The sequence below is a fragment of the Diadema antillarum genome, unplaced genomic scaffold (genome assembly GCF_040938485.1).
Source record: "Diadema antillarum isolate AM-2024a unplaced genomic scaffold, OU_Dant_1.0 scf00000063, whole genome shotgun sequence".
Lineage (NCBI taxonomy): Eukaryota > Metazoa > Echinodermata > Echinoidea > Diadematoida > Diadematidae > Diadema > Diadema antillarum.
Genome location: NW_027270952.1, coordinates 5498283 through 5570371, shown reverse-complemented (window position 1 = coordinate 5570371; position 72089 = coordinate 5498283). Strand labels below are relative to the sequence as shown.

Sequence of the window (72089 nt, the reverse complement as noted above, 5' to 3'; positions counted from 1 at the left end):
GACAAGAGATAGTACGGGACTAATTGGCGAGTGTAAAAAGCTGAAAAAATTGGTACGGGACTAACGATAGTCCTGGGTCAGAGAAAGTCCGGGGTTAAGAAACACAAGTGTAAAAAGCCCTGAAGAGTCGGGGATGGAGGGTTTTTGGCGGTAGTCTCCATAATACACAATCACGATTACAAGCCCATGACCGGACCGGCTTAACCGTGGGGGTTAGGAGAGGAGCTTGGTGGAAGGCTGGAAGGTTTAGGGCAGCAATTATTCCCCTTGCTTTCTGAAAGCGATTAGTCTAGCAATCTTCCATTATGCTAGAAAATTGATTTTTTTGTGGAATTCTCTTTATATTTCTTTATAATCTGTTGTTGTTGACATATGACGTCATAACATCTAGTAGTCTCCTCATCCTGCGGTTTCAACATCAAAAATTTAAAAAGTCATAACTTTTGCATCAATTGTTCGGTTCTCCTGAAACTTTCACAGATGTGTCCTACTAATTTTGCTGCTTTCCTTCAATCTACATTCTCTTTGGGTTTTGGTTTCCTTTAAACCGATTGTGACCGTGCATCACAAAACGAACAAAAAATCGGAGCCCTTGATTTTGCGTGAGGACTCAAAAAAGAGTGAAACGGGTCAACAAAGTCAATATATTAAGTTTTCATATCTTCTGAAAGCGTTACCCTTCTACACATTTTCCTTAAGTTTGGGATCACAAAATTATTAGGAAAGTGCATTTTCAGTAGTTTTTCTACAACACTTGTTTTGGTAGAGTAGTAAGATTAAGTGTCTTCAGAGACCCCTTTTCATTTCTTGATAAACCTTTGCATACTCTTCAATTTCAAGTCTGATCACTTTTGAAGGGATAATGCTACTGCTTTGAACGTTGGCGTCAATCTTGGACCGAATGTGTTAAAAGAGCATGCTCAATTTCAATTTAATCTGATAATCCCTTCATTGTTGTTGCTCCAGTCATTTTTATCCGTTTGTTTGTTTTTTGTCCCATTCATTGCTCAGCTAGCACGGTTTGGTATAAAAGATTAACCACTTGAATAGATGGACTTAAGAGCCCCTTTTCTCGCTTCACACTTTTCCATTTTGTGTGCTTTCTTTCCAGTATTTAGATATTTAGTCCATTTCAGTTGAGCTACACATCATTTTAAAGCTAAGAGTCTGCTCTTCAAAATCTGCCCTGAAATTAAAATCTATGTATGGTTTTGTGATGCAGAGTGACTATCATATTATACTATGAGAGAGGGTCAGGTAGAAGAGAAAGGACGGTATTTATTCTGCAATAGACCTGACTAGACTGACCTGACACAGAAAGAGTTTGTTTTCATGCTCGTAACATTTTACCATCTAAGTGGTACTCGGATACTGTACGAAAATTCACATGGTGGTTTCTGTTTTGATTTTGCTGTCATGGGAAACAATTGCCAATTCATCTTATTCAGTTTATCCACTTCTTTATTTTTTCACATGTTGCAAAAGCCATGTGAGTTTTTTTTATTAATTTATTAAGTCTTCTTTAAAAGTAGGGTAGTAACATTCAGTTCCACAAAGGCCTGATTTACAAGGGAGCCCTGCGTTGATATACATTACATTACATATGCACACATTAAAAAAAAAGAACAAAACGAACATAGATATGATACAGCTAAAGAACAGAGTTGAACCACATCGGCTGATAAAATGGTTTGAATCATCAATTTCCTCGCGATGTGCAAGTCATATCCCTGAAAGAGAAAATTGATAATGTATCATTGTCATTTAGAATTCTCTTTATTATCATCATTGCTGTTGTTATTCGCTTGGTATCAGTCACGCGCTACCGATCACCTCTCGTTTTACGGACCACACCATGAGCGCAGTGAATCAGTGTAGCAGCTGAAAACTCATGAAATTCATGGACGTCATCATCAATACTGCAATAGTTTTAAGCCCCTATGAAAAAAAAAAGAAAATACAAAATTAGAAGCACACTCGCGGCTCCTACGTAAAGTCATCATAACAAATACATGCTCATTCCGACAAGTATACTTTCGATGTACGTAAACATGCACCCCCCCCCCCCCCCCGCAGGCTTACAAAGTAAATATTTAATTCCTCTGGGATGGACGTTGCAGTCATTTCCTGTAGTAGTAAGCCCCGTCAAATATGGGTTGCAAGCATTATCAATATTGAAGACTGCACCTTGCACTTGTTGCCGGAGCGATGTTTGAAAACCAATTTGTAAATGAATTGTGCGCACGAAGATGGGGTGCCAAAACCCTGAATAGTCTTTCCACGACAGTCTGTAGTAGCTGGTGGTATACACATGCTTTCAGGAATCGGTAACATGGCACCAACCCGCGCGACCAGTTTTAATAAGATACCTTCAGAGACAACAAACACTTCAGCAGACCCTTCGATCCGTGTCTGTTTTTTTTTTCTCTCTCTCTCTCTCACACACACACACACACACACACTCTCTCTCTCTCTCTCTCTCTCTCTTTCTCTCTAAGAAAATCATTAAAAAGGGTTAGATGAGGAGCTTGGTGGAGGGCTTTCTCTTCCCACCCCCACCCATCCACTTTACAGGAATCTAATGTTTGCATCCCCCCCCCCTTTTTTTTTGCATGAAATACATTAGGTGGGATGGATGTAGCAGCAAAGATATGAGGACTTTGTTCTTGTTTTTGTTTGGATTTTGCTTCTTAGCCCACTTTCGGCGGAAAATCACACTTCAAAAATATGAAGACTTTTTAAAATGATATTTCTCTTGTCTTTCGTTTTCTTCTATATTGAAAAGCGATTCTGACACCCCTCCCCTTTCAAAAAACGTAAATGAAATCAATAAAATGGTAATATGGATAACCGTTTCTTTGTATGCAATGATGTAGCAAAAATTGTCTTTCTCAATTTTCTTGATTTAAGTAAAAATGCAGCCCTGATCAGATTCGCTGTCACGGGGCGATGAAGCACATGAATGTGACTGGGCATCGGCTGAGATAAATTGTTGGATATTCATTGGCTAAAAGTTATGACTTCCATTGCTCTGATGCTAGAAGTGGTGAACTTTGAGTTGAAAATGAGACAATGAGAGGAAGATTTATGTCATCAAAATTAAAACCCATGGTGACAAGGTTCGCATAGCATTAGGAAATCTCCAGAGGGACCTACATTCTACAAGCTCTGTCTTTTTCAGTCCAAGCAAGTACCTGTGAGGGATAAACCTGAAATACCCTCTCAGGGCTATTCAGCGGCTCAACGAAGCGTTGCGATCGTTATCTCTATTCTCATTGCCGGTCGTTCCGATTTATGACTGGAAATTCTGCGGATTTTGCTGGCTCGTGCGAGCGCTGCACGCTTGCAGCAGGGAGGTGGGTGGCCTTGTACACCCACATGCAGGCCGGACAAGTCGCAGCGTCACATACCAGCCGGGGAGATACCACACACAGTCTTCACATCCACCAAGTATTGTAATAACCCGCGCTAAGATGGTTTCAACAATTTGCACAAATCGAAAACCACACTAAGTGCTTGCATGATGATACCACGAAAAATTAGCAAAATACACAGCCCCCCCCCCCCACACTCACGTACGCATACAAGCACAAGCACCCACGGCAAAAACAAGGGTGTCAACAACATCAAAAGCAAAAACAAAACGAAAACTGGCATCATTTAGAACGTGTTGATTTCGAGTTTCAAGATACAGTTGTGACTTGTATCTTGAGAATAACGTATAACCATTTTTTTTTTCTTTTCAAATCATGTTCATGATGTATCAATTATTAAATTTGTATTTAATAGTCACATCCAGTATCAAAACGTACCGCTCTGTGACTGAGAAAACAGCCATCTGCAGTGTGGACATATTAATATATACGCATCTATAATATAAGAGTAAGAACATCTTCTATAGACGATCAAACGCAATTTCAAAACCCAGTTTTGGCAACTGAATGGATTTCGTTCTCCTACCTGCCCGTGGCCGGTACACTCGCCGAACTGTAAAGACGCGATGGTATCACACATCTCCTCAACTGGAACTACAGCTGTATTTTCAGTTATGCCACTGGCCGCGTTCATGCGAATTTCGTAGCCAGAATCACAAACATGAATCACGATTCAAAATGGCGTTTCAAATCACTGTCTCAGCGGAAGAGCGTTCATGCGGGCTTTCGCAATGCTGATTCTGGCTCAGCTCATCATTTGCCATTGCGCAGCGCACTGCGCAGTTTGACCCTGTCTCTGCAACTCGAGCCAGACCTCCTTATTCCAGCTGTACAGGCCTTTACGTTTTTATTTCGGTGAATACTTTCCGATTAGCTGTGGCATTCAGGCTCTGCCCACAGATCGAGGAACAGATCGAGGAATAATCCTAATTCTTCGTCTCTCAATTGTTTCCCTTGGTAGACACAGCGCTGCAGCTATTACTTTTATCAACTCAATCGGAGAGTAATTACATGTATTATCATGTTAAACAGCTAACGTTAGATACTAGCATAGAATCGGTGTATGGCGTTGATGTAAACAAACAAGTGCAAGTATGGTACCAAAACACATGATTCATGAGACGTACACAAGCGCGCGAACAGAACTAGAAGCTGTACATGGGATACCCCATGAGACACGCATGCGCATAGCGCACAACGACGTCATAGAATCATGATTGAAATCACGGTTGCGTTCATGCGGTTTCTGCGATCGTGATTCTGGCAGAATCATGATTCAAAACGCCCTTTTTTCCGCGTTTCAGATCGGCGTTTTGAAACGCGTTTAAATGGAAAAATCGCATGAACGCAACGCAACTAAACACGTTTAGCGACTAAACGTGTTTAGAAACGCAATTCTAGTTTCGCATGAACGCACACTGCAAAAACAATGGTGTTAAATCCAACACCATGGGTGTTGATTTTAACACTTTCCCGGTATCTATATCGGAAAACACCGGTTGGTGTTATTTAACACCAAGTTCTGGAATTAAACAATTCAATCCTACTCTTGGTGTTGCAATTCAATTCTGTTTTTGGTGTTAAAGAAGAGTCCAACACCAATCTTTGGTGTTGCAATTTAATTCTGTTTTTGGTGTTAAAAAAAAATCCAACACCAATGTTTGGTGTTGCAATTTAATTCTGTTTTTGGTGTAAAAAACAAGATTCCAACACCAATTTTTGGTGTTGCAATTCAATTCTATTTGTGGTATTAAAAAGAAAAAGATTCCAACACCAATCTTTGGTGTTGCAATTCAATTCTATTTTTGGTGTTAAAAAGAAAAAAAAAAAGAAAGATTCCAACACCAATCTTTGGTGTTGCAATTCAATTCTATTTTCGGTGATAAAATTTAACACCATTATTTTAACAACAGTGATATGCAGAATTCAACCCTAAATTGTTGTTAAAACAAAAACCAACGATTCAGCACCAACAATTCAATCCAACTCACTCTATAAATGCATTACAATCAAACACAGAAATTCATTACACATTACACATAGAGAAGGGAAAAGGAACAAACCAAATTATCTTGACAAACAAAACTTGGTTCTTGTTTATTCAAGAAACTGGAAAAAGGAATTTTCATGATGAACAATACACAACTTACACCTAAAGAATACAACTTGTATTCTACATCTGGATCAAGAGAAGAAAATGTTAAAATGTACAAAGTTTTGCCCAATTTGGGAGCCACCCTGTATACTAAAGTAGTTAAAGGCAAAAAATATGCATGTGGGTATTTCTATTTATATGGGTACCAAAGTATGACCTCAAATTGGTTAATACGTAATGAAACTAAGCTGTTTTGTACTGTGTTATACCTAAGATAAAAGCCAATAATCATTACACTCACAAACACTCGCATATTTCTTTGGTAACATGTTCATTCACAATTAGCCCCTAAATGTTTCATGTGTAACATGAACATGACATCACATGATATCACACAATTACCAGGGGCGTCACCAGCTTTTTTTCAAGGGGGGTGCGTTTTGACACTAAATGTTTACGTGATTTTTTGGACAGACATTATTTTTGAATATAGGAAGCTCTCAATCCTTAGACTTTTACTGTTTTTTTGAGGGAAACCAAGCGGGGAAAGGGCACCGGCGTAGCTAGGATTTCATCTTGGGGGGGGGGGGGTAGTATGCGAGGGAGCGAGCAAGGGTGGGGGAGGGTGTGGAAGTGCCGGAGGGGGTTGCACCCCCTATAAATGGACTATGGAATGACGGTGTGAAACGACAAATTACTGGCAGCGGTATCAGGAGAATGGCATAACGACTACATGCGAGCGAGGGGAGCGAGCGAGCTTGAAAATTTTGACATTTTACAGTCCAAAAACTGCCGTTTGTAGCCATATTTTTTGCTTTGTAAACTAAGGGAGGGGGCGCACCGGGCGCAACTGCTGGCAGTTACTGACAGCAACATCAGGTGAATGGCATAATAATTAAATGCGAGCGAGCAAAGAGAGCGAGCTTGGAAATTTTGACATTTTACAGTCCAAAAACTGCCGTTTGTAGCCATATTTATTTGCTTTGGAAATTGAGGGGGGGGGGTGCACCGGGCGGAACTGCTGGCAAGTACTGGCAGCAACATCAGGTGAATGGCATAGCAATTAAATGCGAGCGAGCTTGAAAATTTTGACATTTTACAGTCCCAAAAGTGCCATTTGGAGACATATTTTTTCGCTTTGGAAATAAAGGAGGGGTGGGGGGGGGGGGCGCAACGGGCGCAACTATGGCAACTGCCGGTAATTACTGGCAGCAACGTCAGGAGAATTGCATAACAATTAAATGCGAGCGAGCGAGCTTGAAAATTTTGACATTTTACAGTCCCAAAACTGCCATTTGTAGCCATTTTTTTTTTTTTTTTTTTTTTGCTTTGGAAATTAAGGGGGGGGGGGCGCACCGGGCGCAACTGCCGGCAATTACTGGCAGCAACATCAGGTGAATGGCATAGCAATTAAATGCGAGCGAGCGAAGAGAGCGAGCTTGAAAATTTTGACATTTTACAGTCCCAAAACTGCCATTTGGAGCCATATTTTTTCGCTTTGGAAATAAAGGAGGGAAGGGGGCGCAACGGGCGCAACTGCCGGTAATTACTGGCAGCAACATCAGGAGAATTGCATAACAATTAAATACGAGCGAGCGAGCGAGCTTGAAAAGTTTTCTTTTTACAGTCCCAAAACTGCCGTTCTTAGCCATATTTTTTCGCTTTGGAAATTAAAGGGAGAGGGGCACCGGGCGGAACTGCTGGCAATTACTGGCAGCAACATCAGGTGAATTGCATAACAATTAATGCGAGCGAGCGAAGAGAGCGAGCTTGAAAATTTTACATTTTACAGTCCAAAAACTGCCGTTCTTAGCCATATTTTTTCGCTTTGGAAATTAAGGAGGGCGCACCGGGCGCAACTGCAGGCAATTAGTGGCAGCAACATCAGAAGAATGGCATAAAGATTAAATGCGAGCCAACGCAGCGAGCGAGCTTGAAAATTTTGACATTTTACAGTCCCCAAAGTGCCGTTTGTAGCTATATTTTTTCACTTTGGAAATTAAGGGGGGCGCACCAGGCGCAACTGCCGGCAATTGCTGGCAGCAACTTCAGGAGAATGGCATTACGACTAAATGCGAGGGAGAGGAGCGAGCGAGCTTGAAAATTTTGACATTTTACTGTCCAAAAACTGCCGTTTGCAGCTATTTTCCTTTTTTTTTTTTTTGCTTTGGAAATTAAGGGGGGGGGGGGACGCCCGGTGCACCCCTCCCCTGGATCCGCCACTGGTAGTCAAGGGTGTGGGTTTATGTTCATGACTGGGGGAGGTATGACCAGCGAGGTGACGTCGAAGTGACCAAGCGGGGAAAGGATGTCCAAAATCTGCACTTTAGAGTATCCCTAAACTAATTGTGCGTGTTTGTTTGTGTGTATGTATTATATACATGGAAAAGTTAGGAATTAGCCCAGGTCAAGTCTTTTTATTGGCAATGCAAGACATTTTTATATAGACTAGTATGTAAAGCAACACTGCAAAATCAACGATCTAGCTTTGATATAACGAAGTTTAAGGTACAAAGGTGTACATTCTACATCACATTGCGCAACATTGTAGCGACTCTTCGTTCGGATGTACTGAGTACACTGCGCACATCCTGCTTATATGCAGAATGCCAACCAGGAATCACAATCTTTTGTCGGGGCCAGGCTTTTTGAACAATGTTTCACACTATATACCTATTTAGTTATGGTTAAAAGAAATCATAGAAAAATATCTTATTTCTGGATCACCCTTTCATTCAAAAGCAGTTTACTAACACTTGAACTACTATTTCGGTAATTTTTTTTTTTTTTTTTTTAACCAGCGGATTGGGAGGGGGCGCACCCCCCCCCCCCTCCGTAGTTACGCCACTGCTTTTGGGTGAAATAATTGGACAGATTTCTTGAATTCTAACAAAAAAGCAAGAAAATCTTTTCATCGCGGGAAATTATGATTATGTGGGGTGGGGCAAATGGTGCGCTTGCCTTCCAATGTTTTTATGGGGGCAACATTTTTGTTTTCTTTCAAAAGCAAGAAAATCTTCTAATTTCGGGAATTATCAATATGGGGGGGGGGGACAAAACTAAAATATGCTTGCCCCTTCATTTTTTTTTTTATGAGGCTAAGGCTCGCTCTTGGGCTGGCAATATGGATTGGTCAGAAGTAACGTACATAGACCCTACATTCACGTACTTGTAAGTAGCACACGTATACATGCAAACGTGTATAAGTGCTCCGTATGGTACGGATGTATAATACGGTCGATAAATAGTAAACACTGTAGAATACTAATAGATATGTATAAAATCAGTGCTGCCAGAACCAGGGGTGCGATTTGTGTGTGTGTGTGTGTGTGTGTGTGTGTGTGTGTGTGTGTCCCTGGTGCAAAAAAAAACAATAGAAAAGAATAATTATTTAGCGTCCGGCGTTGAGGTCGCTCGCAGACTGATTTTTTTTTTTTTTTTTTTTTTTTTAAGGTTCTGGAGCGGGGTGCGTTCGCACCCAACGCACCCCCCCTGGTGACGCCCATGATTACTCCTGGTACCCATATGAAAAGAAATACCCATGTAGGTACTTGGTTGTCTTGAGTCTCTTTCTCATTTTTTTTTTCCCTCAACCAAGTTAACAAAAAGCTATTTGTACATCAAAACATGCATTTTCCTTTCTCTTTTTCCTCCAGGAAATAAGTAACAACAAATCAATCTGTGCATTTCCAAATCCTTGGCTTTCATGCACATGCATCATAAATTTGCTTTTCCCGAAAGAAAAAAAGATGGAAAATATTACATATATTACATTACAAAAATATTATAAAATTTTTCAGTGCACACTTGGTCAGGATGTTCAAAAGGAAAAATGTACCAAAAATTAGTACTCTTTAAGATTAAATTAGTGATCGGCGGCCAAGATCTGGAGGGGGGGGGGGGGGGGGGCTACAGATAAATATAGCCCGGGCTACATAGGGTTAACAAGAGTCCACAATATCTTATTGATTGAAGTTATTTTTGCACATTTTGTTACCATTTACCAAAACCATACATAACATCGGCTCTACAGGTCTAAATTACTTGAAAAGAACATGCCTTGGTGCCACGTGATTCCTCGAGTCTGTGTTTGACAAATTTGTCATTCAAGTTAACAAAAAGCTATTTGTACATCAAAACATGCATTTTCCTTTCTCTTTTTCCTCCAGGAAATAAGCAACAACAAATCAATCTGTGCATTTCCAAATCCTTGGCTTTCATGCACATGCATCATAAATTTGCTTTTCCTGAAAGAAAAAAAGATGGAAAATATTACATATATTACATTACAAAAATATTATAAAATTTTTCAGTGCACACTTGGTCAGGATGTTCAAAAGGAAAAATGTACCAAAAATTAGTACTCTTTAAGATTAAATTAATGATCGGCGGCCAAGATCTGGGGGGGGGGGGGCTACAGATAAATATAGCCCGGGCTACATAGGGTTAACAAGAGTCCACAATATCTTATTGATTGAAGTTATTTTTGAACATTTTGTTACCATTTACAAAAACCATACATAACATCGGCTCTACAGGTCTAAATTACTTGAAAAGAACATGCCTTGGTGCCACGTACTTCCTCGAGTCTGTGTTTGACATATTTGTCATTCAAGTTAACAAAAAGCTATTTGTACATCAAAACATGCATTTTCCTTTCTCTTTTTCCTCCAGGAAATAAGCAACAACAAATCAATCTGTGCATTTCCAAATCCTTGGCTTTCATGCACATGCATCATAAATTTGCTTTTCCTGAAAGAAAAAAAGATGGAAAATATTACATATATTACATTACAAAAATATTATAAAATTTTTCAGTGCACACTTGGTCAGATGTTCAAAAGGAAAAATGTACCAAAAATTAGCATTCTTTAAGATTAAATTAATGATCGGCGGCCAAGATCTGGGGGGGGGGGGGGGCTACAGATAAATATAGCCCGGGCTACATAGGGTTAACAAGAGTCCACAATATCTTATTGATTGAAGTTATTTTTGCACATTTTGTTACCATTTACCAAAACCATACATAACATCGGCTCTACAGGTCTAAATTACTTGAAAAGAACATGCCTTGGTGCCACGTACTTCCTCGAGTCTGTGTTTGACAAATTTGTCATTAAATCTAGTGGTTTGTAGTCAACAAGTTCCTTTTGATTCTTGACAACATGACCACGTGGAAAACTTATTTCTACTGTAAAGGCATGATAGTGTGAATTATAATGCAATGTATCTAGCAAGAGAAGTACAAAAAAAATGTCATTGTTGTGTACAATGATATGCTCTATTTGACCAAACAGTGGAAGCTCATCGACATCATGGCAGACCAAAAGAGACAACTGATAATGTGTACCATACACTTTAACCCAATTGGCATCAAAGACTTCAGAAGAGAGTTCCTCTACTTGGAGTTTCTCTTGCACAGTCTGTCTAATATTTTCATCTAAATCTGACAATAAAAGTGAAGTACCTGGCCCAACCTCGAGACACTCCAAAGGATGGTTTGACTGAAGATGGAACGTTAGTGCTGTCTGATGTTTCTTTGCAAGTGATTTACATATGTTTTTGTAATTACGTACAGATTCTGCAACACGGCCAAAATAGTGATGTTTCGCTTCGTACCGCATACACCATACATGTACGAGTGGCCCAACTTCTCTCAAACATGTAGCATAATGCACCATGAAATGATGCTTTGGCAACAACCTATTGGCAGGAAATGTTTTTTGAAAGTGTGTGTGATGTTCTTCAGTGAGAACAGACAACTGGGCTATCAAGCCTGCTGTTAATTGGGGAGCAAAAATAATATCCATACAATCTAGTAATCTTAGCAGCAGTTCCCAGTAGACGTTTCCTTCTTCAATGTCATGAGCTATGATGAATGGAAGATTTCTTATCAAGCACCAAGCCTGCATTGCCTTTTGACCCACATCATTGCCAGCTGTTCTCAGTTTAATGTAGGATGGTTTGTTCTTGTTATCTGTACGGTTTAAGCAATGGCTGGCAACTCTCTGATTCAGTTCATCATGGGTCAAGAGTGGTGGTTGCCTTTCATAGATGAAATATTCTAGTACAAGTTTCAGCTCATACTGAACTATGCCTTCCAACAGATCATGCATTACTGTATATCAAGTGAAAAATTTGTCAAGATATGAAAGTAAATACAATCATTCAATACAGTTTTTTGTTTAACTCCAAACACATGTGACAGTGTAGTTTGAGCGTCAGCTTCTTGTAAATGTTGCTCATAAGTCTGCCTGGTGCGCATTTCCATTAACACCTCTTTTAATGTGTTCTGCGCCTCTTCCTTGCTTGTCACACACAATCGACAGTAATAATTAGCAGAAAAGCTCTGTACAAAACCAAACAGGGCATTTGCACCTAGATTATCAGCACTAATTTGAGTAATGGTTCCCCTCTTCACAATGCCATTAGGAAGAGTAATGCCAACTGTTGACAGAATGTTAATGTCTTTCACAATATGCTTGAGAATAGCATTAAATCCATATTTTTTGGCATCTTCAGCATACCACAGAGCTACAAGATTGATATTGGAAAGAATAGAATTATACTTTGGTGGCAGATTTTTCAAAATGAAATAAAAGGCACCTAACTTGTGAATTTTTGTTTTTGAACCGATGGGGTTTACAGTTTCAAAGTCATCATAAAAACAGTGAATTTGTAGGGCATTTTCATCTTCATGGAAAAGAGGGATTTTCTCAAATTCAAAACAAACAAAAAGTCGCCAGACATGAATCTTTAGTTAAGACCATATTCTAAAAGAGCAGACTTTAAGCTTTAAAATGATGTATAACTCAAATCAAATGGACTCTCCTAGCCTATCTAAATATTGGAAAGAAAGCACAAACTCAGGAAAAGTGTGAACTGAGAAAAGAGGCTCTGAAGTACAGTGTCTATTCAAGCGCTTAATCTTTACCAAACCGTGCTGGCTGTGCGATGAATGGGACAAAAAACAGGAAGTAAACCACCAGAGTAACAACAATGAAGGAATTACCAGATTAAACTGAAATTGAGCATGCCTCATTAACACATTCTGTTCATAATCAACGCTAACTTTCAAAGCAGTAGCACTATCCTGTAAAAAGTTATTAGAGTTGAAAGTGAAGAGTGTGGACAAGGTTTTTCAGAAATGAAAAAGGGATTCTAAAGACACACCTAATCACACTATTCTACCAAAAATGTTCAAGATAAAATGCTAAAAAACTGTGCACCATCACAGTAATCTCTCATTACACCATCAGTGCTCCTATGGTCATGAGTAGCAAAATGCAATATATCTTCATTGCTCAAAAGTTGCTTTAAAGATTCTAAAATGGGTATATAAACAAAGGTATCTTCAATAGCAATCTGTTCATACTGCTTACTTCTTTTATTTAGACGACTTTCATACCGGATGCCTAACTTTATTTCTTGTGGTTCAACAAGTCCAAGTGTTGCACAATATTTCATCCGCTTATATTCTGAGTTCAAATTTTCAAATGGCTTTTCAAGCATAGCAAAATGCGTCTGTATTTCTCTATAAGCTTCGGACTCAATGGGCAGTTTATGTTTCAAGAAAGTAGCCTTAACTGCCGCTGATGCACTTTTTACTACATCACCTACAATCAAACTGGTTGATTCCACAATGTCATTTACAACTTTTCCAGAGTTTGCACTGTTTGCTGAAAATTTTAAAATTACTTTTGCACACTGCCTATTCAAATCTTCAGCGGATAAAATGTCATCTTCTGCATTCATATCCTGATCTTGATCACTGTCGTCATTATCATTACTGTTTCCTGCAAAGCTCTCTTCGAATGATTCACCAGCTTTCTCATTTTCAGTAAACTGTTCTTGATTATCTGGCAAACCAGATTTAAGGTGAGTCTGCAAATGCCCTCGAAATCCACGAAAAGAATAAAATGTTCTTGCACAAGCTCCCTGTCCACAGATTAACACCTCTTTTCCTCCTTCACTTAGTCCATGACTTAATCTTAAATGTTGCACCAACTTTGGTATTGCAAAATTTCTCTTGCATTTGAAGCAAATCATGGTGTGAATAATTTGGATCTTAGTTCACGCACTCTCGGTGATTCGCGGGAAACTCCAACATCAATCTCGAAAACAGCTGTCTGGATGAAGGTCCAGAACTGATGAAGAGACTGGCAGTAATGCAAGCCAAAGACAAAGTGCGTCTTGAAGAGTTCATCTACTGCTCCTTCCACCGTACGGGCACCACATGGAATGGCCTTGTGATCGACAATGAGCAAGTAACTGCTGATACAGGCCTTAGAATTTCCAATTCCAAGAAGGAACGGTTGGCTCTGGGTCTGTTTGGTGCCATCCAGAAAATCTTGAATGCTCCCTCCACTCTGTGTTTGAAACAAATTACATGTACTAGTAAACGATGAAACTAGCAGTTACCCTTTTCCCACTTGTTAATTCTATCAAAACTCTATCTTTATCATCACTGTTACCATCATCATACATACATACATATATAGTGGGGGGATCTGGATGTTTTGTGGAAAATGTCTGCAATGTGCAAAGCAGCACAACGTTTTCTGACTTTTTTTCTCAATTTAAGAGGCCTGATTAGACTAAAGGCCACCGCATTCGATATGACTTTCTGTCACACAACTCAGCGACTTAAGATCTGAAATAAAACAGAATATACGCACTGTTTATTTAATATGTGACCCTGCACCTCAAAACAAACAAAAAGTCGCCAGACATGAATTTTTGGTTAAGACCATATTCTGAAAGAGCAGAATTTAAGCTTTAAAATGATGTATGATTCAAATCAAATGGACTCTCCTAACATATCTAAATATTGGAAAGAAAGCACAAACTCAGGAGAAGTGTGAACTGAGAAAAGAGGCTCTGAAGTACAGTGTCTATTCAAGTGCTTAATCTTTACCAAACCGTGCTGGCTGTGCGATGAATGGGACAAAAAACAGGAAGTAAACCGCCAGAGTAACAACAATGAAGGGATTATCAGATTAAACTGAAATTAAGCATGCCTCATTAACACATTCTGTCCACAATTAACGCCAACTTTAAAAGCAGTAGCACTATCCTTTTAAAAGTTATTAGAGTTGAAAGTGAAGAGTGTGGACAAGGTTTCTCAGAAATGAAAAAGGGATTCTAAAGACACACCTAATCACACTACTCTACCAAAAATGTTGGAGATAAACTGCTAAAAAAAAAACACACACTTTCCTGCCCGTTTTATGATACCAAATTTTAGCATAATGTAAAAGAAGACCCGCTCTTTCAGAAAATATGAAAAAGTCAAGTTCGGCTAGGTTGACCCATTTCACTTATTTTCAGTCCTCACGAAAAATCAGGGTGTGCGACTTTATGTTCGTTTTGAGGTGCACGGTCACATATGATAGTCGGCAAGTTGTGCGACCAAAGATTTGTATGATATGCAGTGGCCTTCAGGCTGCATGTTGCAGACTATCAAGGCTTGGCTGCAAGTGATGCTCCATCATAACTCTTGAGCAAATAGGAAAAGTGCATAAATCACAGGGCTTGTGCATGATGGTGACATCCATGTGCAGCGTAGTCTCCCCTATAACTTGTATCTCGCTCAATTCACTTTATGGTTAATGAACTGAACAGAGATATACACTGTAGCTACATTCTTCAACCAGGACTTTGCACAGAAAATTTTATAAACGTATAGAGGTAGGCTGTAGAGGCCTGGTAAAAAATGCAAGTATTTTCAAAGCAGGTTTTAAGTATCTGATTGAGAAGAGTCTTTCTAATATGGTTGAGTCATTTCAACTCACACAAAAGGAGACACTGTGAAAATAAGGATTTTAAAATTTCCTTCACAATTATTTTCTTGCTGCAAATTTGTAATCAATTTCCAATATCGAGGCAAAAAGTACTGACCTTTTGTTTATTGATATAACTCTACATTTAGGGCTGTGAAAATGTCACGCTGAAACATATTCCTAGTAGGATTGAAGGATGGCAACCCTGTTTGCAGTAGGTCCATCTCGTTCTAGCGCATTGTCACTCCTAATAATCTTAGGATAGGTTCAGTTTTTGAACAGGCCCAAAGTTCTTGAGCACCCTCTTAGTCCAAGCCAGTCTAAGCACATTCAGGAAATTCTTAGATAGACCATTGCTACATCTACTCCCTGTGTACACACATTTAGTCAGTTTTGGCAACATTTTCTAGAATGCAGTGAGAACATGCAAGGTGTGACGAGGGTACTAATAACATTATTTATTTATAGTCCACTTTTATACTGAAAAGCTACATACCTTCTGAAACTGAATAATCCTTGAGATTGCTGAGGAAATGGATACTTTTGCTGAGGCAGCTTTAGACCTCCCTTGGCTTGCAGGAGGCAACAGGCACAAGAGGAGGAGGATGGCAGATGTACCAGAATTCCATCCTGTATTTCAAAATGCAAAATAATAAAATCAAGCAGGCTTTCTCGTAGATCATGGTGAAAAAGTAGGAGAAAAAAAATAGGAGCTAAATTTCAGTAAAAGTAGGAGAAAAGTAGGACATGCACTTTTTTGTGAGTTTTCGATCAATACTCACCTTGTAATGAAGAGTCAAACTCACTGTGAACACCTGAAATGATTACTCACTGAGTTACTACAGTTGCATGTAAAATCATTTACCCCCCCCCCCCCCCCCCCCCCCCCCCCCATTTGGACACTCTGGCAAAACAATTAGTAACAATACACATGCAGATTATTCCTAAATCTTACAAGTGCATGGTGAGCAGATACTTTATTACAATCACATGTATCAGATTAGTAGTCATTGATTGTCTATAATTAAAAACCTTGATCATTCATACATGAAGAGATGGTCCAGTGAGTAATTTGTGGTCATTTTCGGAACTTGCTGTGATCACTGAAATGTAACTTGTAATGCTCTGAATGATCACAGCTTAATTGTTCCCTTTTTGTAAAAGATTAAAATATTTTTTTTTCCTTTAATAAATATACAATTCTTGTACTTCCATGGGCTCTGTTCATTTTGACATGAATTAAACTTTGACTTATCAATCTCATTGGTAATTTCTGTACAAACTCATTGAAGGCAACTTTTACTCAACATTCATTTAAAGGGGAGTTTCAGTAGTTGTCTAGAGGGCGCTATAGCAATATAATTATTTTGAGATTTGAATGGGAAAACTCTTAGGAAAACTGACACAGAATAATCCAAGGAGGGGGCACAACAGGAGTTGTCATAAACAACTTTCATTCTTTACTTATAAAGGTATCTACACACAAAACAACTTGACTGATCTTCTTTTGGATCTGGAGAAGATGTTTGAAATTTTGAGAATTTTGCACCCTGGGGGCCCTCCCCCTGGGCCCCCATGGGGCTACAGTTATCATTTGAACAACTCTACCCAACAGAATGATTCTCTGCAAGTTTGACTAAAAGCCGACCATTCGTTCTGCAGAAGAAGATGAAAATATAAAAGTTTACAGATGACGCACACCGCACAACGGACAAGGGACGGCAGACAAAAACGGATGGCAACAGCTCACTTGAACCTTCGGCTAAGGTGAGCTAAAAATGATGCACATGGCCTCGCATCATTTGATCTTTTGACCCCTAGATGACCTTTCACCTCATCATCCTCATCAACTCACATCTGGTAATACCCAAGGATTATTTGTTCCAAGTTTGAACAAAATTGATGCAGAAATAGAGAAATGAGAGCAAGTTCAACAAAAGCCTTTAACATTTTTCTAACACAGCAACAGGAAAAGTGATTACTATGTCAATCTCTGCCAGAACTTTGTTCAGGTGAGACAAAAAGGAGGGGGGGGGGGGGGCACTGAGTGAGGGAGTGAAGGGACAAAGTAGGGGGAGTGTGTGGGAAGGGGTTCTGCCATCAGAATAGCAGAAATCAAGCCAAGTGTATAATAATATGGACGACGTCCAAAGTAGTCGTCCAGTGTCGAGTAATTGAAAACCGTGCCAATATGGACAGTATTCAAAATGTTGTCTACAAATAAACAAGGGCAACGGTCAAAGGTCAAGGTCAAAGCTTGAGGTCACAGATCATTGCCACGTCCATAGGTATACATATACCAAGTTTGAAGTTGTTTCTCCAAACCTTTCTTGAGATATTACGAGAAAGAGCTATTTTCATGTTTAATCAAGGTCAAAGGTCAAGGTCAAAGGTTGAGGTCAAAGATCATTGTCACCTCCATAGGTATACATATACCAAGTTTGAAGTTGTTTGCCCAAACCGTTCTTGAGATATTGCGAGAAAGATCTATTTTCATTTGTTTTATATAACCCATGTGACATTGAATTACCTTTGATCTTTGCCTTTAAGCTCAACCTCAACACAAAAATGAGCTTAATATCAGGAAAGTCCTAAAGGATACCGATACCAAATATAAACTTGTTTGGTTAACTCGGAGCCAAGATATAGATCGATGAAAAAGTGGATACCAAATTGTTGACAGACAGACGGAGAGACAGACGGACAAATATGACGGCATAAGGTCTTTCCTTTGGACGACTTAAAAATGTTAAAAGTTAAAGTTAGATGGGTAAAATGCAGGGGAAGGTTTGGAAGGGACTGCCCCATCTAAGGGTAGGGAAAATTTAGCAATTGGCATCTTAGAAATAAACTTTTTCTGATGCACATTTAAGTGAGTACAATATACTTTCAGAGTATTGGAAATTGTTTTTTGTAAAAAAAATCCTATGGAGTGAAATAACTAGATGAGGGGATGATCCGGGAGGGAGTCCCCTCTCAGGGTGGGGAAAATTGTGTATGGCTACTCGAAAATAAGCTTCCTGGCCCACATTTGTGTTGTGTTTATGTGGGAGTGTGATTATGCTCCATGAAAAATTGACCATCACTAGAATGTTTAATGATAAGGTTGGTTTAATTTTAACTTCTGATGACACTTCAGACTCTTTATGAAATTAGAGGGTGCATTCCAGGGAATGTGCAAAAATACCTTCTTTGTTCTGGTCAGAGCTGTCAAAAGATGACAGGGGCTCCATGACTGTCAAGTTTCCATTCAGCTTCAGAAGTTGTCGAGCAAGTGCCACTGAATGATTGGAGTAAACATTTACAATAGAAGCAATTCCTTCCCAAGTGACTGCTACAATTTTCGAATTCTTGTACACAGCAAAAATGGTATCAGATACATAGATCAGAAAACGTTGCGCAAAAATTTGTCCCAGCAATAAGAATGAATTCCTGCCATAAATTATTATTATTATTATTATTATTATTATTATTCTTATTTTGGTTAATCATACTTCATGTACAATGATTTGTGTATTCCTTTATTAACAAAATTCATGAAATGACTTATTGATTATTCCCCTGTGTTTCCCATTCTCATCATAAATAGCGAGACGGTAATATCCGGCAAAGACCAGTATTTACCCCACAGTATTTATCAGCTGGGGCCAACCATGGGAAAAACAGCACTCGTGTCATATGCTACTGTTGTAAACTTTGACAGAGTTGTCCGCCCAGATTTGAAATACGTAATCATACATTTATAGCATAAGAATGCTAGGCACAACAAATAATTAAAAAGGCGTACTATACTAGAAACACTGCAATTACTAGATCTTCTTGAATTAGGAGTAAATTTACACCAGCCAGGGACTTGGTGATACCAGGGAGATGGCCACCTCCCTGGTAATACCCATACAGATGAACAATGATAAGTTTCCAGACTTTTGTAGATTCTTGTTTATGTAATCCTTTGGACAGTATCATTCAACTCAAACATCACACCAAAATGTTTTTTAAATCAAACATTCACAATATTGAGGTGTCTTCAAGACACATGTAGGTCCAGGAAACTGTGAGCCGTACATTCATGAATAAATACCATCCTTGAATGGGTAGGACATAATTATAGATAGGAATTTCCAACAAATTTCAAGATGATCGCATAGAAAACATTTCTGCAAAAATGCAAGTTTGCAATGCTGAAGACTAGCTTCCTTTGTCTTTAATTTGCAATGAATTGTTCATTTTAATACAGTGGCTGTATCCAGTAGCACCTTTTGCAAATACAGAGAATGTTCAATGGAACATTCCTATAATTGTTCGCATACTGCTTACTTCTCCAGAAATGTAATGCTCTTATTAAAAACTTACTGGACCATTCTTCATCTTCTTTCAGGACCATGAGGCTAACATCAGGCTGGCTGGTCACAATATCTCCCAATACATCATCGTCGATACTAAAGCCTTCATGTTCATCCACTAAAACAAGATCTTCGCCATCTCTGAAGCTGAATTTTCTTCTGACTGTAAGGGGGGGGGGCGTGGGGAGAGAAAAACTATTACAATTTACAAATGTAATAAAAAAATGACTTAAGTATACTTTGCAGTTTGTATGGTTTCATGACAGGATAATAGCTACAGTTGTAGTAGCATTATAACTTTTATACCGCTAGTGTGTTTGAACATTCTGGCAATTTTCAGTGTTTTTGGGAAAGACATTGACAATTTTTTAAGTATATGATGTTAATACAATGACACATATCTCATTTATCACATACTTTATCCCCCCCCCCCCCCCCCGATTAATGCCAGTGGAATGACTGGTTTTGATAAATTTTTTTGACATCTTCTTCAGTAAAAATGTAGAAAAGCTTAGGCCTAAAGGAGTCGTTCGCTGGTGCTCTAACCCTATTGACCTAGAGACTAGCTCTTGGACTAGCCTATTCTGGTCTAGAGGTAGGCCTTACTGCCACCCCAGGTGAAAGAATTACATAGCCATGCAATTTTTTGAACCCGGCTGTGACAGTATTAAGGCCTACCTCGATAGACCAGGATAGGCTAGACCAAGTGAGCGGCCCCCTTAGGGCTTAAGCTGTCCCTACATTTTTACTGAAGATGTCCATAAAATTTATCAAATCCTATCATTCCAAACATTCAAACCAAGAACTTTTTTTGTAATAACAAGGTGGTTCTCGAACCATGGCCGGCACAAGTCTCGCCTGATTTTGCAATCAATACAACAAGTAACCTTTTGACCCCAAGATGACCATTGACAATATCCTTATCAACTCAAATCTGATATTAACCCAACTAGGATCAATCGTTCCAAGTTAGAACAAAATTGATGCAGAAATAAAAAAAATGAGAGCAAGTTCAACAAAAACTTTAACATTTTTGTAACAGACTAACAGACCTATCATTTGACCTTTGACCACCTAGATGACATTTGACCTCATTAACTCACACCTGGTATTACCAAGGCCGGCCTAGCCCAAGGATCACTTGTTCCAAGATAGAACAAAATTGATGTAGAAAGAAAGAATTAAATGAGAGCAAGTTCAACAAAAACTTTCACATTTTTGTAACAGACCAACACTACAGACTAATATTAAAGTAACAAACAGACCAACAGACTAACACTAGTAACAGACTAGCTGCACAGACTAGCTACAGACTACACTATACAGTAGCTACACACATACTATTGCAAAAGCGACAGCGTTGCACCCACTACAAGCGGAGCACATCGGGAGAGCACACCGATTATCCAAGAAGATAATGTAATTTCTGTAGACCCGGACTAGACTACAGAGTCTAGATCTAACGTAAAGTATAGACACCTACCACAAATAGAGAAATAGTTATCATCTAAAAACTACAGTAACACTAGACTCTATGGCTATAGATCTATATGCATTGTATCACATAACATACCAGTAGATAAGGTTTCAATTGTAGTTTTGTACATTTGCACATGATATGAACTCCTCTTGCCAAACAAAATTCGCTTATAAAGAAGTATTTTGCGTGGTCCCCAGGCTCAAGGCTTCAAGTTCAAGAAGGCTTGGTCCAAGCCCAAGGCTCGTTGTAGCAGTTAGACTCTAAATTTAATGGGATGATTTAGTTTCTAACGTTAGGACCTACTAGATTCTAAGTCTAGAAAACTACCTGTAGTCTGTAGACTAGGATAGTAGGAGAAGTACTTTTGGGTGCAACGCTGTCGCACGCACTCTAGCTGCAGCTCCACATGCTCCACATGCATTAGCAGTATTGTACAGTCGACTCATGACAAACACCTGAAAAACAGGTACCGTACACTTACTCAGTTCAAAGAATCCTACGATGTCTTCTGGATTTAGTGGCAGCAACTTTCTGATTCGGCGATCTCCAGAACAAATCTTTACACTTATCGGCATGATTGTGCTGTTTAACTGCTGGTTAATGAGGATATTATTGAGTCGAATTTTCATTACCCGCGGCCCGAAGGCGAAGAAAACCTCATCGATAAAAAATGGCCTTGATAATGCATACTATACACATAACATATGCATGCACCGCGCACACACAGCTAGCTAGCTAGCCATAAATGCCGGCCAGCAGCGCGATCCGAGAGCGCAGAGCGAGGTCACATGACAACTTTCGTCCAATGATTTTGCTCGAATTCTCTGACTTATGCGCATGTGCAATTTCAACACCAATTAATGACACCAAAACTCTAACATCAACCTGTAATTGAATATTTCGACACCAGTTGGTGTGATTCTTTCTGAACGGGACCTAAAATCAACACCAAGAGTGTTAATATTTTTCGATTCTGTGCTGGTGTTAGATATTTAACACCCTAGTTTTTGCAGTGTATGTTCATACAAATTACAATCTGATGGCATATGTGAATAGCCTTTATTGAAATGATTCTTCACGAAAAACAATATCCGTATACATTTACGGTATCCGGTATTAATATCAAGCTCGTTATGCTGGTTCAAGGATTTGGCCAAATATGAAAATAAAATCAAACAAGACCGCTGACATGGACTAATCCATTATTCTCCGCAGGGGGTAGATTCATCTTCTATTGATTTCACCTTGGGTTACCTCAACCAAATCTTATTCTATCTCATGGATCACCTCAATGATGCTGGCTTGCTTGATAAAGTCAACGTTATTGTCACCGGCGACCATGGTATGACAGCCGTGTCCCCACAGAACACCGTATTCCTCGACGATCTGATCAACAGAGATCTTTACCATTACACCGACAACGACCCGGTGTTCGGTATCTGGCCCTATGAAAGTGAGTCTTCGTGATTTTACTCATAGATATCAACCTCTCCCTATTTGCAAGACACACAGTATAGAGTCTCAATTTTGATATAACATTCAGTGAAACTGAATAAGTTGATAACTTCTGTTGTTACTATATGCCTACCCTGCTTTTAAACTGTTTCTTGTGTTCTTGCCATAAGCTGTGCAGGTTACAAATGCAAAACGACATGTATGGCATCGGAAACGAAATATACACGATTTTCGGAAGAGAAATTGGTAGAGTATCAAAGTGATGGTGTCACAGTGTTCTGTTATCACCTAGTGCTGGTTCCACGCAAAACACCTCACAAAATACTGTTGCACAAGGCTTCAGCAGTGGGTTGGAACTGGGTACGAGTATGGTTAGCAACCGTTATCATGATTGTATTCACAGATACTATGTTGTTTAGCACCAGTTTCCATAGCAACGAATGACAATTGTATCACACTTTGATACTCGTAGATAACACGTAAACAGTGACTACGTTTTTATTCTTTTATTTAACTTAAAAAGGTCCGAATTTAGAAAGGAAATGAGTTACATTTCATGACACAATTCAATGAATCAATGATGGAATAATGAAGATAATGCACATATTTTTGCTCATCAAAATAATTATTTAATGAACCATAATAAAATGGAAAACTTACAGACTATTTTTATATCCGTTGTCGTCGTTGTTGTAGGTGATGACAGAGCGTTGATATTCGAGGCTTTGAGGGCCGCTGGTCCCATGATGAACGTTTACTGGAAGGAAGAAATCCCAGAGGAATTCCATTACCGTGACAACCGGAGGATCAGTCCTCTCCTGATCGTCATGGAGGAAGGATGGCACGTTTGGACGAACAGGAGCGTGGAGGGGAACTGGATGAGTAAGTTACTTTACAGTTGATAACATTTCAGTCATAACCTATAATTACTAGTAAATCTCCTATTTTTCTATTCGTACAAGCAAACATCTGATATACACACATATACATGGGGACCAACCTGCACGTAACTATATACAGTGTACACGCATACAATGACATACATTCAAATATACACATACATACATACATACATACATACATGTATACGCATATAACCTGCATGCTGGACCTTTAACAATCAATACCAAAACATTATACATTCTTTGATACGTTGACTTATACGTCAGCTTCAACAAGCAACGTTTGGAGATCTGTATCAATCATCTGACCAAGCTAGGAATACGTGTATTCCTCTTATTCATTCCAGACGTTTGGACTGAAAGTAATTGCATAACACAAAGATCTTCCGGTATACGCAAGGGTCGGTAACTTCCCGAGTTATTTGTCCGGTCATTTTCCGGTATAAGCGGGGAGGTGTATACCGGGAAAGGGGGGGGGGGGGGTGGGGGGAATCAAAGGAAATGATATGTACATGAGTTATCGATAACTATACGGTCACAAGTATAGCATTCTAAGGTCATGTCGACGTAATGGAGTTAATTAGCACACCAACAGCAGAAGTTGTGAATCTTGTCAAATATTGTCCTTTCCACTGACCAACACTCCCTATAGGGCCTAATCATGTTATGTTTCAAGTATTCACTCCCTTTTGGTTTTGTGTGAACAATGTCGGCGAGTACTAATCAAGAGTCGCGTCATTTACAATCATTAGGGCTTTTTACACTTGTAAAATTTTGCTTAGCCCCGGACCAACGGTGGGGCTAAGGGGGGGGGGGGGGGGGGCCTTAGCCCCACCGTTGGTACGGGACTATCCTTAGCCCACTTTCTGTTTACACTCGTTTTTGCCAAAGTGGGCTAGCCCCACCGATAGTACGGTACTATCTGGCCCTGCAAAATAGCAGGGGTTAGCACCGCAATTGCGGTGCCAAGCAAGTGAGTGTAAACAGAACGAAAAAATAATCCTGGGCTAAGCGAAGGAGACGAAGTCCGACCCTCACTGACCAATCAGAAACGAGGTAATCAAGTGCTGCCGGTGCGTGCGTGTACGTGTACAGTACACAGCGTAATTATGAATATTCATGTTTTTGGAAAGTCCGGGGCTAAGAAATACGAGTGTAAAAAGGTCAGTTTTCTCCTTAGCCCCGGACAAGAGATAGTACGGGACTAATTGGCGAGTGTAAAAAGCTGAAAAAATTGGTACGGGACTAACGATAGTCCTGGGTCAGAGAAAGTCCGGGGTTAAGAAACACAAGTGTAAAAAGCCCTATTGAGGTTTAATCTGAATTCGACATTTTTTTTTTTCAGACATCACCGGAAACGATGGCTTCCTCAACACACTCCCTTCTATGCAAACAATCTTCATCGCATCTGGCCCCGCCTTCAAGTCGAACTTCGCCTTGACCGATTCGTTCGACGCTGTCGATATCTACAACTTGATGTGCCATGTGCTTGAGATAGACCCCGCCCCTAACAACGGCACACCCAGTAATATAACACCGCTACTTGTCAATGACGTGACCACCGTGTTGCCGTCTTTGTTAGTATTGATACTCAGCCTCACTTTGTGTTATAGTCTTTTGTGAGGGCGCAAGATATCTACAGGGCCTACATCGTTTCATTCAACGATCCCTTTGAATGGTATCCTCCAAAGATTCATAAAATAACCTGCAAAAGTCTTACTTTGTTCAACAGGAGATAGGTCTTTACTAAATAATTAGAAATTGATCCAAGCACCAATGATCTGATCGATATTACTTAGTGTATTGCTTAGGGACTAAAAGTATACCGCTGATACGTTTGTGCATTCATAAGAATTATGATTCATATCGATACCCACATACTACACACATATAATTCAAACTCCGCCGTTTTGCTTTCATCAGTCAACATTAACTTAATCTACATTACGGTATCGTTGCACATTGAAACTGTTATTTTGGTACATGAACTCAGAGCAATATTTTATCATCGGTAACTTTTATTGACATACACACAAGCACACTCACAGATGTCTATAGATATACAGCACATAACACGCATAACTCACATTTGACAGGGATACTCAGTATACTGTATTCTACATGTCTAACATTATGTATTCTGTGTGTTGTTTTCCACGAGAAGCATGACTGGTATGAGTGCGCAGCTTCGAAACTCCCTCACTCAGTTAGCATATATCCAAGGATGAAGAATAAGGCCTGCATTAACCATCACAGAGACTTTCTAATTATCCAAAAAGCTTCCAAAAGGCTTCTGTAAATTTGCCCTACAAGCAGTTTAATTTCACTTTAAAAAGTACCTTCATGAATCCCTAATAAAGTGTCTTCACATCATGACCAGAAAATGGCTTTAATGAACGTTTCCTTTTCATATAGATTCAAATCACCACAGTACATACTTGTTCTTTAAAAGAAAGCAGTAATGCGAACGTCTTCATAGATAATACACGGTGCCTTTATTTACTACACATCAAGTGTACAGTGTACAGTCGTGTGTGCTACTGCTGTTCATCTAGTGCTTTGATGATTATCTGTGGAATGTTACCCTCGATTTTCATCTGTGAAGAAGCCCGGAGAACACCTAGAAAAAGTCCGAGTCTGTTAAGACGGCGGGGATATAACCAAACAGCTTACCTGGGTGTCCTCCGGAGGCTACCTCGAGTCTCCTGGACGGTCTGGGGTAAATTTACCCAGGGTCCTCCGGAAGCTACCCTGAGGATGTCCACCGTGTTGCGTCGTAACAGGCACGAAGTAACAACGCTCTTCGGCAGTTCTCCGAAGACCACCCCTGAGTGTTGTGATCTGTAGTGAGATGGGGTCTTACCCTAGACCGTCCAGGGTATAGGCTCGGGGTAGCCTCCAGAGGACACACGGGTAAGCTGTCTGTTAAAATGCTTTCAAGGTTATTCTCACCGTGAGAAGCTAGATGATGTTACCGTGATCGGAAATCTTGTTGCGGCCAGCGCACGCACAACAACATTCCCTACTTCTAGAAATGTCCAAACTGAGAAATGTTAGGGTGACATATAAAAATCCTTTACAGTTACTTAGTGCTGAGATTTTTTTTTTCAACTAAAATTCAAAATTCTTGGGAAAGCAATTCACTGACTGTGCAAGTTTTCAAAAAATGTGGGCAATCAGTGAAAATAATAATGTTAGAAAATAGTGTTCATAATTGTTAGAAAATAGTGTTCACTGCAAATGCAAAGATATGAGTAGGGCCTACTGGCATTTATCGGAAAAGGGTGTGGATATGAATACAATTTGTTCAAAAATAAATCCAGCACGAAAGGCTTTAACAGCACAGTGATGGTCTCTCACAAGTTCTTGACAGCATAGCGTATGATAAGATGAAGTACAGTGAGACAGTACTCGCTATTTTGGGTTCCTTAGTATTACAAACGACAACAACAACACCACCAACAACAACAACAAAATCAACGACAAAATCCATGACATCTTTTGACAAATTAAACCTTGTGTCTATACACCCACAACCAAGAATAGATTCTAGTTTTCATTTGTGTCTCGTATATTAAATGCCATGATTAGAAGTGCTATACTATGCAGATTCAAACCTTAAGAAAGTTACAAAATGAGGCATGCAAGTATCAAAAGAATAATTGAGATGTCGTAATTCTACAAATTAATAGGTTCAGCAATATTCAATCTATATATGTATATTATGTATATGTATATGTATTTATATATATGTTGAGAATTCACGTATTGGCTCCACGAAGAATCAAGAAATAAACTGGTAAATTACTAATGCATTTTTTTTGCAAATAAAGAATGAGTTTATTCGACTCATTCTTTATTGGCAAAAAAAACCCGCATTACCAGTTTATATAATATATATATAATACATATATATATATATATATATATATATACATATATATATATTTGTATATTTTATATATAATATATATATATTATATATATGTAATATACGAAAAAGACACATTACTTCAGTATACATATTTAAAAACAACTAGTTTGCCCCCGCCTCACTATATTCCAGCAAATAAGACTACAATACGTTTTACTTAGAAGACAACAATTTCATGACTACTAATAAAAAGAAATAACATGTTTGGACATTTGATTGTACAACCACTAAATACTTGAAATCTTTATATATTTCTTAACCAGAATTTATAAAAAGATGAAATTATGTCATAATGCAAATACTCGAGAACCTGAGCAATCTTCTTCGACCCCTACTCCTAGGACCCACATCCTTCTTCAAACAATCTTCACGCATAATTCATTTTCGTTTGTTATATTAGGTAGTTTGTTTTATCATAAGTATACAGAATATTAAAAAGGCATAGTGAATTGAATGAATCCAGATAAAAAGGGCTGGTATTTTTGTTACGTAAGATTTGAGTTACAACTATATCATTAGTAGATGATGAATATACACTTGGAACTATCCTTCACACCAGTAAAATGAAGTCAACTCGTTTCACTCATCCTGATAGGGAATCATCTACAACGGAGACAACGGGCGATGATTTAAGCGAACTCGGAAAATTGATTCTCGTCGTGTTTGATGGATTTCGGGCCGACTACCTTGAGAAACGTGACATCCTTCCAGCTTTCAACGAGCTGAGGGAAAATGGGGCCACAGCACCAAGCGTTATCCCTCCGTTCGCCTCCAAGACGTTCCCCAGCCTTCACAGCATCGCTACAGGACTGTACCAGGAGGCACACGGCATCGTGGGTAAGCGGACAATATTTGCTGCTATCGTTTGACTTTGAACGCCGCCATCCGTTCTCCCTCCTCCTCCCCCCCCCCCTACTGTAGTATGAATTTACCATTTCGATCCCTCTCCTCATTAATCCTTTGACAACTTATAAGTCATATTACACTAATGTGACACACTATATGCCCCACAATTTGGTGTCATTGGGTCGTAATATTATTTTTGATTTTCAAGAATCCTCAACTTTGTATTTATCAGCGGTAAGTCAGTTGTTTTGAGATGCATCCAGCAAGACTCGTTCAGCTCTCCTTTACTGAACAGGGTTACTAGTATCGATGGTATTGGGGTTTGCTCTTGCTTCATTTCCTGGAAAGAGGAAAGAATGCAGTGGTATAGTGACTAGGGCTCTTACCTGGCATAATGGGTCGCACGATCGAATCTTGTCTTGCAGGCAAGTCATTGGACAAAACGACGCCGGTTAATTTCGCCAAGAACAACACTTGCATCGCTTGAAGCAGGTGTACATTGTCTTGACATGTTCTTTCTTGTATTTTTTTTTCTTTGGTGTTAGATATCTATAGAAATCGCTGAGTTATTTACTTTATCAACTTTCGTCATTCTGTTTCATTATATTTTAAAGATATATAGGGAAACACCAATTGTCTGTACTGCTCCAGATTAATCCGTACACTCTGTAATTCTTGATATTTGCTGTATAGGCATCGTTCGTTTTGAGAGTACTCGCGAAACGCAACAACAACTAACATCTCGTTTCTCCTTGTTCAGGTTCTGTTTTTTTTTTATTAAATAAATCAATATAAACCCATGTCTCTGTCAGGAAATAACATGTACGATCCCGACTTCGACTCTACATTCGACCAGACGACCACCGATCCCCGGTGGTGGAACTACGGCGGCGAGCCGATATGGGTGACGAACCAGCTGGCTGGCGGTCGAAGTGTGTCTTCCTTCTACCCTGGTGCGAATGTCGAAATATCCGGCCAAACAGCAACCTACTGTCCGACGACATACAACGGGACGTTTCAATACTTCGATCGTATCGATACGGTGATCGATATGATGAAAGAAGAGAGAACAAATCTTGGTCTTCTGTATTTTGACCAGCCCGGAACGTACATGCGAGGAGAGGTGAGAAATTGAGGACCTATTCTTTGTAGGCCAACTCCACTGTGCTAGTAGAGCTTTTTTTTTTTTTTTTTTTTTTTTTTTTTAATGGTAAGAACGAGAAATCATTGCAGGTAATGATCACCAGATTCTTCGCAACATATAACACACTACTTGATACTTTGTAGACGGAGCATTTTTATCAGGATACCAGTACAGAAGTAGCAACATCATATACATACATCATAATCCCAAGCTGTGAATGTACACTCGGCATAAAAAAAAAGAAGAAGAAGAAGAAGAAAGTACACCTGAAAACACTTTTCGAGTTCATCTTTCTCATAGACTATTTGGCTAATAATGGTGTTTTATATATCATATTAAAGGTAATTTTATTGGCTATAAACTCAGTAGGTCAATAAAAAGGGGAACTTTACGCATGAGTGAACACATCCGTTTTTCTCTTCCAAGGCACAAAAGTAAAAATAGCAAAAATGGACAAGTTGTTATTCAAGCGTGTATGCTGTTCCATATAAGAATGAGAACAAAAAACAAATTCAACACAATAAAAATGCAAATCAATTTGTAAAACGCAACCTATGATCTCTATAATGACTCTGTAACCCTCCAAAGATAAAGAAAGACAAAAAAATGATGGAAGAAATTGAAGAGTCTTCTGTCAAATCCATAGTCAAAAGACATAACAGAAAAAGTACTGGTAACAAAGGAGGTTAAATTCGAAGCGTTATTCCAAATTAAGAAAATTTTAGATGATATTTGGTTCCTAAATCGATTTTATCACCTTTGCGGCTTACTCCCAGTATCATCTAAGTTTGAATTGATAGAAAATTCTTATGTTCTACCTTCAGTTTCCCCACTATGCTTTTGTTTTAGAATATAAAGAGAAACAAGGGAATGGGAAATTATTTCTGCTATTTAATTCATGTCTCTCATTGCGTCAAATTTGTCTTTTGTTATTATTCCTATCCTGGAGGGCACTTGCAAATGAATTTCAATTTGTCAATTTTTGCAATTTTTACTTTTCTACCTTGGCGGACAAAAATGAATGTGTTCACTCATGCGTAAAGTTTCCCTTTGTATAGACCTACCAGGTTGATAGCCAATTAAATAATCTTTGATATGGTACATAACACAATGATTTTCATCAAAATCTTCTATGAAAAATATTTATTGGAAAAAGTGTTTACTTTCTTTTTTTTTTTTGCCGAGTGTATATATTAACTACATGACAATCGTTGTGCGTATTCTTTTGACTTTTTTTGGTTGGAATACATAATAATGAACAATATATATATATATATATATTCTCACATTCTGTCTCATGATAAGCACAAGATGAAGAATAAACTGATCAAGTTTTTAATCATGTTAATTTTTTAGCACCGTATGGTGATGTCGTTGGTGATTTTTCTAACTTTCAATAGTCACAAGCGTTTTGGCATTCAAAATATATCATTTCTACATAAACATAACACGCAATTGAACTGTACGCCTCTACGTTCATTATAAAAAAAATCCTTCTGTGGAGTATTTGAATCGCCTGTACTGAAGTGTTGTCACAACATACAACGTCCGCATTTATCGACTGTCTTATGTGTTCTTTATACAATCACATTATGCATAAAATCATACTGATTTGAGGATTTTACCGAACATGAAAATTAAACCCGACGGTTATATAGACCAATCCAACCTTCTCCACAGGGACCAGATTCTGATGCAATGTTGGGTTACCTCGACCAAATCTTATTCTATCTCATGGATCACCTTAATGAGGCTGGTTTGCTTGATGAAGTCAACGTTATTGTCACCGGCGACCATGGTATGACAGCCGTGTCCCCACAGAACACCATATTCCTCGACGATCTGATCGACAGAGATCTTTACCACTACACCGACAACGACCCGGTGTTCGGTATCTGGCCCTATGAAAGTAAGTCCTCGTGATACACGTATCTCTCAATCGCGGTGCACATTCAATCATATACAGTGTACCTCATTTGGAAGAATTAAGAGGGTCTAAAATATAAGAATCATCGAAATTTAAAAAATTGAAGATTTCTATTGGAACTGACTGAAAAAAATACAGAGGATTTCCTTTTCTACTGCTGTATTACTGTTTTAAACCATGACTTGTTTTCTTCTCACACTCATATAAAGATTAGTAGGTATAAAGGGAATAGCTATACTGTAGTTATAATGGCAACTCGATATAGGATCTAAAACCCCACGAAGTAGGAAGGGTTTGTGGAGTGTGATAGTATGGAAACTTAATGACTAGCCACAAAAATGTTTGACCCAAAAGGGGCGAAATTGGAAAGGGAATTACGTACTTATGACATGATTCGACATCAACAACTTATATTACAAATTCTTCTGCTTATCAAATGAGAAAAACAAAACAAAGCAAAAAAGTGTATTACAATGAATAACTTGATTATTTTCATGTTTGTTGTCGTTATTGCTGTAGGCGATGACACATCAACAATATACGAGGCTCTGGAGGCCGCTCATCCCAATATGAACGTCTATCTAAAGGAAGACATCCCAGAGGAATTCCGTTACCGTGACAACCGGAGGACCAGTCCCATCCTGATCGTCATGGATGAGGGTTGGCACGTTTGGACGAATAGGAGCATTGAGGGGAACTGGATGAGTGAGTTTTGTCAGCATTGCTTCACACTCGGTTGCATTATACTGGTAGAACACACTTATTACAGTCCAACTTCTCCTATCTGGCTTCCCTTTTTCCGGATCTCTCTACTATAAGAACGAGATCTTGCCGTGATTTTTTTCTTTAAAATCTAACAATAACGGGAAAAGGGGGATTTCAAACTCAAACAAAATTCGTACCCAAACTCACATAGATTACATGATTTTTCCAACATAATTAACATGCATTTAGAGAAAATTTTCATCCAAAATAGCAAGCATTCAGACATTAAATACTGCCAAATTTTGCAGTAGTTAATCATTTGCAGTTTCAGTCTACGCTACCTGCAATAGGTTACATGTATAATTTTTATACGAAGCGGCGTGTATTAAACATTAAGGCTCCCATATCCGGCCACATCCTGTATCCGGATGAGCGCCGGTCCCGACATGTCCGGATAGGAGAGGTTGGACTGTGAGACAGTCTTTATACACCTACCCTTTGAGAATCAATTAGTAGGCGGTTGAGCAGTAGTATTTGCCATTTTCCGACAAATTTACTGAATCTAAATAATAGATACCAATACATGTACTTCCGTGTACTTTCATCCATACATTTGACTTATGGACGCCGGTTCCAGCAAGCAAAGTTCGGAAATCTGTACTGATAAAAACAAGAATGTTTTTATGCACTCCTCTTATTTCATGCCGGATGTATGAACGAGAGTGATTCCAGAACATCAACAACCCCTGACACATGTTTATCATTAGTATGTGTGTTCAAATAGTGACTGTGCAAAGCATTCTTCTTTTTTTTCCAGAACATACACGCAGAAATAAAGTAGCCCCTACATTAAAGAAAATTGTCCCGGGGAATTGTCACAGAATGGTGCTTGCATGAAAACATAATGTACTGCCACTCTCAAAAGACATGACGCATGCACTACCAATTGTATCAATGGAAATCAGTACATATATTTACATCGCATTTTATTGCTAAATACTATCACAATGCTAATAGCATTCTACAGGCATGTCGATGCAATGGAGCTAAAAATGTACTGATAACGTAGAATTTATTCGTCAAATTTAGTCCTTTTCGCTACGCAGCTCGCACGCAGTAAATATCCCTGTATGTATACCGATACTCAGTTTTGGTTTGGTTTTGTACTAGCATATTGTCGGCGAGTGAGCAAGAGTCACGACAGTCACTGCTATTGATGTTTAATCTCAATTTCACAAAATATTTCAGATGACGCGGGAAATGATGGCTTCCTCAACACGCTCCCTTCCATGCAAACAATCTTCATCGCATCTGGCCCCGCCTTCAAGTCGAACTTCGCCTTGACCGATTCGTTCGACGCTGTCGATATCTACAACTTGATGTGTCATGTGCTTGAGATAGACCCTGCCCCTAATGACGGCACACCCAGTAATATAACACCGCTACTTGTCAATGGCGTGACCACCGTATTACCGTCTGTGTTCGTATTGATTCTCAGCCTCACTTTGGGTTATAGCCTCCTTACTCGGTAGGGTGTGAGGACGCATGATATGTGACTACAGTTATGTGTCCTCAAACAATTCCTGTGAATTTAGAATCCTCAAAAGATTCATAAAATACTGCATAATATTGTCTTCCCTCAACTAAGAGTAGAAAACTCTGTACCAAATATGAAATTGATTGAAGTGCCAACATCCAGTCGATGTTATATTATAGTACAATATACTGTAGAAATGTATGTAAATAAGTTGTATACATCATATATAATTGCATATATATTATATGTAATTATATATATTTATTTACATTAATTGTATAAATTGTATAAATTATATAAAAGTATGTGTACATGTATACATTTCATTCGGACATAGCACCAAACTCCATTGTTTTGTTTTCCTCAGTCTATAACAGCTTTAATCTTAGTCACATTTCAGCACTGCACAATAAAACTGTCATTTTTGGTACTAGAATTTAGAGCATATTGTTTATCGTTAATATAAAATATGCACACGAAAGACACGAAAACACATTCACAGGTGACTACACTAACACATAAAACTTATAACTCACTTTTGACAGGTAAATATTCTTTATTTCTAACATCATATGAATTCTGTATACTGTTTCTTCAAGAAGCATGACCATCATTTGTGCAACTTTGTTTAGACACTTCATTATATTCCCTCACATTAAAGGTATTACAAGGGTACAGGTGACACATATACGATATATACCATCATGGCGACTAAACTGGTTTTTGCAATGTATTCAGATTTCACACCTTTTTAGTTTACAAGGACTGCTTGCAAATGATCCCAAAACTTGAAACAAGGTTACTGTAGATTTGCAGTAAAATGTGTCTATGAATTAAACTTTGTTTGCATTGGCTCTTTTTTAAGCTACTTTCGTGAATTCACGATAAAGTGCTCCCTATCATAGCGTAATCAGAAGTCCTTCAAATAGATTTCATGAATGCCTCCTTCACCAAAATTCATAGGGACAAATCAATTGCATACTTACTGTATTTCTTATTTCTTTAAAGGTATTTCTATCATATCTGGGCAATCGTTCATGGGGAACCTATTGTACAACTGACTCAAGTTAAAACAAAGACCTCAAGAATTCCAGTTTTCTTTCGTCATTCTGAAATTTTGAATAAGCCAAACATTAAAGCATATAAACATAATTATATAGATGACAATTTCAGTACCTGAATTTTTACTTGGTTGTAACAAGGATCCCCGTATTTTGTTATTACCATGTTTGTTACAATGGGAGTGCACTACCTGTACTATCACTATTCATTTTGACAATGATGTATTTGGCAAGCAGCTGGCATTACACTAAGACACACAAGCCTCTCTGTTGGTGGAATCCTTCTGGTGCGGAGCTCTCAGCCTCACTTTCATATCCTCATGTGAGATGCAGAGGGATGTAACTACTGGTACAAGATTGACCTTTTTTGAGAACTTCCGCCCTTCTGGCTCTCACCTGATAGTACAGGCTACAAAAGGCAGTAGCTGAAAGTTCAAAAGGTCAGTGGGATACTGACCCAACTTCTCTCATCCCACATCCTGTTTGTGTTTTGTCTGACCGATTACTCTCCACTTCCTTGTATTGTTCATCTCTCCCCTTTGTCACTCTACTCTGACCTTGACCACTGAACCTTCAAGCACATGTCCTCTACAGATGGATGGACATCAGGAAAAGACCCCCACAATATGCAGGTTTGGATGCTTGCTGTCAAATTTCATCCTCACAATATCACAACATTTTCTACATTTGACAATGTATAAACCATACCTCCCTGTATAAACTCAGCAATGTGACACTGACACAACAGATCATATACAGTGGATGTTACTGAGGATCATTGCCCTGGCTGTGCAATTTTCAATTCAATCTTAACCCTAAGGGGGGGGGGGGGGGGGGGGGATTCTTTGGGGGCTAAATTATCCCATCCCTCAGATCTCGGGCACTCCTTGACCGATTGTGACCAATTGTGGTGTCAGTGTCCCATCATGTATTTTACCATAATGCACAGTAAAATTTATGGTATTTATTATAAAATTATGCAAATTTTCTTGTGATTCTGAATTTTCCCATTTTGGTTACCACATCAGGAAGAAATGTTGTTGTTGGTTTTTTTTCTACTTGTAACTGAAGGAAAGGTGATATTCAGTGTATGTTTTGTCAACACATTTAATTGAAAAGTGGTAAATGCTAATGCAAATTAGAGACAAATGAAACTGAGAATGCTGCCTCAAAACTCCCTACAAGCCTAAATCTTTGAGGGGTCAGCTGCCGGGGCGGATGAAAATGCCTTCCTGCACAGAGCCACTGCCTGGTTGGAGAGAGCTGGACCCCATCCATCCTCTGGCTTGATGCAGACTGAGGTCTTCCCAGAACTCTGGTGGGTGGTGACCTCCAGGAGGATCAGCCCGCCAGACAAAGCCTGCAGAGATACAGAGCAGAAAACCACCGAAATTGAAATCTTTAAAGAAGCTTTTATGAAATAATTAAAGAAGACTATATACAAGTGTCTTTTATCTTCCAGTTAGCACTCATATTGTTACTTCCTCCATTACACTAAAATGTTAAATGGATTGACGCATATGGTTAACATAACATGTCATCACTGGTGAGCAACAAATATAATACAGTATATAAAACTAACACTGATTTGTGTGAAGAGTACTGAAAATGTCTAATAGGTCTATTTTACTAGAAGCACTCTTTATAAGTCATCATAGCAAAACTGTTTATTCGTTTTATCATAGCAAAAACTAGTCAGTTCTACACAAACTATATATCTTGGTACATGTACCTTTAACACTTGAAAATAATAGAAAATTGACAGCAAATGGTGAAGGAATATCACACATACGTTCACTAAAGATAAATCATAAACCATACAATTTCATTCTCTACGACAAAGTCCTAAAAAACTTTCTTCCCCATGCTCAAGTTTGTACAATCCTCTACAATTAATCAATTTGGACAAAATGATTTTGCTGATGCAAATTGAAGGCTTCTCATGAGCTCATCACAAGAGATATGTAATGGTTTGGCAAATTGCATGTTTTTTCTTTCTCATAAGAAAGACGTCCATTACATTCACTACAGCAGCACTACTAACTGAACCAAAGCCAGCTCATGGCAGTGATCAATTTTAAAAACCCTTGACAAATCAAATACTCTGCATGTTATGAGAATACCTTTGCATAGAGGAATGCTCTCCAGGGGTCAGCTTCTTCTGGTGTCGAAGCCATGGTGTGGAATCCTAAGCTGTTGAAAGCCTGGAGTAGCACTGATGGCTTTCTCTCTTTCCCCAAGGATGCCTCAAAGGTCTCACTAGGGAAGAAAAGATGGGCACCACAGAGAGTTATTAAGACACTCAATGATTCCAACAACTGAAGTGATAATAGAGCTGAAGATGGAAGTAATGATAATGATGAAGATCCTTATATTGATGGCACTGATAATGATGATCATGGATACCAATGACAAGAATTTCTATGCTTCAGCCTCTATTTGCAAGGTATTGTCAGCATCTCATAAACAGAATGGGCTATGGCACCTCTATAAAAGTTCATCGAATTCACTTCTTTCTAAAGCATTTCCTCGTTATAGTGCACAGTTATGAGTAAATCCAAGCATTTTTATTTGTATACTGGACAAGACAAGACTTAGTAACCTGCTTGAGATTGATTAATATGGAGAAATATGGACGCATTTGTTCAAACCATTAAATGATTCTTGCATCAAGTTCTTTTTGTTGCATCTGATTGACGAATTTCATAAAATCTACTTCAATGAAAGGCAATTTGTCAATCAGTTACAATAACAACACATTTCCTGTGGAAGTCTTTGCTACATGAAGTGAGAAAAAAAATCCAAGAAAAACTGCCTCAGACTGAAAGGGGCAAGTTTACATCACACATGGAAGCATACTTCCTGCACAATATACCTGGTTGTCCATGACATCCACTTCTCCTCAAAGGCCTGAGCAGAAAGGGAGAAGTCCTCATCAAGCACTGCTTCCTTGGTCTGCTTTGGAAGAGGATCAATAGACACACCCTGAAGACCAGCCATCCCGGGAGCAGCTACCTCTTCCATCAGGCTTTGACCATTGTCTGGGGCAACGGAGACAGGAGCAGAAGTGGAACTGGACGCGAAGGGTGGTAATAAGGTCGGAGGAGCGACATCAGAATCGCCTTTATCCGTCTGGGATGCGGATGCGGAACCAGATGTGATTGATTCTGTCCCAGATTTGCCATTTGGTGTCTTGCCTTCATCCAGCAGGGTTAACTCAGCTTTGACGGAATTCTCTTTTTCCGCTGAGGCTGTTCCTGGATTCACAGGTGGTACAACATCTTTTCCATCTGAGTCTTTCTGGAGAACATTCTCGACCGGTCCAATCACACTCTCATTAACACCAGCATTATGTGCACCTTCTCCTCCCCTCAGATCTACTCCCAGCAGTTCCTGCATGTGACCTCCAAACGGTCCTTTGTGACCTCCAACCTCCTCGGTGTCCAGATCGACCAATGTTCCCTCCATGGTAGCCTGCCTATCGTGAGGCGTAGCACTTTGGTGAGATGGAGCGTCATACTTTGACTTCAAAGATGACTCATCAGGGAGTTCATTATCTTCAGCAGTCGTAGAGCCTGGCAAGTGGTATGATGTGAGAAAACAATTGCTTTCAAAGACTACATTGACAGTGGCAATTGTTTTCAGAGAGAAGTAGGTTACATGTCAGAGCTCATACATTCAAATTTACTTGTTTCAAAAGTATCTGTACGACTTCAAGCTATTACAAGACACCACTGTATAGCGAAACAGAGATATGACTCCTTTTTAAAGATAATTTGACATGGTTTTTCAGTACAAAGGGCAATAATTCATTAACTCCTACTGTGGGTGGATTGATGTAAAGCATTGGTCACATCTACACTATCTTTGGCTTCTTGAAGTCTATTGCGATGTTGATCCCTCCTATTCACTACAGAAATCAAGCACATGCCCATGCCAGGGCCACAACATGCTGTTCAGTTAGCCGCAGGGTGCGATGGATCAGATATTTTCAGGAAATTGGAATGGTTGTAGGTAAATGAATTAGCATTCCTACAGAATTTGATTTTACGTCCACTCACCAAGTAGCATTCCAAACGTGTTAAAGAGTTGAATGTCCTGCAGTCCCTCACCGTGATGTCGTCTTTCAGGTGGTGGCCGCAGGCTCTGGGAAGAACATATCACTGCCCTGGCCTGAAACAACAACAACAACAAAATGGCATCAATTTACAAGCAAAGATTTATAAATACAGATATTTCCAAGTCAACACAAATCACTGGAATGGCAATTCTGCTCACTGCATATGAGTGAATTGGTTCTATAATGCCCTATGTCTTGATTTGGGGGCTAATCTTTACATAGATTTAATGATTACATAATGGATATTGTCATATATACACACACACATTCAACACAATAAAATACAAACACAGCAACTCTGGCGAACATACATGCACTCAAGAGCTCCTGCTTGTGCTGAAGAATCTAGGTGATTATCATCAGATTTAGACTTTTATATTCTTCATGTAAAGACATTTAAATGGATCATTCTTCTAATTTGCACTGCTCAGTTCACTGCATGTAAAGGACCATTTACAATATTAAGGTACAAATGATAGAGATATAGGCAGCCACAACTATTCAAAGCAGCCTCCTATCTAGAGAAGCCACCTGTCCACCGCAACCACCTGCTTTATGAGACCAATATAAACTACCCTGGAAAGAAATTGCCTCCTCAAGGCTTGGCACACAGGGGCTACCTGTCTCCAACAGCAAGAAGTTATTCGATTTGATTCTCCATGGGTAATACTTCACTGTGGCCACACATTTCATGTTGAACCCTATTTGTTGGCACATCATCTATTTTCTCTTCTTTCTTCCACAGTTTGGCATCTCGCTTATCAGCCATTTGGGCCTGGGCAAATAGGTAACTCTGTGTGACGGAAACTATACACAATATCCCATTTTTTTTTTCTTTTTGGGGGGCAATTTTTCATTGCTGAGAAACGGCTACTAGTGACATCTTTTGACCTTGTGCATGTATATTTGCTAGGGAGACATGCAGATGATTTAAACACAGATATTTTGTGAGGAATAAATATTGGCCATCACCTGTTTAGAGGGTCACATGTCTATACATGCCATGTTTTATGTCTGACTGGAATGATTACTATAAACAACTTTGGCTGTACAAGTAGTTTGCATTGCCATAAATTGTTGTCACCTTTTTAACATCAGTGTTCAGCATCTTGTAATATTGGAGGGCTTTCTCACGGAGGATGACGTCTTTCTCTGTCTCTGGAATCAAAATGAAGTAGAAAAATAGCAAAACAAGGATTTTCATTACAAATCAACTATTACTGTCTCACCAGGAACACATGAACATGCTTACTTTCTTTTTTACCCAAGACAACTGGTAACATACACAGACATAAGTAAGAACGTCAAGTTGAAATTAGGCACTCCTGTTACAAATAACATGGTTACAATGAAATTTCCTTACGACAAAGTAAAAATTCAGGTCCCAAAATTACTATTACTGAAGTGTATGGTAGGATATTCTCTTCAGCTTTAGAGAAATTTTAATTTAATGAAAGGACATTGCTGGTCCTGAGGTCTTCATTGTAATAGTACTTGCCTGTATATTATGAGTTGATGCTGTCAATCATGTGTGAGACAATCCAATACGCTGTTCTCAAGGTGAGAATTAAGGTGCACCAAGCTTAGTGTTGACTGAGGGAAGCTTAACCCTAACCAGGCCGTGCCTTTGGGGCTGTTCTGTGGCCGGGGTAGGGTTGAATCAACCCCCCCACCCCCGAGATCTCGGCCATCGATTGTGCAATCACCATGAAAATTGGCACAAGCATTACCTGTGGCGTAATCTACCATACTATACAAAAAGACATTGAAATTTTCATTACATTGATTAATTATGCTAATATATGCATAAAATGATACATTTTGCTCTAAATCAGAAAATAAAGCTCCTCGAATCCTATCCTAGTTTTTGGTGATAACATTCTATTAAGCATTCTTAACAATGTGCTTGAAAAAAAAATCCTTTTGTTTTATCATTTTTTTTTGCAAAATTTATGACAGAACCTATTTCAAGCATGATTATGCTAAAATTAATTGATTTCAGCCTATGAAAGTGAAAATAATCACATCTTTATGAATAAGGTGAGAAAACTCCATTTGCATAGACTTTGTACACAAAATCAAATTTTTGAGCCATTTTTGGTCTGACAGGCATGTATAATAGGTCATGCAGCGTCGTAACGGTATGTGTGATTTTTGCAAAAATGGTGTCAAAAGATGTGTAAGACTTGAAAGTAAAAAGTCAATGAACGGAATGGTCAAAAAATTTTACGCGGCGGAATAGACGTGAAAAATGTCAAATGGGGGGGGTTGATTCACCCCCCCCTCAAGCCTTTTTAGGGTTATGGTTCAAAGCCACTTCACCCCCACCTTTACCTGCACAGTGTTGAAGAATGGTCGCCAGGCAGTCTTGACACTCTGCGGGTCGGGTGAAGAAAAGCTTTGTGACGGCCGTCAGAAGGCGACCTTTGACCTCTGTGCTAGTCTCCTCCATGATGTTGTCTATTGCGCTTTCCAGGAGGTACGGGGCATCTGATAGCCTCTGATGGGAAGAAAATCATAAAACAATATAATACAACTTCAGGATTTATTGATCAGAGTTTTTGCATATCGTCATTTGCATTTGCATGCTTCAGGCACCTGAAATCATTCATTAAGAACCTGGTGATAATTGAAAAAAAAGAAGAATCTTTTCAGGTCATCACATACAAACATTTTCAAGCAGTAGTGTTTCAGTAGTGAAGTTTCCAGTGAAGTTCCATCTCCTTGCTTCTTACCTGTATTACATTCAAATTCGAGAATAACTTTTGGCAAGTATAACCCACAACAAAACAAAGAAAAAAATGATGATCATCCTACATACATTGTAGCATTATTATGCAATACCTATTTAGAATGTAGCTATCCGATTGGTTGTCACATGACATTTAGTGAAAAGTTCCATTGCACGCTCTGGCTGTCAGCAGTGCAATTTTGTTTGACCAAAATGTTCCATTGCACGCGCTCTGATGTCACAATAAACAAACATGTGCCGCGCGCACTCAACAATTACAAGCGCGCTTACAAGCGCGTACTTTTGTCACTCATTTTTGTAAACAACTTCGTTTCGCATACGTACTACATTGTACATGTATATACACGGTGACTTCAACTGTGGGGCTACTCATTTGTTTTTCACGGAAAATGGTTGCCATCTCTGTGCTAAATTCAAGAATCTGTGAGTACCAAATCTGTTGATGTTTGAGGTGTTGTATAAAACAAATAGTGTATGGTCTTTACTCGTGCAGTGGAACCAGATTTCGCACTCGGTGAAAGATGAGGCACACTATTCAACTCGGCTTCGCCTCGTTGAATAGAGCACCTCTATCTTTCACCTCATGCAAAATCTTGTACCATTGCACTCGTGACCATTCACTATTTGTTTATTATATAAGGCCTGAAGAGATCCTTGTCATTTGATTGGTTGTTTGACATTGATTATTCGGCCCATTTCACTATGAAGTCATCATCCGTGCAATTGTGGTTCCATTTACCATGCAATTTTGGATCCATACGATTTGCTCCATTGCACGCTCACTGAGAGCCCGGCATACTACGCGTATACGCTTGCGTTTTGCAGTATGTATGCGACAGCGCGCTACATAGCGTAAAGCACCCAGTGAGCACTCTCGCGATCTCAGATTCTCTCTTGTTTCTAAATTGATAAGACATTAATGGACAAGGATCTCTTCTAGGCGTTATATAAAACAAATAATAAATGTTTTTTATTTGTGCAATGGACAGAATATTTCATTCGGTGAAAGATGAAATCTTTGATCCATTCAACTCGGCTGCGCCTCGTTGAATGGATCATTTCATCTTTCACCTCATGAAATATTCTGTCCATTGCACTCATAAACATTCATTATTTGTATACTATGCTATGGAATGTTCTGCCTGGGTCATTTGTAAATCATGGCATGTAGCAGCTGCAATGAAGCATACATCTCTACACTTTCTTCTAATAAACATCAAACAATCAAGTCGTTAAATTGATGTGGACAGTGATTACGATCTAATCTCTCCGCATAAGGACAACATGACATGAACACAAGTAAGGCTAGATATACACTGTAGTCTCCTGCTCAACACATTACACTGACCTGCCCATGATGTCCAATCAGCCATATCATAGCACACCTGCTCTCTGCATCTTCCAGTTGCGTCCAACAGGCTGGAATTGAGTCTAGGACCTGGTCCACATAGTCTTGATACTTGCCTTCAAATGACAGCAGGTCTGGTGAAAACAAACATCAATGAAGAATAATAGATGGACTTACTGTCATTCCATATAATATTCTGTCACCGAAAAAGGTCATCTAGGAGGAAAAAGGGCAGAGATTCAACTATCTGGAAGAGTTTCATGAATATCACTTACAATTTGCAGAAATCATATGAAAATTGTGTTGTTTCTACAATGGTTTTAGCAAGAAGCTCAACAATGTGCGATGTGAGGATGAATTCATAACTTAAAGATAAATTTCACTTTCTTGGATCCTGGTTCACATTAGTTACACTACAAACACAGTCACGTATTCCAGGTGGCTTGTAAAACTGAGCATAGACTTACGTATGTACCCAGTGAATATTGCAACTTGCATTTGGACATGACTAATGTGAACATTCACACGGTTACTGTTAACAAGAACAGTGCACTCCCATTATAACAAACACATAACAAACACATTTCAGTGAAATTTCAGGTCTCAAAATTATCATCAATGTATCTGTATAATATACTTTATTTGTTCAGTTAAAACAAAATTACATACAATGACAGAAAAATGCCAGTCCCAAGGACTTTGTTATAATAGGAATTGCCTGAAGGCCCTACCTTGTTCCAATGCCTTAAAGGATGTAATGTTCACACCCATGAAAACATCCTGACATTTGCCTACATTTCAGACAATTAACATATTGTTAACAGCCAGATTCACTACCTTGCATTTCCACCAAGACAGCTGAAGACACATGGTCTATCCTGAGCTGTAGGAGGTTAAGGAGAGCGTCCATGCAGGGGGCGACATATGCAGGACTACGGTGAGATATGTTACCGAGAGCTCCCACTGCATGCTGCCCGAATCTTGTTGACACATCCAGGCAATTCACACTACAATATGACACCAAAAAAAAAGAAAGAAAAGAAAAGAAAAGAAAATGTACAGATCATCCAACTGATTGAAAGAAACAACATCTTAATTTGTATGTGTGCAAATCCTACTGCAGCCTTGGTACAGCATCAAATATCAGTATCAAATTACACAAACATATCATTGCGGTGAATTATTCTCTATCCTGTCTATTGAGTAGCCATTCAATTACATGACAGTTTCATTTAGTCAATTCTTGAGAGTTATGGAATCAATCTTGATAAAATCACTGCAGTTACTCAGCAGACAAAGATATTCTGAGTTTACAGAGATACAAAAAAAAAAATCACTATTGATTCACTTTTCAACATTCACTGAGTGCATAGGGACATTATCACTTTGTGTTATGCACTATATAAGCACTGTCAATTATCATTATTATTATCATTCAACTTTCTCCTGTTGAGCAGACACTAATGAAACAGAGACAAGAAGATCACATAGTCACATCCCAGAAGAACATATTCTGGAACAGTGTGGGGCCATCTGTGATCCAATGAGTGCACTGAAAAGACATTAAGCAGTTATCCTGGAAGGGTGCCATTGTCTAAAAACTATAGTCATATTCCTACCAAACACCATTTTAGGCAATTGCTCAACATCTAAACAAGCCCATGCTTAATCAGGTGTCCCTTTTGAACAATGCTTCTATCTAAACTGCTTTCTCTTGGAGAAAAATTCATTACAACCAAAGCATTCTATCACAACTGATTTATCAAAGCAAAAGGAAACATACAGACCTCTCTGTGAGGAATGGCATTTTACAGTGCACTGAGTAAAGTTCTACTGCCAAAGTTTACTTACCTCAACTCCCCAACAATATCCACAACATTGTTCTCTGTGGTGAGTTCCACCAGAAGGTCAATTCTCTTACATCTCAGGTACAGAGGCTCATTGTATCTGGCACACACAAGGTGGGAGAACAGAATGTACATACTCATTTCAATCAAAACCAAACAAATTTAAGTTGAGTTTCAATTACTGAACTTGGTTTGTGAAACAAAAACTGCCATTTTCTGTACTTTTACAGTGAATCGAGAGGAAATGGACTGCAAAGTCATTAATATGATAGTGAGGCACATCCCATTCTCTTTTCTCTTTTTGAGCAGTATGTAGACTAGAAAGGTATCACATAAACATACGAATTCATTGATGAGAAACCTTCACTAAAACCTTTCATAAAAACATTTTCAGAGAAACAAAAAGATTTTTACACTTTTGCTGATCATGGGTCAATTACACCCTTTTTTCCTGCATATGGCAAGGTGATGTGAAAATAACAAAATAACAAATAGAAAACTTGTGTGTATTCCATGTTCATGCCAGCTAACCATAAGTAACACATGAGATAGACAGCAGAATTCAAAAAGTATGTAACTAATGAACTAACAGCTTTTGATGGGATGTTTAGAGGAAACAAGACTATTATATCAGTGAAACAGGACATCTTGTACAACAGTCAAATGTAATTCCATCAGAGCATACCTATATTTTTAATTGACTTTGTGTTTCTACAAACCAAGCAGCATGGAACATACTTGCAGCATAGGGGGCATAACAGCCACCATCTGACCTGACATTATATAAGAGAGACTGCACTATAAGGAGCCCATGACAACACCCTTTGGGGAACTCACTTGCAAAAGAACTTCTTGAAGTGTTTGCTCAGTCCCAGGGAGACCCTAGCAAGGAGGCCTTCGAGATGACAGAGGGCAGCATACACGACAGCAGGCTGAGTGCTGGTCAGGTGACTTAGTAAGACTCCTGTATGTACATATGTAAGGGATGATGGAGCAAAGATTCCTGTTATGTACAGTCTTTAGCATGTGTAAACCATAAATTGCTAGCTTGGCTGGAGTGTTCCTCAGACAGTTGAGTGCACTGTGGTTTCAGGTTTGAGTCTAGTGACTGGGGTGAAGATGTGTTACAAAGTGCTTTGGGCACCACAATAATATGGTGGGAAATTAAAGCACTCCGACAAAAACAAACAAACAAACAAACAAACAAACAAACAAACAAACAAACAAACAAACAAACAAGAACAAAAAACAAAACAAAAGAAATGTTTATGTCATTGTCATGATTGTTATTATGGTTATTTGGTGATTATGATTATGATAAATTCATCATCATTATGATCATAATCTAATAAGTTTTAGGAACAGTAACAGAAACAATATCACTATCATTACTTCAGTTTTGTTCATCATCTGTAGTTTTATCATTGACACATACAATCTCATTTTGCTTTCTTGATGGCTAGATTCACAGTTAGGAGTTTACGTTGTGGAACTTCTTATGTTTCAGTCCACTATCGCATATAGGAAGAATTCTTTCTTGGAAACTTGACACAAAATCTTACTACACCTTTTAGTCTCCTAAGAACATCCTGGTGGACCTGAGGCAAACCAGCTGTGAGGCGCAGCATGAGATGAATGGCTCCTATGCTTACCCCGCTGCTTGGGTGACGTACACAGCCATCTACAACATTCTGGGAACACAAAGTGATTTTAAAGCATTTGAATATAAGGCAGAAGCTGTCCACGGAAAGCCTTGCCCTCCCCCCCCCCAAAAAAAAAAAAACAAAAAACAAAAAAAAAACAACCAAACAAACAAACAAACAAACAAACAAACAAACATTCTCACAAATGAGTTAACTTTGGTATGTGCACAATTCCTTAAGATACAATATTCTGATATTCAGTTTTAAGGAGGTGTGGCAATTAATAGAAAAATATAGTTTCATGACTTTTTTCCCCCTCCACTGAATGCCTCGGACAACTTTCAATGATATCAGAAATCTAAACTTAAATCACGACAGATTACCTTGAAAGCCTTGAAGGATGACCATGGTTTTTCTTCAACATTAGGTTTGCCAAATAAAGTAATAGCATACGCACAGAATGCAGATTTGTGAAGGCCTCACTGAGAATTTGGAGAAAAGGCCTTTCCTCCTTCTGCATGAATTCACTATGAAGCAAAGCACATCAACATAAAACTGGTTTTGAGTTTATCTTTAGCAATATTCTAAGTAGTTGTAGCGATGAAGAGTCAAAGTAATTGTTCTACTTTATTGTTTCAGTGACTGCTTGATGCAACTTACCATGATGTCAAAAATCTCTTCCTCTTTCTCCGGTTTGTATGACAGCAAGAAGTGGAGGGCTTTGATCATACCCCATTCTGACAGAGTGTGCAACCTGCAGTCAGAGGGTGTAAATAGATATTGACATTTCTTAGGAGGAATAAATAGCATGCAATTATCTTTCTTTGTATTCTGCTGAGCTAGAAGTATTCAATTTCAAAATGCTTGTGGGTAAGCAGCGACATACTTTGTATGCTTTTTGGCTTTCATCACCAAAACCAATTTTTTTTGACATATTACGAAAAAAAAAATACTGGAAAGAGATTGTCATTCACTCACACAGACAATTCTGAGATCAACTTGTACATGGCACTGATGTAAAAGAAAATGCAAATGATGGAATATTCACATGTAGTAAGATCATATTCATGAAAGTTTTGAGCTTTGTAAAGTGAATTAGACCCTGAATAGCAGGGAAAAAGTGATGGTATGGGTCTGTGATGTGTGTACGATCATATATTTCCTCTTACCCTCCCCCCCCCCAAAAAGACTTTATGCATACAAAACTCTTGATAACATATGCCCAATATGTTGTCTAGAGAGCATCACTTATTACCTTGTCATATTCAGCGGAGCAGAAGGACGCATCAATGGTGTCATAATTATCTTGTCAAAATTTGAACTTTCCTACGCTAAATTACTTGATAACAGGGTAGAAAAAGGCATCTTTCCTCGATTTTCACGTCCAAATCCTGGTTAAGACCACAATCACAGGACAGTGAGCTGACCTGTTCAGGAGCTGATGGGCCATGTTTTGGCTGACATGAAGAGCGCCCTCTAGACTGTGAAGGACGCATAAGACGTTGAGCATGACAGTGTTGTCTCTATCAGCAACAAGCTCACACAGCTGCTCAATGATGTTCCTGTCTAAGGTGCACATACAAAATAAAAGGGCCATATCAAATAACAGGTACACAGACTGCCTCACCATTTTTGTTTTTTTTTCCTCAATTTTGTGACCAGCTTTAAAAAAAATACCTACTATGTCTATGAAAATCACAAGCAGGTCAACTTAAGGCTAAAATACCTAATATTTATTTTTACGGTGATTTCAGCAAAACTAACTCTTTGTGACGTTCATTGTTGGTTAACTGCTCAAATGCACAACAATTTTCTTCTTAGGATTCTTCTGCTTCTATGCTTAGTGTTAAACTGGCCCAATTGACTATGTATTCACACTGCATGTTAGTTTCTCATAAATGATATTTGACATTGAAATAGTGCTTCATGTGCCAGTGCTTCATGTGCCAAACGACCTTTTGTTCTGATTTGGTGCTTGCATATCAAGTCATTATTAAGAGAAAAAATTAATTCTATTTTCATAGGTCATCCCAACAATGTAAGAGGCAAATATATACAACAATATGTCCTACACAAAAAAAAGGTCTAAAATTTGCTAAAATGATCAACCACGAATTACTAGCAATTCCCGTGCAGAGTGAATTGTGGAAGACCAGTTACTTGTCTAACTTGATGAAGATTCTGAATGTGCTTCCAATCAACACAGAGATACATGCATGCAGAATATTGTATTATGGTTGAGATAGTTTCAATATGCAACATCAAATTTTGCCACAGCCATTCTTTCACATGTGTGCTACACATGTTCTTTACTATATCTACAGTGTAGTGTATGAAAACTTTGCAATAATCTTTGAATCATAGCTTCTCAAAACAACATGCAGACTTGAGAACCAAGAAAAGGTTTGATATATTGCAATGTAACACTGAAGGAATTGTAATTACATAATGTGAATACAATGCTTAGTTAGAAAGGGAACACAAAAGATAAGTTTGCATATACATGAAATATCATGTGTTACCTTTGATGAAGGCGGGATTAAGCTTGTTGGCCTTGAGGCAGCCTAGTACAGCAATGCGGCGCACATAGGCACTCTTATCCTTCAGGCCAGCGAGTAGAGGGGGCTCAATGTACTCGAGCAGCAGGGGTAATCTTTGAGGATACATGACATATCAATTCACTTTTTCTTTACGATTAGAATTATCAAGAATTTGAATTATCATACTTCTCTGAGCTGCATACATGTTACATCAGTCTCTGAAATACAAGGCAAGTGTTGCATTTTTCAAAGATTCCCCATAACATTCAATTTAAATACCGTACTCAATTGGATACAAAATCTATAAATGTAATGAAGAAAAAAAAAAATCTTGTACTGTCAAGATTTGGAGGCATTTACAATTAGTTGAAAGAGTTCTGCGATATATGCCCATTTGGAAGGGATATTACTGCTGTAATGTCATACTTTCATCAAGTTTGTGAAAAAGAAAAAGATAAGAGTAATTATTCAGAATTCTATAAAGAGCACTGTCACAACCATCATGTCACCTAAATGGAAATGTGGAGCAAGACATTTTGACCACAGGCACAAATAAACTGAATCTTATAACTAAACTTAAATCTATCTGCTGATAGTGATCATCTTTGTGCAGTGTGAACACAACATCTTCCCTACCTCAAAGAGCAGAGTGTCTTGAGAGCCATCCCCCTGACCATGGGGTTAGAATCCTGACAGTCCTTTAGCAGGCAGTTGATCACAAGCAGTGTCAGGCTGGGCTGTTCACACGCACAACAGGCCATGTACATATACACCAACTTCTTGCTGGGGAGATCCGAGGTGGCGCAAATCTGAGTCAAGAGCAACAAAGATGTCGTTCTAAACAAAGAATCATAAATCTATGAGTGGACAGATATGATCACATGGTCTCATATTCATCTTTGACAATTCCCGTCATATTCCATTATGCTTCCTCTCCATGTTGGTTTACTGTTAATGTTTATGAAGCAAGAATCTGGTAAAAAAAAATTAAAATAAAGTTCTAGATATGGACAAGCTTTCGAGGGACTTCCAAAGTGGCTCCAGTTTTATTCACCTGGCATGGTGAATCTAAAGAAAAAAAAATACTTCTCAGAAAAACAAACAAAAAACAGACAAAAAACACAAAACAGCAAACTCTAGCTACAGTGATACAACTGTGAGTTGCAGACATATGTCTCATATTTGCTGGTCTGAGCTGAAAGAAATGGTTGACTTTTCTTCTTTTTTTATTTTTGTCAGCTTAAAACTGCGTGAAGAGAAAACCACACTTACTTTAAACAATACTAACAAGTTGACAAAGCAAAACAGACAAATACATTATGCGAGGCAAAGTTTTTATAAGCTGACCTTGACAAGTTCTGGGAAGAGACCTGAGAGGGTATTTCCTTGTGTCATCTGAGAGACTATCTGAGCAAGTGCTGCCCGGAGCTGAGTCGGGTCAGAGTTTGCAGCAGCGTCTGCGAGAGATACTCTGAGAAGAAGAAAGATTTGTTTGTTTGGTGGTTGTTGCTTTATCCAGCCAAATGGCAACATCACATTCTCCACACATATGATAATAGAATATAACACTTGGTGAACCACTACCTAACTTAATTTATTATGCCAACTACAACGGTCAAACCATTGCAACAAAGAATTGCTTGCCAACACTTGCCATGTGTTGGGATATCAAAAAAAAAAAATCTTAATTGTCAGTCCCTTTATGTTAACATGAAATTACTGGTAGATATATTGCAAGATGAACTACAGTACCCAGGATACAGATACAGTGTATCAAAATATTGCACAGTCAAGTTCAACTATGGTGTGCAAAACAAATCAAGGAAATTACAAAACAATTAAACCATTTCTTACACACATTTACAGATACCTAAAGTCAAGCAAGGCATAACCTCTTGCAACAACAGGCCACTTCATTTCTTTATAATGTTCAGTTATTACCTCTAAAACACAGCAGGGGCTTTGTTCTTCTCACTTCAAGAGTGGTACATCATAATCAATGCGAAGGCTAGAATATCAAATGTAACTTTACTGTCAGTTCATTGCATTAACGCATTTGAAGACTTGTAATTGATTTGAACACTGCGATTTCTCAAAAACAGTAGTTTCCTGCACCTGTCATCTCCCATGTACAATGATAATCAAACAGATTATTATCATCATCACTCAAAGTGTTACTACAATTGTATATGTATCATTATTATAGGAAAGGGGCAGAGGAAGATAACAACTTAGGTACAGAGCCTGTATCTTATTGTCACATGAATATTCAAAATCTATATAATAAATAGTGCACTAGTGCAGCACTGTGAAATCAACCCACCTCAACTCCCTGATGTCATCATCACCAAAGCCCTCTGATAAAAGGGCCATCTTGGCATCATGTGTGCTGAGGGTAAAAAGATTGTTAAATATTAATGATACAAAATATAATGACCGTGTACACAAAACTATATAAAACAGTACAGTATTACTAAAAAATACTGTGTGTAAAATATCAAACTTTAGTGCATTAGTGGACATCTCCTGATGATCAGATGCACATTTAACTCAACTTGGACCTGCTTTCTGAGGGGGAGAAGAGATGGGATATGCTCTTCCATCACGGAAATGCATCACTCTAGTACTGCCAGCAACCTGCAAAAGAAAGTTACTAGATACCTGAATATCACTTACATGGACATGTGATGCAGGCCTTGAAGAGTGCTAAATACTTGGGATACTGTATGCTCAAATCCTAGCTGGACAGAGCACGTACATTACCACCATCATATGCTCTACAGCCAATTAGACCCTCAGCTTTATTATGTGCAACCTCAAGAGCTCCTCAAGGATGATCAAGAAATCAGCGTATAAAACCCACGCCCAGCTGATTTGGGATTATGTTTGGAATAGTGCTGTTAGGGACCCCTATACACGTTTGACACGACATGCAGCTCGCTTTGTCATGAGACATTACCGCAACACGTACATCAAGTGCATTGTCCATGATTAAAGAACTGTGGACTAGTGTGGTGGTCATACTTAGAAGATTATCACATGAATGACTGCATGTCTTGGAATCTGGACCATTAAACAATGAAATGGACTTTAACAGAATGTCATTGAGGCCAATACCTTCAACACCTTTGTTTTAACAGCCTTGTGGATGAGATGGGAATAAGTCCAGCAAACAACATTTTATAAAATGTTTATTGGCACCTGCATCATGGTTCGACCTCTCATGCCACGGGTACGCCCGCCCAAGGTTCGACCGTGCGCAAAAATGTATCTCTTCTACTTCAATAATTATGCAAATACCCATAATAATGGTTCTCCACACACTAAACGAATGGGGGACAAAGGGCATGCATACTCAGGTTGGTCATAAAAATATTAAATATGATTAAATATGATTATGATGGTAAATATTTGGGGAATATTGTTCCCTTGACAATCTGGATCAGTACATGTATTTGAGTAGTTTCAACTGACTTTACTTCAATAATTATGCAAAATACCCATTAATACGGTTCTCCACACACTAAACGAATGCGGGACAAAGTGTCCCATACGTAACACGTTATATCTGTCTTTAATTAATACCTGTAATTAGAGCTTCTTGCCTCATGTAATGAAACTTACCTCTGATAATCTTGAGTGTTGTGACTTTCATCACAGTGAGTTACAAGTTGTAGAATGAAATACTTTCAGAGAGTTTTGAGGTTGAAAAAAATGTTCAGAAAAACAAAATTTTTCTGGTCCCATACGTAACGGCACATATTTTCTCTTCTAGAATTGTCAAGGTCATTTTTCTCCATTTTTTACATGATTATACTTCTCCTAGATATCAATCACCATGATAAAGTTCAATATGATCACAGGCCATTAACACTATTTTTCAGGTCATAAAAGTCTCTGAATGTCCCATACGTAACACACGCGTTATCTTCGATTTGCCCAGATATACATGTATGATTTCATACTCAGATCTGCTGGTTCTACATGTAGCAGGCGCAGCGGTCAAATTTTGGACAGACGTTGGGTCGTTGTTGTGGTTGAATTATGGGCGGCTTGCATTAGGTTTACTCTGATTAACGTTAGAGTTAAAACTTTATTTCTTGAAATCAATATAAAAAAATTAGTAATTTCAATTAATGATTTAGAATTTCTAACATGTTATAGACTCCACCTGTTACACACACTGTCATTGCCATTTGGTTACAAATAAATTTACAACATAAAATGTTAAAGAACATGATTCAAGAATCAAATTATTTCTTCTTTTTCTGCAGTACAGTCCACCTTTGGTGTATTGTTGTTCTGTTGGCAGGCATGGTGTGGACGTGTTTATGTACAGTGCAGGTTAAAATGACTACATTTTTGACAGTGCAGCTAAAAACATCCCACTCCCTTCTAGCGGAGTTGAATATCCTGCATCACTTGCTTAAACTGAGCTTAAGTGGTGCAATTGAATGTATCCTGGGGCAGAGCATTCCATAGTCTGATTGTGTCTGGGAAGAATGTACTTTGGTAGCTAACAGTTCGGGCATACGGAATAAAGAGCTTGTGAGAATGTCCGCGGAGTGATGTTGATGAAGAAGGGTGTATGATATCTGGGGGTATGTCAATGAGTGAGTATTTGATGCGGTACAGCATTACTTCTTTGAATCGAGCCCTGCACTCTTGAAGTGTAGGCCAATGTACCTGGTGAAGCATGGCTGCAACACTGCTTGTTTGTCTGTAGTCATTGCAGATGAAGCGAGCATAGCGACGTTGCACCATCTCGAGCTTGTGTATATTGTCTTGAGTGAACGGGTCCCAAACGGTGCATGCATATTCCATTATGGTGCGTACCAGTGTTTTGTAGCACAACTCCTTTGTGTTTCTTGGACATGACCTAATGTTGCATTGTAAGAAGGCGCTGGTTGAGTTTGCTTTCTTTGTTATGACATTGATGTGATAGTTCCAGTTCAAGTTTTGAGTGGACACCAAGATACTTTGCAGTATCAGCTTTCTTGAGGCCATGGATGCTGTATGACTTGATTATTGGACGTCTCTTATTGGTAACATGAAGAGTTTGGCATTTCTTGGTGTTGAATCGCATTTTATAAGTCAGTCTTCCTCCCATTGCTGTAATGAGCCAAGATCCTGTTGTAACTTGACTGTGTCTGCCTCAGACTTGATGTTACGGTACAACATGCAGTCATCTGCAAATAAGCGTACAGTGGTATCTATGCATTCTGGTAGGTCATTGATAGAAGAAATAGCAAGGGTCCGAGGACACTACCTTGTGGAATTTGACAGAAAGATAGGTCTGTATCTGGTCGTCGGGGATATGTTCCACGGAGACTGCATCTAGCTTCACGGGGGAGGAGAGTGATAGCGTCAAAATAAAAAATAAAAGACTCCTCCAGACAGACCACGGATCTTTTTCTGTCTAGAATTAAAGGGACTGTACAGTACTGGTTGAGGTGGGGATTCATGTTCTGAACATTCCTAAGTAAGATAATGAGAAACCTCTTATAAAATATGAAAGAGCATGTAATTCTATGAAGGATTCAAAGTTAATTTGATGAAAATTGGTTTTCAAATGGCTGATAAAGATATCCAAAAAAGCAATAATGAAAAAAGGCAACAGGCCATGCCTTTTATTAGGATCTCTGTTTTTGGATATATCTCAGCCATTTCAAAACCGATTTTCATCAAATAAGCTTTTGATACCCCTTAGAATGGCAAACTCTTTGACATCCCATACTCGAGTGGTTTCTGAATATCTCGCAAAACATTAAAGCTAAATCCTCACCTCAACAAGAACTGTACACACCCTTTAAAGGCATGATTTACCATTTGCAGATGAAACAAAAACCAGCATTAGTGCTTAAAAATAGTTCTGAAATGTGAGTTACGGATAGAAACACAGGGATGCCAAGTTTTAAACTTTTGTATGAGTGAGATTTGCCTGACCCAACATCTTGGCGCGCTCATGTGCACGCGAGCGAGGGTGTGGGAGGGGTTAATGGAGCTTTTTCAATTTTTAGCTCTTAATGGTGCACATGGTGCGATCAGGTGCATACTTAAGTGACTATTTGTTACCTACTTTGAAAGACAAAAGGGAAATATACCTTCAATTGCAACTATCACTTTAATCCTTTGAGCTAGGTTCATTATTATTAATAGGCCCAAGTTGCATACTTCACCCAATGCATGAGAAAAATGGGTGCTATGCATGAGATCGTGAGACGGACCCTAAATGCTTGAGTCTCACACAGAATGCATGAAACTTGGTAGCTCTGGAAACAACCGCCGTAAACATTTGAATCAGTGAAACTGATGTTAAGTATTGTGAAATATACAAAATTTGAACAATACTAGTTAGTCTAAATGTTTCTAGACTAAAACCATCTCCAGTTACGGTTCATTGAGAAATATACTGATATCTCCTCATATTTTATGCTTTATTCCAAAAATTTTATATGGTACGATGTTTTTTGGTACAACAGACTGACATATATGCATGAAATGTTATATCTTGAACATTTTTAAAATCATTAACATGTTAATTAGATTAACTGTTGGGCCTAACGTTAGTAGAGTAACATTAAACAGGAGCTTTAAAATAATCAATCATGAACACGGAGTAAAATTAAATTGCAATGCGTAAAGCCGACCGCGTGTGCAACTTAAAGTGACATAATAATCAGCTTTTTTATTGTGGTCGCTCATCAGGATTCAGGGAGAAGTTCCACAGAAGAAAAATATCATTATCAGTAACGGTTAGAACTGTTCTGTAACTGAAGGCCGGACCTGAACATGTAATTATTTGGTAATTATTTGGGTGTTGACCAACTAACATGATATCAAGTTTATGGGACCATAGCTAGTGGACCGCTACTATATCTATACTGTCAATACTAGCACACGACGCAAAACAATCCCGATTTCGATGTGAAACAAAGACTAATATCATACGGAATTAAGTACATAGTCTACACAGATACTGCGCTGATTTACATTGATTTTACTTACCTTTATCTTCATAAAGGAGCCTGTCAGTGTTAGATTCCAGACGATGATTGTTGTTTTACCCTTGTGGAATTATGGAAAGCCAAGTCAGAAAATGCAATTTATTTGTCCCTAGATGCTATATTATGCAGCATTTGATGCGGATCAAGATAAACCAGGCTGATGAAGATCATGATGACGATGACGGTGATGATGACAAGGGCGATAAAAATAATGATGTTGATGGAAGTTTTACTAACATTAAAGTGTTATTACTAGTTACAAACGCAGTATACACACCAATAATTTGTCGATTTGGGGCCTTCTGTATACAATGTATTTCTATTAACTCATTTAGGACCTATTATATTTATTTTCTTTACTTTTAAGTGGAATTAAGCATTCATATACATTCAGATCTTGTGATACATTTCTCTCTAGTTTGTTCAGCAAATTTCAAGTTCAAGGGCGGCGCCCTTTAAAGTATATTTCTGGTGCCACTTCCGGGTTTCATCAGCTAAAAAAAAACAAACAAACAAACAAATAAAAATAAAATAAGGGGGGGGGGGGGCTTCAGCGCAATTTTCTGATGCCATGCACTTCCGGGTTTCATCAGCTATCAAGCAAGCCAAAAAACAAAACAAAACAAAACAAAACAAAACGACTACTAACTAACAAGCAAAAGAAACTAAATAGGTCCTATTTTATTTGTTTTGTTTTTCTGATACCACTTCCGATATGAAAAAGTGGGGGAGGGGTCCAAGTGGTTAGACCCTATGAATTCCTAAATCGTTGGGTTATGCGGAAAAAAAAAATAGAGATGGGGGTGTGAAGTTAATCATTTCTTTCCACTAGAACAGAAACAATACATTCATGAATGATAAGAGGAACATTTCTGTTAGCAAGGAAGTCTAAAAGACAAAAGCGGAAGACGACTTGGTTTGCAAAAATAAACAAACCAACAAAAACCGGCAGTGTTTAAACATTGATCAGCTGAGAAAATATTGCTGCAAGTCGTCAAGAAGAATAACGTCAGATTGATAAAGAGGAAGTAGAAACACGGATAAGAAAAGTAACTATAGGGGGGAATGAATAGTACAATACGATGGAAGCACTAGTGTTGATCTTGCTACTGAGTGGATCTATCACTAATAGAGAATGCCTATTTTATAAGACTTAGAAAGGCAATTTAATGCTCGGTATCATGAATTGTATAAGATTCATGTTTACAGATTCAATTCAATTCAAATGATTTTATTTCCATATAAGTAATACAAAGCAATGTACATAACGCTTGTAAACATGAGAAGAGTTTGTTTGCAAAAACCGATAAGTCCATTTTTGAAGATTTTGAAGTACGGTCTCTGTCATAAAGTACAAAATAATACCTTTTAAATGATATATTGGTCACGACATAAAAAGGTAATTTTTTTAAGTTATGGTCAAAAGAAGCCAACATTTTCTTATTATTCTCTTCATTTTTCTTAACCTTTAATCGCAAATATCTCCATTTGGCAAATATGGACTTATCGGTGTTTGCAAACAAACTCTTCATAGTGTACATCATTATTTCAAGGAACTTTGAATCACATAAGTTTCAACAAAACATGGATACATTACGATATTAACTTTGGTTTTTAGATAAATAAACAAGTAAGCAATACAATCTTATTTTGTAACTCTATATGGAAAAGAGGAATTCGCAAGAAAAGCATAGCTTGTAAAATCTGCGAATTACTCTTATACGAGTTGAGGGCATCTCAAGATCCGTCAATGACTCCATCACATGTTATGATGTATGAAAATTTTGATATCCTGACGTCAGGCGAAACAAACAGAAAATGAAAAAAGACTATGACAAGGACAAGAACGAAAGCAGGGACGGAACAGGCAGGAAAACAAACTAAAGATATATAGACATAACACAGAAAGGGAGAGAAACAAAAACAAGACTTATTAAGTGTCTACTGAATTCAGTTATCTGGGAAGGTCACGAAGGCAAAAGTCAGAACTTGAAATTCTAGATTTGGCTTATGATGAAACACAAACTCTTAATGATTTAAAAATAGTTTGTATTTATCATCTCCTTGTATTATTATGAAAATGACAAAAGATAATTTTTCTATCTATTTGTTTGTTTTTGTGAGGATGACAATAAGATCTTTTTTCAGTTTTGATTTAAAGGAATTATGGGAATGATAACTTGTCATGAGCAGAATGAATACCTGGTATGCAGAACATATCAGCCAGAACATTTCATATCTTCGTAGTACAGAATAAACATGTTAATACAATGATTGAATAAAATGACTAACTGAATACAGCAGCATGTTATCTCACATTTCACTATGGTGTACAAAAGACAGAATTTCAGCATGTTCTTAAAAACAGAAAAGCTGACAGACTGCCTAACAGTACAGCGTATGTTCCTTTGTCCCGTTAAGATGTATAATCTCCAAGTGGCATTGAGTGGGGCAGGTCATCACAATACAACTGCATTACATTCAGTTGGACAATTAGCGATACTGAAGAAAATGACTGTTTTACATGGTATATTTATAGTACCAGGTATACCAAAAAGGAATTTCAGTCCAGTTATAGAAGAGCAAACATTTTCTAGTGCAACAGTGAACATTAAATTGATCTATTAAGAATCGATCAGGGCCGGCGCTACACGTTTTTAAAGGTGAGGGGGCCCAGGTTATATTTCTGGTGCCACTTTCGGGTTCAATCAGCTGTCAAGCAAAAAAGAAAAAGAAAAAAAAAAACCTGAAATTTTCTGGTTCCACTTCTAGAGTTGATTGGCTGACAAGCCAAGCCCCCCCCCCCCCCCGGTTGCTATGCCAGAATGTTGGTATGCGTGACTCTCCATTGAAGACTACGATGTATTTGAAAATGACGTCACTTTTATGACGATATTTTTCAAATGGTATTTATTATTTGTGAAATGATGTCACAAAGCAATTCTGACTTGCTGCCGTCACTCTGTAAAATGCAACAATTTCTTAATAAAACACTTATGACAACACAAAACAACCACTGGGCTGCTTCGTACGGTCAGAGTGGGATCCCTCCATGATATTGCACTCATAATAAAACGTCGAATCTCGCTTCACTATTCCCCTTCTATGCTTGAATTTTAGATCCAAAATATAACACAATGATATATCAACTCTACCTAATTTTGAGTTACTCTTTCGGGGCTGCTCTCCTCGGTGAGTAGTTGGAGTCACCTCTGTCCATATAGTTCTAACCAGAAACTCTCAATGCAAAGTACCGTGGTATAATATATAAAAAAAAACAGTTCTAACTATTTCACATTCCTATTAACAATACTGGTAATGGTAATACTAGGATGTAATACTAGTACATTGTAAAAGAAATATTTTACATTCTTGAAAACACACCGTTGTTCATATTCTTGAAAACCAACTATATGCTAATTAGCAATCAATTATCATCTTTACCAGGCCATACTCTTTAATAATGTGCAAATAGACAAAGTCACGAATATAAACTTTCTTGGCCTATGTATGACAAATTGAATAATTGGAGAATGCATGCTACTTAAGCAAACTTCTTTCTAGAAATGTTGGCGTTATCAATAATATAAAATCGATATTTCCAAAGAATATATTGCGTATACTATACTCAATCCTTGTACTACCCTATCTTAATTATGACGTTCTTGCCTGGGGAAACTCAGCAAAATTATACTTGGATAAATTATCATTACATAATTACTTCTGGTGCAACATCATGTTCTCACACTAATGAACTCTGAAATGAAATGAAAATGAAATGAAATAAAATGAAATGTATTCATATTCCACATCGTGGACATTATATGATAAAATATACAGGATATAACACATAGTGGACATTATATCAAAACTGTACAGAGTATATTACATGTATATACAAATTATCGTAATATTCTGAGATAAAAATAACACCATGTACAAATGTGGAGGGGACTACTTAGAAGCACTGCATGTTAGATGTATAGTCCCCCTATACAGATTTTAGACAAAATAATTATCAAGGATAGGGCTGAGTGAAATAACAAAAACACCATATAACACTATTTACAAGGGCACATGAACCATAATATGGATATACAACAAATCATGTATAATATGTTACAAAGCACAGGTTTATGTATAAGTGTTTACAGTGTACATTATATACCATTAGAATAATGAATGAAACAGAAGATAACCTCCCGAGTATACTTAATGAAAGTACTTCTAGAAAACATTGATTGAAATATACATACGTTTTATTACCATAAAATTGTTTATTAATACTTGTCAAGAAACAAATTTTTGAGCTTATACTTAAAGCTATTCAAGCTCTGAGCTTGTTTTAGTGAACGATCAAAGGAATTCCAAAGCTTAGGACCAGTAAACATTAAATTTCTGTTACCAAAACTAGTTCTATTTTTAGGAAGATGATAATCATTCGCATACCTTGTTGATAGTAGGCCAGCCAAGACGATTTTTTTACTTTGGACGGCAAAATTTGTTAATGCTAAGTTTTCCAGCTGAAAGTCTTGCAAAAATACTCAAGTTTAGCGTACGGCCGGATGTCAAGCGCGTTTTTGCCGAAAAATGTCTTTTTTAGCACAAAATTTGAAAGAATGTAAAAAATCACGATTTTTATTTTTTTACCGAAATAAGTAATGGTTGATAAGTACCTTTCAAACTAGAAATGTGTTATCTTCCATTTCAAGTTTAGAACCTGACTAATATGCATTTGAATGTAGAATTTTTACACGCACATATATGGCGCAATGAAACATAAAAACTTGATTTACTCAAAATTGTACTTTGTAAAATCTACCAATATTTCAAAGTTTTTTTAAACTACCTAAATCAATCTATTCAAAAGTTTTTATTATTCCGAAATATGATATATATTCTGATATCTTATGCAGCAAAGAAATTACAAGATAAGGCGAAAGATAACTCGTTTTATGTTATCCTAAATGGGACGATGTATTTTTACCGGACGCGCATTTTGAATGAAAAATCGAATGTATAGCGTAAGCCCATATATATTGTACATGGTATAGTGCGTGTAGGTATTTATCTTACATAATTGGCGAAGTCAATGGACAGGTTGGATAGCTGACTGCAAAACCCTTTGTGGCACCTTGATATGACTGAAATGTGCTTCTTCCCCACCCCCCCCCCCCCCAGCCCCCCCCCCCAAAAAAAAAAAAAAATCAGTAGTGTTGTTACCATGGCAACTGATCATCATTAGGTCACTCCCTGAAAATTTCAAATATTCATAATTGTAAAACGTACGAAAGTGTTGAAACATTTTGTGTGTGTGTGAAAAATGTGTCAATCTAACTAATCTATGTTTAACAATGAAACCTAAGAGTTATATAAAATTGTTTACTATGTTCGGAAATGGTTGTCATGGAAACCGTGATAACAAATCACATGTTACTGGGAAAAATTACGATACCAAATCTCCCATCCTGCATACTCACCCCTTTCCCCGAGAATGCTTTGGAATTCGTAATGCTATATAGTTTGCATTCTCAGGCCCTGAAACGGAGCCCTGCAAGGGATAGGCACGAAATCACTTTTACTTTTGTAATGTTCTAAGGCGAGGTGTTTGCATTTTATTTTGATTTATTCTCCCGCAGAAGACTTATACTAAATGTTTCTTTTATGATGGTTGATTGTTGACATGAACGTTGTTTGGAACGCACACTTAGTCGGCGACATAAAAATGTTATTATGTATCCCGGATTTGTGTGAAAAAGTAAGGTAAATATCACCCTCAAAAGAGAAAATAAGAAGCGAAAAGGAAGTAGAAGTGAAATGCGTACAATGCAATAACAGCTTTATTTCCCCTTCCCATCATTAAGTCGGTTATATCATCGAGTCTATATTGCAGATTATATTAATCCTTGGCCAAGTTCTATGTCCTTGGAGCAGACATGTAACAACTTGTTTGTTTGCAATTCGATTTTTTTTCTATATTATCACAAATTTGTGAAAAAAAAAATCATTTCAGTTATCACCAACACTCTAAATTCCCAGTCAACCAACAAAACGTACTACACAATGTGCACACGCCCGCAACCACCGTCTCAAACAGCGTTCACGAATGAAATACAGTAAACAGTAAACGAGGCAATTTCTCTTTTTTAAAGCAATGATTTGCCATTAGCGTACATTTACTAGAATAGCAGCACTTGACATCTATGTTGCTGGTTACCAAAATGCTGATTAGAATACCATACACAGTAAGAACATGCTTGAATCCTGCAAAATATATATAATTATTTCTCTTCAACAGTATTTCGTTTTGAAAGGTAAAGAACCTCAGTCTCCATTTGTGGACATCTAAAAACAAAAAAAAAATCCATCTGAAAGCAATCTTCTTAAATGATTAAAAGCTTTAGAAAAGAATGAGTCCACAGTGAAAATGTCTTTCATGAACAAATCTCTGTGATATACATCAAAAGAGTTTGAAAAACAATACACATTGCGCTGACTACATTAACTGCATTGACAGCCTCAATTTTTTTTTTTAATGTGACATATACTATAATGTGTCCAGCATCACAAACGTTACACCAGTTAGAAAAACAAAATGTTCTCTTTAAGCAATATTTCAATATCTCTATCTTTTTAAAAATTTGTGGTTACATATCCTAGCTAATTATGACTGTACGCTGTTGCATTGAACTTTCGTCAATGTACAACTAAATTAGAATGGTGACTGCCAAATTTTTAAAAATCTACTTTTAGTCTGATATTATTTTTGTGTTCTGCAGACCAGTGTGATAAGGTATCTGTACTGAATACTCGTCTCTCAATGAAGAAAAAAAAATCGCCTCTCCAAAATGCATGGTACCGGTATTTCCCTCTAATACTTTCCCTCATTCCAAGTACCAGAATACATTGCTGGGGCCCTGAATAGCTAACATATATTACAGTATTACCAACATCATGACAATTATGGCACATGTGAAAGAAAACCTGGCAAAACATACATCTTGACCGGTACATTTTCTTTTCACTACTTCTTGTACTTGGCGTTTGGATTGAAACATTTTACTTATGTTCGTTCCTTTAAGCTACATACTATTCTTTTATATCAACTAGAAAAGAAAAAACATGCTCTATGCTATTTCCCTTCAGATTCACCAACTGTTACTTTGTGAAATTTTCTATTTTTAAGCACTTCAACGTGCAGTTTTTTTTTTCTGACTAACATGTCACATATTTTCCTCCATCTGATGAAGAAAGGCAAAGTTCACTTCCCTTTTGTTGCCCCCCCCCCCCCATAAAAACAAAAACAAAAGACATTCCAATCTGACAGGATTAAAATGTTGGCGTTTGGGCTTCAAAGGAAATAACAGGATCAATTTCCATGAACTACTAGTATGCGGCTTGTAACTGTGAGTCTCAAAGGCATGGTATAGGTTTGGTTGAGATGGAGATTCAGACTTTAACTTTTTGCAAGCAAATAAAAACAACTTATGAAATATGAAAGAGCATCAAATTCTTAGAGTAATTTGAAGTTTGTTTGATTAAAGTTCTTGGTTTTGAAACGGCCGAGAAATTTTTTTAAAAAGTGACACAGAATGATGATAATTAGAAGTGGGTGCCACCTTTATTAGGACCTCTTTGTTTTTGTACATCTCAGCCTTTTCAAAACCAATTTTTAACAAATAAATTTGGAATTCCTCTTGGTATTGTTTACTCTTTAATATTTCGTAACAGGGTTCTCATTATTTTACAAAATCTCCATATCAGCCCCCATCTCAACCAAAAGTAGGCCATCCCTCATCCCTTTAATGCTGCCATCAAAATTGGAAGTAGATCTACATCAAATCATATTGTAAATGCTCTTTGCCAAGTAGTGTTGTGCACATTTTGATATCAGGTCTTGTTTTACTTCATCACTAAGGGAAAAAAAAGAAAAAAAAAAGATTAGAAAAGAAGCATTTAATCTGGATTAGTAGAAATGTCTAATATATACACATGTCTTTTATATATTCAACTTCTATAATAGTTCTGAAAGCACATTGTGATTATATTTGAGAAGTTTAGATGGATGCATTCCACATGTAAGTTCAGGTTCTGATGACATCCTTCATACGGAATCTGGATGCGGACCGGAGAGCCTGGCAGGGTTGTTTCTGGAGAGAGACAGAGAGAGAGAGAGAGACAGAGAGAGAGAGAGAGAGAAAGAATGGTGTATCTGTCTTTACTTGATGAGGAAAGTGACATGGGCATTTTAATCTTTGGTGAAGACACAGTGACATATAGGCTAATAAAGACATACGGTTACTTGATTTCCTCTATATGTAGTGTTTCCTTGAAACTGTAAAGTATATTATTTTATACAGTAGATCCTAATTGTAGCAATTTAACCGTGAGTACACGATGAAATATAAAATGTAGGAAATTTTCATGATCCAAATATCCAATTCTTTCCATTAAGCTTTTTATTCCATTCAGAAGAATTTCAAGGTAGTGCTTGCCTGATACTGCAACTGGATACATTCAACACTTTCGTGCATATAATGTCCCTGTGACCTTTCACATCAATACCCTCATAACTAATCAAAGTCAAATTGCTTAGAGGTTATGGTAACTTTGCCATCCGAAGGTAAATATAATGTCATGGTAGCAATGCTCTACGGTCAATAAAAATCAGGGTTTCCCTGTAATTTACAATCAGCAGCAAAATCACAACAATAACTAAAATGCTACTTGTACAAGGCTCAGCAGGTAATCATCTCTTCTGTATAAAACCAAAGTTGAAGATGATCTGCTGAGTAAATGTTAAGTTATTGCAAGATGAGAATAGGACAGATGTGCGTGTGAATGATGACTGCAACAACATAAAAACTCCTGCAACCATCTTTGACAGAGGCTAAAAAAAAATAATAATCAGCGTTAATTCATGTAAATCTTCGTTGTTGGAGTGATTGACTACATGCATATGCAGTACTGCATTCATTTAGCAAAACATGCGTTAATTTTCTGCCCAATGAACGATCGACAGTCAAAAATTTGGTCAAGATGTCAAAGGCTTGACAAAATATTCCAACATATTTGGGGTTTACATTTTACATGTACATGTATTATTGCTTACCTCCCACATTTCCTTTCGAAATAGAGTGCAGGATGCACAGATTAGAGGTTGGTAGTCAGGACATCTCTCTCTTTCTTTTCTCTCTCTCTCTCTCTTGTCCGTAGTTGGCTGTGGTTTGCAGGGTCCATTTTGTCAACTTTGTGCTAATTCTGGTCGAAAGTACAATTAACAAAAACTTAAATAAGTTATCATTTTTATGAGTGAAACAGGATAATCATACTGCAACAAAAACAAACACATTCATCATGAATTAGAATTAATCATCACGATCTCATGAATCCCTTAGTATGAGATTTTGGATCTTCAGGTCACTGTCAACATTAATTTGTCTTACATGTAATACATTAATCATGTCATTGTTATTATCATCTTTGATGCTCTAAAGCCATATCTTACTGAAAATGAATTATGTAGGATGGAAGTCATCTTGACACCTGTAATTCCTGTACACAAATATTTGATTGTATCATGCTCTCATTTGTATGTGGATTAGGATATGATTTCCTTGCATAAATCGATTTGTATTCATGAGATGATATTCCTAATTTCAAATCGATGACACTTACTTCTGAGCTGGAAAGGGCATTCACATCGCAGTCAGACATCTTTCTATCTCCCCCTCACTCTAGTGGATGTGATCTCAAACTCAGCATGTCCATTTGTTGGTGACACCTTGATAAAAATAAAGAACAATACATCACAGCATATCACCCTTACGTCATACTTAACGCAACATAATAACAATGGAAAGTTAATTGATCTGTGACTACAGACGTATTTTCATTTGTGCACACATTAAACACTTGTGCCAATTGACATGGTTGAGAAATATTTCATTACATATATCTTACTTGATTACATTTATGTTTGATTTTTATATGATCTCATCTTCAGTAGATAGAATACCGTTCTTTCATATGATCCTCTACAATAGAACATGCAATGAATTTACAAGAAAACAAGAATACACATCCGATCATATATTTGCTCCCCTTATTATATAAATGGAGATACACGTGTATAAGATTATTCTCCTCTCTTTGTTTGCAAAGTATTTGTACACTGCATTGTAATGCAACTGTCAAAGCGAAAACATGCTTGTTACAATTTATTCAAATGGAATAGGAATATTTGATACTCAATGTATTTAGATTTGGCATTATTTTCAACTGGGCACTGAAGTGATACATTTGATAATCAAACACTTAGTAAGTTAGTATTTAAAAAATATTTCAAATTAGACCGCTATTTAAGACATTTACCGTTTCTTACCTTCTGGTTGTTCTGCAATTTGTTGCAGGTAGAAAGAGCTCAGTCTTTACAATTAGATTTTGGCAAGTCAGAATAGGCATATGTCTCTCTCTTTGGTGAAGTTTGAAGACAAGACTCAGTCTGTCCACTTGTTGGTACATCTAGCTGAAAACAGAAATCAACATGACTCAAATAATTTTTTTTTTTCATCTTTAGAGCAGAGCATTATAAGCTAATAGTGAACAAAAAATAAAATCAATTTGAAATTTAATTGTTTTGAAAAGGCATCTTGACATTGACATAATTTTCTTTGTTTCCCATGCAAATCAATTATAACTAAAAATATATCTCTTTCATTAAGATGATATTTTTTTTTTTAGCTTTTTAAAAGTTAAAAAAGAAGAAGATATTTAGGTTTCAGTGAGTCGGTATAAATGATCCATTAAAAATGTAATATTCACATTTTTTCAAATGAACCTTTATTCTTTGAGACATTAACATAAGAACTTGGTACTTATGAGTAAAGACATTTCTAAATAGTTTCTCTTTGACTAGATCTATTTGTAAACTAGAAGAGTACATGTAAATGATTCACAGATTAGGAGAGGTTGGCAGTCAGGACTGAACACTTTCTCTCTCTCTCTCTCTCTCTCTCTTTCAGGCATATTCGAATGGCAAGATCACTTGGTTGTAGACTCGCTTTTATATAAAACACCTAGGCCTAAATCCTAGACTCTTTTTCTGAACCCACAGGTCTACAAATACCAGAAAGAGTGGAATCAACCTTAGACCTCTGCTCTAGAGACTAATATTAGCCTAGATAATTCACGTTAGAGCTAATGTTAGGATCTTCTAATGTTAGATCTAACATGAACTTTTTGATCAAAGTTAGCCTACATATATAGTATAATTATTATGCATAGATTTTAGAACCTCTAGATGCTTAAACTTAGGTCTAGCTAGGCCTAGTAAGCTGGGTCTTTACAACAAAACTGCCTAGATATGAGTAGTAGATTACTAGAAACCTCTAACGTTAGGTAGAATCAGTGGCCCAGATCTTGACTAAGGTTAGACCTAGATCCTAATTCCAGACGCCAGCTATTTATGCTTCAAGCCCAAACAAAGTTCTGGTACGCCTGCAAAAGTTGTCAAATTTCGCTCCCAAATGTGAACGTATGCTTAGGAAATGTGCAGGATAACGATGTTATGACAAGATATTCGATGGGTAACGACGAAAATGCGAAATATTAACCAAAAAGGTTCAGTCTCAGAACTTACCCGAACGGGGTCAGGCTAAACTCGGAGTCGGGGTTAACTCGGCTTCGCTTTGACGGCGGGATGAGTTGTAATGGTTGTCCCTCTGATTGCACAGTGTTGTCCTACGGAGCGGCCTGTATAAACTAGCGCTTCGTGTTCTGGCTACTCGCAGTAATGGTCCGAGTTGTTACAACGCGCGCATCAAAAACCTCTTTTGCGCGCATGCAAAATTAGTGTGCGCCTATCAAGCGCCTCTAAAACAATCAAAGGCGCTTGATAAACAACAACAAAAACTCCAAAGACCGCGCGTCTCAGCAACTGAGGACCGCGCGCTGTCATTTTTGTTTTGTTTGTACAGGATTACGTTAGCACGCACTTTCCTGTCCATTCAGTTAGGCCTCATTTGGTATTATGCAGTGGCCAGTAGAATGTGGCGATCACGAACTGCGTGTGAATTGTCTGAAGTAGGGTCGAATTTTTCCCGAGACCGAGTTAGTCTGGAGCCTTCTGGAATAAAAGTCGGTTTTCCTACTATTATTATTTTTCTCAAAATACTCCAAACCGACTCATCATTCCGCCAAACCGCGTCAGCCAGGTAAGTTTCTTAGTGGACTCTTTCGATATATTGCAAGAAAAAATGAAATGGTGCTAGACGGGTTCTCAAGCACTTACCGAAACTTAGTTTTCACTTTCAGACCCCGGCCCTACATTTTATATTGTAGGTCTAGTATATTACTATTAGACTCTAAACGTTGGTAGATCTACATCTATGATCTACATCTTCTGTATAGTCTACAGCCCCTTGCCCTGGACCTGGCTCTAGCCCTACCAATAGAAATACATCTAACCAGCGCAGTAACGTTAGTAGTAATGGACCTGTACTGTCCACGTTATACAACTGCTAATGTGCTAACTTTAGGTGTTAAGTTCATTGTGATTATACTATTAGTGTCATAGGGCCTAGCCCGATTGAATTGTTTTGGCATAATAACAGGCGTAGCCGTACATTCTAGCACTAACAGAAACATTCGTCGTTAGAGTAAACACTACCCCTACTAGCTAGAATGTCTAACACTAACGTTAGTATTAACACTTCAGTTAGAGAGAGTGTATTACCGTTAGATAGATTAGACCTAACAGTAGACGAGGATTCAGTCCAACTGCATGTGATGAGGCCATAAATTACAAACCTAGATCGAACTAACAAGACACCTAAATCTAGACGTAGACCTAATGTTTGTTAGGCCTCTTTTCGCACCGTGTCAAGACGTGCTTTACGGAATAATCGCTGTTCCACTAACAAACACCGCCGGCACGGTCGGGTGGCGGCCCGGGGGTTGGTAGGCATGCCCGCGCCCACGGGATCGGTGCGAAATACAGTAATTAAAGACATCGGCCTAACGTAGTACTAGCGCTTGAACCTTGATATTAACCAAGTCTCAGATCAAAGTTGTATATCTAACTGATAGATCAAAACAGATTTTTAAGTTCCGTTATGCAGTGCAATAAGGAACTATGTATTTATTTACTAAGTTACTTACATTCGAAGGAAATAGTCCCTTTTCCAGTCACCACGTTTCCAACTCAACGACCGATACATGCAGCTCTCGCGCGAGAGATTTTACCTGTACGTAGCTAGATCGTAGGGGTAGTGCGTGGTAGACGTACGCACACGTATTAAGTATTCGCGCGCACACAAGCTGCGCGGGGCTACTGGAAAATGCTCGGAAAATGCATTTTCTGAGTTTCTGCAAGTTCAGAGTTTTGATTAAAAGTAAAGATTTCTTCAAGAAAACTAGAAATAATATTGACACATTCAATTAAAGAAGCACTTGTAGTTTTATAAAACATTAAAGTACTTTTGGAAGATCATCTAATTAGCTTGGAAAAGCAAACTTTGCAGAACGTTAAGTAATCTGTGAATATTATTTCGAGAAAACAACACCCAAACATTTGAGAGCCCCATATATGGCTGTACAAAATGACTTTTTAAAATGCTAAGGAAACACATTTAAATTGCAATTTCATTAAAAGGGACAATTGAAACTCATGATCTTTCAAATATCAATTGAATGCAAGCAAAAAATAAAAATCGTGATATTTGACATGCTTCTGAATTTTGTGCTAAAAATGACATTTTTCGGCAAAAACGCGCGTGACATCCGGCCGTACGCTATTCCTTAGTATTTTTGCAAGACTTTCAGTATGAGAACGGAGCATTAACAAAAAATGCCGTCGAATCCTTATCTAGAGCCTTTTTTGAGGTTTGGCTGGTCTACTATTGAGTAATTATGTATAACATTATTTTTTCGAAACATTTCCTTAAATACAGTAGGGGTAGCGTTAATTTCTACATTGTACATAAAACAACCCAGCTGAAGACGATATAAATCAGTAATCTTAAGAATACGGTTTTCTTTAAACAAGACATCAGTGTGTGATCTATAACCGGTATTGCATATAAAACGCATCGCTTTTTTCTGCCAGAGAAATACCCTGTCCATTTTTGTTTGTATTGCATTACCCCATGCCATTACGCCATAAAAAGGTAAGGAAGAATAAGAGTTGAATATAACATAAGAAGCACTGACTTGGGGAGAATCCGTTTGACGTGATTAATAATGCCAATATTTCTTGAAACTATCTTACAAATATTATCAATATGACAATTCCAAGTTAGCTTATTGTCAATTGTAATACCAAGAAATTTTGTAGTCTTGACTTCTTTAACGACAGAATGATCAAATATCACTTGGTCAGGAAGTTGTTTAACAGAGTTACTATATAAATAACATGTAATTGTTTTTTTTGTTTATCTAAAGATAGTTTATTTGCTTTTATTCAATTTCCTACATGTGTAAGTTCTACATTTAAAACTTCTAACTTATTAGGATCACTGTGAGTATAGAATAAGTTTGAATCATCAGCAAAAAAGATAAAAGAGAGAACACTCGAAGAACATCGAATGTCATTTATATAAGTAGAGAATAACAGTGGACCAAGAAGGCTTCCTTGGGGAACTCCACACGTGATTGGTACCGTAGACGAATTATAATCATCCATGGTAACAAATTGCTTTCTTCCAGAAAGATAACTTTCGAACCATTCCAGAGCCTTACCTCTAATACCATAGTGCGCAAGTTTGTATAACAGAATGTCGTGATTTATAGTATCGAATGCTTTAGAAAAATCGAAGAACAAACCGATAGTATGACAGGATTTTTCGATTGAAGCTGATATGGTATTTATTAGACTTAGAATGGCATGAGTTGTGTTATGTTTTTTTTTTTCTAAAGCCAAACTGGGAGTCAGATATGATGTTGTGAGACTCAAGGAAGGTAGTTGTCCTTGAATGAACAATTTTCTCTAAGATTTTTGATAACGAAGTTAACAAAGATATTGGGCGATAGTTGCTGATACATAATTTGTCTCCTTTCTTGAATATTGGAGTCGCCTTTGCGACTTTCATTTTAGATGGTACTTGACCAGATTGTAGTGAAAGGTTATATAAAAACAATAAAGGATCTGCTATAAAATGAATATGTCTTTGATAAGGACATTGCCAATGTCATCACAGCCAGGGGCTTTGTTTGCTTTGAGCTGAAGTACAATTTTGATTAATTCTTGCCTGTCAATTGGCTTGAAAAAAATTGAGTGGTCGTTCGGTGAGGAAAGAAATTCGTAAAATGATTTATCACTTCTATGAAAATAAATTTCTTGAAGTACAGGATATATATCTTATGAATCTATAATCCATCATGTACAGCTCGAAGGATTCTGAATTTCCACCGGTTATTTCGTCACTTTTTATCATGAATGAACAAGTGCACAATTACTACACTCGGCTGTCCTGTTCTTACCACCTGCCATCCGTTAGAACCAACTTTAAACACAAAAGGCCTACACTTGCTTTCGCTGGACCAAAATATTAGAATTCTTTAGCCTATTCTCTTCAACAAAGCACAAGCCTCAAAACATTCAAATACAAAATAAAACTAAGTCTTCTGGGTAAATATGTTACGATAGCCTTTATAATCCTATACCAGATATCTGGACATTTTTACCCTATAAGGTAATCTTAATATCTACGTTTACATGGTATATTATTCATGTGGAATTCCTATTCATAGTAATTCCACTGTTTATTTTTTCTCTTTCTTTCTTTCTTTCTTTTTTCCCCCTCTCTCCCCCTTCGGTTCTCTCTTTATTCCTCTATTTCTCTGCTTCTCTCCCTCTCTTTCGCATTTATGTTTACTACCTTTAAGATGTAAATACAATGTATGTACAAGTTTATATATATATGTTTCAGGAGTCTGTATATTATATTCTCAATTACTCTGTACATAGTTATGAATATTACTCGTCATGGTGACCTACAAATTTTACAAGCTATGCTTTTAGTTGGGTCACCCCATTTCCGTTTGTATAAGTACCTTATATTCTGTCAATTCATGCTGATATATTACTGTAATATTATGTGTCAATATGTAAACAACAATGCAATGTAAAAATGGAAATGAAACGAATAAATTCAATCTTCTTTCCACAAAAAAAAAATCCCAAGAAC

General features: G+C 37.8%; 2 protein-coding genes and 1 long non-coding RNA gene across 3 annotated transcripts; 1 reads left to right on the top strand and 2 right to left on the bottom strand.

Moving 5' to 3' along the window:
- Window positions 1–22412: 22412 nt before the first annotated feature.
- Window positions 22413–33579, top strand: LOC139716286 (bis(5'-adenosyl)-triphosphatase enpp4-like). The gene is made up of 8 exons (XM_071627851.1): window positions 22413–22587; window positions 23286–23471; window positions 24837–25068; window positions 28021–28262; window positions 29084–29394; window positions 31096–31324; window positions 31862–32047; window positions 33296–33579. The coding sequence occupies exons 1-8, from the start codon at window positions 22413–22415 to the stop codon at window positions 33577–33579; spliced, it is 1845 nt and encodes a 614-aa protein (XP_071483952.1).
- Window positions 33580–35802: 2223 nt separating this feature from the next.
- LOC139716284 (AP-4 complex subunit beta-1-like) lies at window positions 35803–55978 on the bottom strand. The gene is made up of 18 exons (XM_071627850.1): window positions 55904–55978; window positions 51219–51284; window positions 50243–50366; window positions 49532–49704; window positions 48878–49008; window positions 47783–47921; window positions 47016–47109; window positions 46280–46403; window positions 45550–45676; window positions 44717–44812; window positions 43703–43872; window positions 42866–42999; window positions 41100–41265; window positions 39850–39923; window positions 38707–38818; window positions 37521–38220; window positions 36769–36904; window positions 35803–36005 (listed from the first exon to the last, which is right to left on the bottom strand). Exons 2-18 carry the CDS (start codon window positions 51266–51268, stop codon window positions 35832–35834), a joined length of 2724 nt encoding a protein of 907 aa, XP_071483951.1. The 5' UTR covers window positions 51269–51284; window positions 55904–55978; the 3' UTR covers window positions 35803–35831.
- A 9649-nt stretch (window positions 55979–65627) lies between these two features.
- Window positions 65628–69106, bottom strand: LOC139716232 (uncharacterized). Its single transcript, XR_011709880.1, has 3 exons — window positions 69064–69106; window positions 66287–66430; window positions 65628–65686 (listed from the first exon to the last, which is right to left on the bottom strand). It is a non-coding gene; the product is annotated as an uncharacterized lncRNA (long non-coding RNA).
- Between the last annotated feature and the right edge of the window lie 2983 nt (window positions 69107–72089).

What these genes read in the sequence shown, in the direction of transcription:
- LOC139716286 (XM_071627851.1), top strand. Translation starts at nt 22,413, where the DNA reads ATGGATCACCTCAATGATGCTGGCTTGCTTGATAAAGTCAACGTTATT. An exon ending in CGGTATCTGGCCCTATGAAA is followed by an intron (nt 22,588 to 23,285) that starts GTGAGTCTTCGT and finishes TCGTTGTTGTAG; the next exon opens with GTGATGACAGAGCGTTGATA. An exon ending in ACCACCGTGTTGCCGTCTTT is followed by an intron (nt 25,069 to 28,020) that starts GTTAGTATTGAT and finishes TCATCCTGATAG; the next exon opens with GGAATCATCTACAACGGAGA.
- LOC139716284 (XM_071627850.1), bottom strand. Translation starts at nt 51,268, where the DNA reads ATGGCCCTTTTATCAGAGGGCTTTGGTGATGATGACATCAGGGAGTTG. An exon ending in AAGACACTCTGCTCTTTGAG is followed by an intron (nt 49,009 to 49,531) that starts GTAGGGAAGATG and finishes GTATCCTCAAAG; the next exon opens with ATTACCCCTGCTGCTCGAGT. An exon ending in GATATTGTTGGGGAGTTGAG is followed by an intron (nt 43,873 to 44,716) that starts GTAAGTAAACTT and finishes GTCATATTGTAG; the next exon opens with TGTGAATTGCCTGGATGTGT.